At 36.6% G+C, this 72,089-nt stretch overlaps 5 protein-coding genes and 1 pseudogene across 5 annotated transcripts; 3 read left to right on the top strand and 3 right to left on the bottom strand.

The window, feature by feature from the left end:
• Positions 1-16,934: 16,934 nt before the first annotated feature.
• LOC137713814 (disease resistance response protein 206-like) lies at positions 16,935-17,979 on the top strand. The gene has a single exon (XM_068453170.1). The coding sequence runs from the start codon at positions 17,027-17,029 to the stop codon at positions 17,579-17,581; it is 555 nt and encodes a 184-aa protein (XP_068309271.1). The 5' UTR covers positions 16,935-17,026; the 3' UTR covers positions 17,582-17,979.
• Positions 17,980-33,229: 15,250 nt separating this feature from the next.
• On the top strand, positions 33,230-34,595 carry LOC137712255 (uncharacterized). The gene is made up of 2 exons (XM_068451363.1): positions 33,230-33,662; positions 33,997-34,595. Exons 1-2 carry the CDS (start codon positions 33,230-33,232, stop codon positions 34,593-34,595), a joined length of 1,032 nt encoding a protein of 343 aa, XP_068307464.1.
• Positions 34,596-38,967: 4,372 nt separating this feature from the next.
• Positions 38,968-42,922, bottom strand: LOC137712254 (uncharacterized). Its single transcript, XM_068451361.1, has 3 exons — positions 42,779-42,922; positions 41,793-42,529; positions 38,968-39,091 (listed from the first exon to the last, which is right to left on the bottom strand). The coding sequence occupies exons 1-3, from the start codon at positions 42,920-42,922 to the stop codon at positions 38,968-38,970; spliced, it is 1,005 nt and encodes a 334-aa protein (XP_068307462.1).
• Positions 42,923-52,111: 9,189 nt separating this feature from the next.
• On the top strand, positions 52,112-52,964 carry LOC137713915 (disease resistance response protein 206-like). Its single transcript, XM_068453270.1, has one exon. The coding sequence runs from the start codon at positions 52,143-52,145 to the stop codon at positions 52,722-52,724; it is 582 nt and encodes a 193-aa protein (XP_068309371.1). The 5' UTR covers positions 52,112-52,142; the 3' UTR covers positions 52,725-52,964.
• Positions 52,965-55,584: 2,620 nt separating this feature from the next.
• Positions 55,585-56,723, bottom strand: LOC137712253 (ubiquinone biosynthesis monooxygenase COQ6, mitochondrial-like). Its single transcript, XM_068451360.1, has 5 exons — positions 56,648-56,723; positions 56,487-56,552; positions 56,226-56,354; positions 55,883-55,995; positions 55,585-55,800 (listed from the first exon to the last, which is right to left on the bottom strand). The coding sequence occupies exons 1-5, from the start codon at positions 56,721-56,723 to the stop codon at positions 55,585-55,587; spliced, it is 600 nt and encodes a 199-aa protein (XP_068307461.1).
• A 3,015-nt stretch (positions 56,724-59,738) lies between these two features.
• Positions 59,739-63,460, bottom strand: LOC137713871 (uncharacterized; annotated as a pseudogene).
• Between the last annotated feature and the right edge of the window lie 8,629 nt (positions 63,461-72,089).

The following is a 72,089-nucleotide window of genomic DNA, read 5'->3' as shown; positions in this document are numbered from 1 at the left end:
GAGTATTTTTTTATTTTTATATTTAGTTTTTGCTAAGCTAATGAGATTTTGATAAGGCACATAATCTGGGTTGGTCATACCCTTATGTGTGTTGAAGATCATCCTGAAGATGCTAGACATTGAAAAGTTTATTTGATTATTGTAGCAAGGTTTTTGTGAGATTTTTCTTTTGATATGTGCCCTTACTTTGAGACTTGTATTAGCAATAATTGTACCTGCCAAGAGGTGATGACAACAACCGTCATCTTATAATCATGAAACTTGTTGTGACTACTTCTTAAGTTGTACTTACTCAAGGGAGTTTTGCGAGTAGAATTATTAATTAGGAATGTGATTGTGTAAACTTAAAGTATAATCCAAATAGGATTTCAAGATCAAATCCTTATAGGCTTTTTATTACTTCTAAGACAAGAAAGCCCATCATGATTAGTATAAGTAAAGGTACAAGGCAAGGCTGAGCATACAATTCTTACACAGCTAAGCTCTTCTCTCTTTGTCTTCCTCTATCTCTCTAATCTCACCCACTTTTAAAATTAGTTTCAAAAAATTCTTTAAAAAAAAACTCAAAAAATATTATTTGCAAATGAATGGGGGCAAACTTGCACATGGACTTAGGGCTTATATCGGTTGTAGAGCAATGCATTGCACTAAAGTTGTTACCGTCAATCCGTTGTCTAATATCAGCCACTTTTATTGTTGTTGCACCTTATAATTGCCATGTTCATGTTATGTTTTCAAATTTTTAGATCTATTTTCTTCAGCCATCGTCATAACATTAAAATATGTTTTAAGAACCTTTCTAACACGGTTCCAATGGCCACATATATCTAGGGTTACATCATACCTCATGAAAAAGAATGTTTAAAGAATAATGCTAAGGGGACCATACTACATTAGTCTACTATCACTTACGACAAATGATGTATGTAACCAACACCCCAATAAAATAAACTCATTAATTTGTTCTCTTAGCATTTTTCATGTTTAAAAGACTCATGCAAAGAAGAGTAAAGTGAAAGTAGTATAGCTAACTTGGTCATACAAAAAAAAAACCCCTCGCTGTCTAGAGCAAAACCAAAGAAAAATTCTCCACCGTTGGCCCCTGCTTTGCCTTGGCGATCAGCAACCATGTTCTTGAAAATCATTTTTGGTCTCTTCCCTTTTCCTTTCCGTTTATTTTTGTTTGGTGTAGAATAGTCGCTGTGAAACACTGTAGTCACTGCGATAGTCATCATTTTTTGGCCCACGCATACAATAATGTTGTATTGCGTTGGGATTGGGTTTAGCTAGAATGATACTATGGGTTTAGCTGGTGCGGTGGTATGGATTTCGGATGATCGGAAGATGTGGAGCGACGACATGCCTTTATCCTTTTATTTTTGTTTCAGCCTAATAATTTTCAGGAATTGTCTTGGAGTTTGGTTTTGATTTCTCTCTTTAGGAGAGTTTGCTAGTTTGATTGCTTTCTATAGGAAACTTCTTGATTTTAATTTTCATTTTGGTGTGCTACATCTTTTAGATCTATGTGTAAAGGGTGGAGAGTTTGATTTGCTGGATCGATCTTACTTGGTGTTCTAAAGTCGTGGTTGTGATTAAGTGATGCGGTTAACCCATGGGCATTGTATTCTCTGTCTCAATGGATGATTTGAGATTTTTTTTTTCTCACATGATCTTCATGTAATACGAGATTTAACGATTTTATTAATTTGTCTAATCCTGTTCCAGATGGGCTCAGATGATTACTTTGTGTCTACTCATTGTTTTGTGATTCGTGATGCTTTGTTGTAATATTTTTAGATCTAGTTTGCAAACAACCTTTAAGGCAGAATTATTCATATATGTATTCGTAATATATTTTTTTCATGAATAAAATTACGTACTTTTTTCTAAATATTAAAAAAAAAAAAAAAATCATGCGCGTAGATACCTTATATTGAGAAAATGTTTATGAAATTGAAATTATACACAAAATAAAATTAAAACTTAAAAGTTGAAAACAATTTGAAATATATTTTTTTACTCAAGTTTTTGTTTCATACGGTTCCCTCCATCTTTTAATCGAACCACTCTTTTTCATCTCCTATTTCTCCTTATATATTCTTTTTCTATTTCTAGCATAAAATTTAAAAAAAAAATAAAAATAAAAATTTGAATGGCTATCAAATAGAAAATTCAGGCCAATGAATTTATATATTCTCTGCCAACTTTTAATTGCCAATTCAACTGATTGACTATATTATTAATCGACAAGATTTTATGTTGATTAGGTTCGGGATATGCCCATAGTGTATGTATATAACCGACACCAGCATGAAAGAATAGAAGCTATGTTTTTATTATCTATATATATAAAGGGAGAAGGTCAGTTTGGTGAAGCATTCAAAATGCCAAGAATGCCCTCACTTTAGGAAAAAAAAAAAAAAGGTAAAATCATCTTAATAGAATATGGTTAAAATCGTAATACGTAATTATAATAGGGTTGAAATCGTAATACACACAATATAATATTCAGAGATGTTTTTACAACCGTTAGATGAAAGACATCCCCCATTCAAACAAATTGTAACCCTTAAGATGAAAGACATTCTACAAGCATCTATATATATAAAGGGAGAAGGTCAGTTTGGTGAAGCATTCAAAATGCCAAGAATGCCCTCACTTTAGGAAAAAAAAAAAAAAAGGTAAAATCATCTTAATAGAATATGGTTAAAATCGTAATACGTAATTATAATAGGGTTGAAATCGTAATACACACAATATAATATTCAGAGATGTTTTTACAACCGTTAGATGAAAGACATCCCCCATTCAAACAAATTGTAACCCTTAAGATGAAAGACATTCTACAAGCAGTTGCTACAATGGAAACTGTAACCGACCGCACGTTCAAGAGGCCACGACGGCTTACTCAATCCCCATATATATAAAGGGAGAAGGTCAGTTTGGTGAAGCATTCAAAATGCCAAGAATGCCCTCACTTTAGGAAAAAAAAAAAAAAAAGGGTAAAATCATCTTAATAGAATATGGTTAAAATCGTAATACGCAACTATAATAGGGCTGAAATCGTAATACACACAATATAATATTCAGAGATGTTTTTACAACTGTTAGATGAAAGACATCCCCCATTCAAACAAATTGTAACCCTTAAGATGAAAGACATTCTACAAGCAGTTGCTACAATGGAAACTGCAACCGACCGCACGTTCAAGAGGCCACGACGGCTTACTCAATCCCCAATATTCATAGAAAAAGGAGAAACAAACTCAACTGCACATAGCCGTTTCTCACATCGTCTGTTTAATGTTTCTTCTTCGTCCACTTTCATTGTCTTAAATTTCCAATTCATTTTGCACAATTTTTGTTCAATTTCGATAAGGTATTATAGCTCGGAGTTGATTTACAGATTTTAAAAATGGTGGATGCTAGGCAAAAAATGCTTGGACAGGTAATTCAATTTCAATGCCAAGACCGTTCATTTCTTTTGGATAATTTTGATCTTCTGCTGATTTCGACGGAATTCTAAAAAAAAATTAATTTGCTTAGTTTAATTTGTAGTTGTTCATTTATGATGAAGAGCTGTGAATGTTATGAATTGCTACAGGTTTAAACTAACGATCTGTTCAACAATATGAAATTGCTTTGTGTTTTAAGATCTTCATCCGAATAAAGTTTCATTATTTTGTATGTTAACGGACACCCATTTCCAATTCGAAGCCGATGTGCGTATTTTGAAGATGGTGTATGCTGGGCCAAAACGGCTTGGACAAGTAATTCAATTTCAATGGCCAGGCCGTTCTTTTTCTTCTTTTTTTTCTTTTTTTTTTTTGCGTAAGTTTGGTCTTCTGCTAATTTCGACCAAAAAAAAATTAATTTGCTTAGTTTAATTTGTAGCTTCTTTGCACGAAGCGTCCTCCTTCCTCCTACTACCCCACATCACTCTCTTATGGAAGAATTTGTTTACGAATTGAGAGATTGAATTGCTGCTTGGAAGTTCGGAAAATTTATGGTTTTTGTATGGTATTTTAGGTTTAGGATACAAAAAGATTGTGTCTTTGATGTATAATTAATATTGAATTTGATGAACTTGATTAGATTTTGCTTTGTTTTAGGCCACTGCATATTAAGTCTGTGATAAAAAGTAGGGATTGTTTGTGTGATTTTTCTCCATATTCATAATTCTTCAGCATAATCGAAATTAGAGTTTTTTTTTTTTTTTTTTTTGTGTGCTGATTTTCAGGTACTCTGTATTAGTAATTGCTTATTTCAAAAGGGAATGCGGGGATATGATAGAGATGTAACCAGATTTCCAATCTTCAACTGTTGACTTTTTGTATGTAAATTTTTTATCACGATACTCTATTATTTTTTGGAATAATTAGTTTAACAATTGATATCTGTTGTTTTGGCATAGGAATATGGTCGGTCAGGCGATGAGTATGAAGATTATGAGGACAATGAGGATGGCGAAGACTATGAAGAGGAAGAGAAAAATTCGGAAGAGTTTCACCCCCACTACATTTGCACCTTTCAGTTTCCAGTTGGATTGAAATCATCCATCTTCTTCCACATGCTCACCAGTCTCCTCCAACGGAATATTCAAAAGGATAAACATGGGATGAAACTGTAAAGCAGTGGGCAGTTATGTGAGAAAGAACACAAACTGCAAAGCAAAACGGTTTCCTTTGTTTCTTTGCAGATGAATGGATAACTTTAAGGCATTTCTCATGTGGAATTTTCTTTGTACACGGAATGTAGTATACAAAGAAGTCTTGCTTCATTCCAGCTAATTATGGTGATTCCTAATAGGTAACAACTTTATTAACAACTAGCCTCTCTGCACGCACTAACGTGCATGCGAGAGGCATTTTTGCATCACGGGCGCTACGCGCCCCAAAGATGTGTTGTTTTAGATATTCTTATATTTCTTAAATGATTATTTTATAAATTGTGTTTGTGTCCATCACAACAATTTCTTATTATTTTCAATTTTTTATTATGTTCAATCATCTAACTTAGTCTTTTTCTACCTGCCCATTATGTATAAATATGTAGTCTTCTGAAGAAAAAAAAAGCCAAGGCGTTTTTGGATGATCAGATTAATTTAATTATATAATTTTCAGTTTGACTTTAAGTTTATTGTCTGTTTCATTTATGAATATATTAGCCTCTCCGCACGCACACATTTTTGCATCACGGGCGCTACGTGCCCCTAAATGTGTATTGCGTTAGTTTTTTTTCATTATAATTGTCAAGATATATTTTAAATGTATTGTGTAAAGAGGAACTTTTTCGTTATCATGCACATCCTAAAAAATTATTCAGTTTTTCGTTTTCACTTTGCGTAAAGTAATGATTTAAATGTTACGCAAAGTGAAAACGAAAAACATAACTTTTTAGGACTTTATCATGTTTACAAAACTAAATAGTAAGAAATGTTAAATGTAATTGTGAAGATTTTGCATTAGTTTTTTTCCATTGTAATTGTGAAGATATAATTTAAATGTATTGTGCAAAGATGAACTTTTTCTTTACCATGCATGTCCTAAAAAATTATCATGTTTTTCGTTTTCACTTTGCATAAAGTATTGATTTAAATATTATTTATGCAATTGTCAAACAACATGGGTTAAATGTTTTCTTGCATTATTTGATTCTTGCTAGACTGTCTGTCAACTTTTTCGTTACCATGCACGTCCTAAAAAGTCGTTAAGTTTTTCGTTTTCACTTTGCGTAAAGTAATGATTTAAATGTTACGCAAAGTGAAAATGAAAAACATGACAACTTTTTAGGACGTTATCATGTTTACAAAATTAAATAGTAAGAAATGTTAATGTAATTGTGAAGATTTTGCATTAGTTTTTTTTTCCATTGTAATTATCAAGATATATTTTAGATGTATTGTGCAAAGATGAACTTTGATTAAGACTCTGAGGGTTTTTCTGGGTTTGAGATTTCTGGGTTGTGAGAGCAACTGGCAAGAGATTCAAGAATTTTGAGAGTGTAAAAATCGAATGAAGGTGAGTTGAGCATTTATCGAATGAATGTGGGTTGTGAGAGCAACTGGCAAGAGATTAAATAATTTAGTCTTTTAAAATGGGGGATAGAATCGACCAGGGGATTTTGTAATCATGATGAATATTCAAAAATCCAAGTGAAGAGTCCGAAGAACTTATGGATTGAGGATGCACGTTTGCGTGTGGCGACGGTTACACGATTCAAGAGTCATTATTAAATGCAGACGAATAAGCTGAGGGATCGTCGTTTGGCAAAGCATCTGACAGAAATAAGATCGTGCAATCATGCTTCATAAATGCAACTGAGTGAATGGAATATCAAGATTTTTTATTGTCTTTTAAACATATGCTAAAGGTTTGATTTCACTTCTTCAAGGTCGAGGCTTGGCCGGGTGTTTAGGCCGAATACATTTAAATTATATCTTCACAATTACAATGGAAAAAAACTAATGCAAAATCTTCACAATTACATTTAACATTTCTTACTATTTAATTTTGTAAACATGATAAAGTCCTAAAAAGTTATGTTTTTCGTTTTCACTTTGCGTAACATTTAAATCATTACTTTACGCAAAGTGAAAACGAAAAACTGAATAATTTTTTAGGATGTGCATGGTAACGAAAAAGTTCCTCTTTACACAATACATTTAAAATATATCTTGACAATTACAATGAAAAAAAACTAACGTAATACACATTTAGGGGCACGTAGCGCCCGTGATGCAAAAATGCGTGCGTGCGGAGAGGCTAATATATTCATAAATGAAACAGACAATAAACTTAAAGTCAAACTGAAAATTATATAATTAAATTAATCTGATCATCCAAAAACGCCTTGGCTTTTTTTTTCTTCAGAAGACTACATATTTATACATAATGGGCAGGTGCAAAAAGACTAAGTTAGATGATTGAACATAATAAAAAATTGAAAATAATAAGAAATTGTTGTGATGGACACAAACACAATTTATAAAATAATCACTTAAGAAATATAAGAATATCTAAAACAACACATCTTTGGGGCGCGTAGCGCCCGTGATGCAAAAATGCCTCTCGCACACACGTTAGTGCGTGCAGAGAGGCTAGTCTCTTTTGAGTACTTGTGTCCATATAATTTGGTGCCAGTTCCGTGTGTTTATACTCTTACAATATAATCACCGTGACCAAACCCGATGTCGATGATCCATGAACTTCGCAAGACTAGCAGCCTTGTCTTCAGGCTTTTAAACCCGAAGGTCGAGACATGTTCCTTCCTCGACCACGGTCGCAAGATCAAAAAGTTAGCAACACGCTCAACGCAACATGAACACATTTTACTCCTCGGCTGACGAGTTGGCACGCCCCGCACACAACCGAAGGATGTAGTTAGCCTATTGATTACTTGGCATGCATGCCATGTAGGCTTGGTAGTTTTTAGGGTCAACTTTTTGGCACGCCCAGTGGAACTCAATGATTCAAACAAGTTTGGGTGGTGTGAAGACCATCAAGTGGCTTTTACACAAATCAAGTTTTCTCTTACAACCCCACTTGTCCTCATACCGCCTCGACGTAGTAAACCTCTTAATCTATACATTTTGGCGGCCGAGGAGTCCATCGGTTGCCTCCTTACACAAGACAACGACGTCAGGCGTGAACATGGTATTTTTTATCTCAATCGGAATCTTAACTCACCTTAAATCAATTATTCAGCCATAGAAAAACTCTGGATGGCTATGTTTTTTGCCAAATCTAAACTCCGGTATTACATGCTCCCTTCCGTCACTCAGGTCATCGCCCAAAACGATGTTATTCGGTATATGCTTACTCGACCAATGGTCAAAGGCCGAATTGGAAAATGGACAATGGCACTGTCTAAATTCAGTTTGCAATAACGTGCCACAGAAAGCCGTTAAAGGGCAAGCACTAGCCGATTTCTTGGCTCAACATCCTTCTCCATATGGTTTCGGGTGCACTGACATCGAAATCGGCATGGTGGAAACACAAGATAATTATTGGACGATGTATTTTGATGGCTCCAGTGTTCCAGCCTCAGCTACCGTTAGGATCGTCATTCAATCCCCATATCAACACCGCTAGTATTTCTTTCTCAAGCTTGATTTTGATTGTACAAATAATCAGGCCGAATACGAAGCCCTTATTATCGGCCTCAACGTCCTTCACAACTTGAAGGCAGTCCGCATACTTGTCCTCGATGATTCAGAACTTGTGATTAACCAACTCAATGGAACTTTCCATTGCATGAGTTGTACTTTGGCACCCTATCACATGGTTGCCAGCTATTTAGCCGAGTCGTTAAACGGTATCACGTTCAAACACATCTCCCGCAATAGAAACACTGACGCACATGAACTGGCTCAAATAGCCTCCGGAGCACAACTCCTAAAGAGCACGCTAGGCCAGGCGATACCTGTAGTATGACAATCGCACCCGGCCTTGGTTAATCAACAAGTTCTCCAACATGACCACGTGATCCATATATGAATGATATCCTCTCCTTCATTGTTAAAACGAGAAGATCCTGTAGACGTGTGTGCTGTTGAGAAATTACCAGACGACTGGAGAAGGTCAATCATGTGATATCTTGATAACCCTAGTGACAAACATGACCGCAAGTACGTGTTGTATCAGAATGAGTTATACCGGAAAGCTGAGGATGGTTTATTGTTATTATGCCTAGGCCCGCAAGAGGCTGCCCAAGCAATTACAGAAGTACACGAAGGAATTTGCGGGGCTCATTAATCTGGGCGTAATATGCATTGGCTGCTTCGACAACACAAATATTTTTGGCCGAGTATATTGAAGAATTGTATCGAGTACGCACAAGGATGTGTAGAATGTCAAATTCATGGGCCTATATAAAGAGTCTCGACCGAATTACTTCACTTGGTCACCAAACCTTAGCCATTCAGAGGATGGGTCATGGACGTAATCGGTAAAATTACGTCGTCTTCCAGATCAGCAAAGCATGCATCGATACTCGTAGCAACCAATTATTTCACCAAATGAGTCGAGACAAAGTCATACGCCAAGTTAACCTCGAAAGAGGTTAGTAGTTTCGTGGAGGAGAATATTGTGACAAGATTCGGCATGCTAGAATCGATTGACAATGGCACAGTCTTCACGACCGATAGGTTTAGAAGAATATACGGCGAACCTAAAAATCTGACTCGAACAGTTCACACCATATTACCCACAAGCAAATAGACAGGCCGAAGCAAGTAATAAAGTTTTGATAGGCATTCTCGAAAAATGATAAAAGAAAAGCCTGGCATGTGGTATTTGAAGTTAAACGAGGCTTTATGGGTATATCGAACTTCACTCCGATCAGCAATGGGGACGACCCCATATGCGTTGACCTAAGGGCAGGACGCAATACTACCAGTCAAACTAAGTATAAACTCATTGCAAGTAGTCGAGTAAAGTAGTTTGAGTAATGCCAAATATAATCAAGCCAGGAGGCAAGAGTCAGAGGATTTAGAGGAAGCTCGGCTTGATGCTTACAATTTATTGGTAGCATAGAAAAAGATCGCTGAACGAGCATATAATCGACGGGTCTGAAAAAAGATGTTTGGCAAAGGTGAGCTAGTTTGGCAAACCATATTACCAGCAGGAATTAAAGATCCCAAATTCGAAAAATGGTCGCTAAACTGGAAATGACCGTTCATCATCCACAAAGTTCTCAGCAAGGGGGCATACCATCTTAAAGACCTAACCGGTTTAATTCATAAACTACCAATCAATGGGAAATTTTTAAAGAAATACTATCCAGTCACTTGGGAGATGCGAGAATAAAAAGTTCATTTATTAACTTTGCAAAAGGGAATACAAGTGAAGTTACAAAGAATTCCAACAGTTGGTTACAAAAACCAAAATCCTAAGGAGATAAAGGAATGAAGGCTTTAAGGGGCGGCGGCCTTCAATTCTAACTACCTCATTTTGCCCATTGTAACCTCAGCTTGCCAAGTCCTCTTATCCATCTTCAACTACTTGATCCGCTTTATGCTAGCTGTGTATTTGGTCAAACAAGGTTTGCTAGACTCAAAGTCCTTTGCAAGCTCAAAAGCAACTGCCAACCTTCGATTTTGGAGTTCAGCAATTTGATGGTCGAGGTCTACCAGTTGTTCTTTCTTCTTCTTTATTGCCTCAACCTTTGGACGAAGAGCTTCTTGAGCGACCATTATAGCCTTAAAGTCGTCTTCTGCCCGAAGAGCTCTCTCGAAGATATCAAAGTATTCTCGGGTTCATTCCAGGACAGAAGATAGATGAATGACAGTTTCATTGCTTAGTAAGTCGTCAGCTGCAAGGATGTTCAAACATTCTCCTACTGAGTTGAGGCCTTTGCACCTGAGGATTTGAGAAGCTGAAAGAGAAAAGAGCTCCTGCAGCTTAACAAGGGCATTTGGTTCGACCATCGATGTTGAAGGACTAGTTGTAGTAGCAGAAGGATCGGTTATCCCTGAAGAACTGGAAAGAAAAGCATCGAGCTCGACTTCCCATGAAGGCTGCACAAAGAAGAAGTTAGTAAAGAATAATCCAAAAGAATAGCAGATAAGGAAGTCGTGATAGACCTGCCAAGAGGATACCTTGACCATGTCTTCTGGTTCATTGCTCCAACCCAAAAAACTTAGTGGCCGAGCCTAGTGTTTAAAAGAGCCTCTTAATTCACATGACCGATGGAGGCTATCTACATTCGATGGCCACTAAGGCGGCCAAGAAATATAAATAACACCTTTTCGGCATGTAAAACTGTCGATGAAATGAACGATCAGGCACCTGGCATTTTAATGTTTACTCTTGGTTTAGAATTCTAAAGCAGAAAGTTAATGAAAAGATGATGAAGGTTTTTACAAAGGCCGAAGTAACCTCTTATAGAGGAATGCCGAGATTCTAGTCTTGAAGGTGAATTGGCGTCTCTGCCATCGCTTCTGTTTCGATAGGAGGTACCGTTTCATGCCCCACCTTTGTCTCAGCAGCATAAGGGTTGACTTGGCCAGCCACTTAGATCACTTGCCGAGGGATGGTAAGTGGCAGCTCGGCTGGTTGGGGGCACTTCACCAGCAAAGCTCATTCGCTCTCGTCCTCCTAGACAGAAAAATGATGTTCATTAGTTGAAAGATCCAGTTAAGTAGAGAGCGAAAGCTGCTAACAAAAATGATCCTACCTTTTCTTCTACGACGACTATTGATTTTTTTTTTGGATTTGGGGGAAGGTTTTTCTCGACCAGAGTGGTTGCCTCCCCCATAGTAGCAACGACTGGACCAACAATAGGAGAAACAACCACCCTTGGAGCTGCAAAACCCTCAACTAATGGAGCGATGATTGGTTTGACCATGCCCGGAAGAGCGGGGTAAACATTAGTCGCATAATCCAATGGAGGAATTTGCAATCCTTTCGCCAAAGCCAAGAAAAGGGAGAGAACCATCAGGAACAGTCGCTCTTGTGGTTTGACTTGAGATCACAAAAATCTTTCGCTCCCCCTTCTTTGCCTTTTTTTAATGCATTTTTGGGGCGGGGAAACGTTACTGGCCGTTCCAATCTTTGGGTGAGGCTGCTTGCTCAGTGTGACTGGCACAAAAGTGGCCACCGTTGGAGTAAGAGAGGCTACGAGAATTTAAATAGTTGCAGCTTTCTTTGGAGGAGCACGCTTCTTTTTTGTTGCAGCCGTCGTGGCCCCGTCAACTCGCTTTATTGGATGATCCGCTGAAAATAAACTCAAATCAGGATGATAGTTTTAAGTGAGAAATAAAAATAAATAAAAGACGTATACCTTGGGCCGCTTTTTTGGATTTCGGAGTGGGAGTTTTCCTTGGACGATCACCGAAAAGTTTTTTGATAACATATTCGACCGGTGTGCCAAAGAATTCTTGGATGTATGCGTCCCACCAATCAGCAAAGGTACGGGCACTATGAGTTTCAAGGACGTTCGGCCTAAGACAAAATTTCTTGCACATCTCTTGAAATTCTCGCTCAATCTCTCTATACTCTTTTTCTGACGAACCACAGAGACATTCTTGACTTAAAAGAGATTGGGAGGTAAGAAGAGGCACATGGCATCCTTGGAGGTAGCCAAGTTGCCGAGCAGTAAAATGGGGGTGGTAAATTTCCCAATTCGAGCGTCGAGCATCACAACTGAGATAAAGGTCGCAAGCTAACACGAACGCCCCCCAGTTTTGTCAAAGATTGGAATCTTCGGTCTCATTCCATGCCGATGATGGAAGCTTGATAGAAGAAGAGTACTCCTGACGACGGCAGATTAGGAATTTGTTGTCAGAAAGATCTTCTAGGCCAAAGAAATACTTGAGGACTTATTCGACCGAGTAAGGAGGAGCTGGTGTAGAGGCCAGTTTGAGACCTAGTGCTTCAGTGTACTTAAAGCTAGGGATTTCTAGCCTCAGGGTGGCGAAGTAGACTTACAGCCAGAGCTGGAAAACCTAGATTGGGCCGTTCTGGTGCGGGTCAATTTTGGTGATGATTGCTTCGGCCAGGCAACGCATGAGGTTGGTAAGGATGGCCGAACTAAAAGCTAACGTGTGACCATTGACCAGGGCTTCGACCACTGGCATCTTTTCGATCAAACATTTATTTGACTTGGTGCAAACAATAAATTTGTTATACTAGTAGAATATAAAGGCTTCATGTTCCCCTTTCCGTAGGTCTTCTTCCCCTCGGCCAGCAAAGTGGTGGATGAAAGTGTTATAATTGAAGAAGTTCTTGTGCAGCTTTTAGACTTCTTGTTTTGGGGCTTCTTGGTATTTCTTCTTTAGGGCCTCAACGACACACTTATCGAATAAAGATTTGAGATCTAAGTCAAATTGATACCCAGGAAGGACGGTATCAACTGGAAAACCAAATGGACAAGTGCCAAGGATGGCTGATATGTCGTGCACAATCGGGCTAATTAGGCCGAGGGGGAGTACCATTCTGTTGGTGGCTGAGCACCAAAAACTTAAGGGCTCCATAAGAAGTTCCCGATCCATAACAATCTCAACAGTCGAAAGCTTGATGGCATCATAAGTGCCAAGACTTTTCCATTTTGTGCTAAAGAATTTTTCCATTTGTTCAAGCCAAGCTACCCAGGATACAGGGGTTAAAGGCCAAGCTCCTTGAGGCCTGGCCAAATCCTACTTCGAACAATCATACCCTTGGAGCAAAGGTTTCAACAAAAGACCTTGAGCATGTCGGTGATGGCCTTTGGGACGATGTCTTTGAAAAGTGGTCCCAAGATTTGGTGGGTAGCATTTGAATCGCCTTCAAACCGTAGGGTCTTGATAGCATTTCGACCAATGAAGTCTTTGGTAATAAAAATGATGGAAGTCATTGATTAAGACTCTGAGGGTTTTTCTGGGTTTGAGATTTCTGGGTTGTGAGAGCAACTGGCAAGAGATTCAAGAATTTTGAGAGTGTAAAAATCGAATGAAGGTGAGTTGAGCATTTATCGAATGAATGTGGGTTGTGAGAGCAACTGGCAAGAGATTAAATAATTTAGTCTTTTAAAATGGGGGATAGAATCGACCAGGGGATTTTGTAATCATGATGAATATTCAAAAATCCAAGTGAAGAGTCCGAAGAACTTATGGATTGAGGATGCACGTTTGCGTGTGGCGACGGTTACACGATTCAAGAGTCATTATTAAATGCAGACGAATAAGCTGAGGGATCGTCGTTTGGCAAAGCATCTGACAGAAATAAGATCGTGCAATCATGCTTCATAAATGCAACTGAGTGAATGGAATATCAAGATTTTTTATTGTCTTTTAAACATATGCTAAAGGTTTGATTTCACTTCTTCAAGGTCGAGGCTTGGCCGGGTGTTTAGGCCGAATACCTCAGAAGCGAGAGGGCAATGTTTGGGCCCAAAATGTTATTTTGCGCCGAGCCCAGAAATATTCTCAGCCCAATGGTGTTTATTTAAAGTCTTGTCATGGGCTGGCCCTGTTAAGGTTGGCCAAATCCTGCTACAAGGAGGATTATTTCGGATAAATAGTCGAATCCTGGTATAATAAAGAGCCTCAAAGCTAAAGTATTTGGGATTAAGAGATGAACCTAGTTTGTTTGAAGGTTTGATTCAGAATCCTATAGAGATTAAAATTGGTCTAAGTTTAATTAGATTGGGTTAAGGAATCCTAATCTAAGTATATCTCTACTTCGGTCAGAAGCAGGCTCGTTGCCATAAATAGAAGACACTGTGCGACATTTGAGCTCCCTACAATTCAACACACAAATTGCCCTGCGCAAACTCTCGCTCTACGCGAAACCTCTAAACTACCTTGAGATTTTTATTTTCTTTTTTCGCCAACACATCTTCAGTTTGGAACAGCACTGTTGCCATTGAATCAACCGACCGCAAAGCACCTTCAGTTTGGATAAACAACACTGCGTCGAGGCCGACTGGTTATCTATCCAAGTATCGGTTGAGAAGGATTTTCGATGCCTTATTAGGAGAGGTCATCTCATTAGCCTTCTCGGCGAAGTAAGGTATTACATATTACTAGGCTCGACGCATTGAACGCCGAGTTGTTTTAGGATTAGATATTCACAAGTAAGTTTTAGAGTTCCACATTCTGACAGCCGAACCACATTTACCATTAAGACATAAATCTCTTTTAAGTACTGGTGTCTGTATAATTTGGTGTCAGTTCAGCGTGCTTATACTCTTACGAATAAAATCACCGTGACCGAACCCGGAGCAAGACGATCCGTGAACAACACTAACGATCCATGAACCTCGGCCGCAATCACAAGAACAAGAAGTCAGCAGCGCGCTCAACGCAACATCAACATATTTTACTCCCCGACCGAGCTCGGCCGACGAGTTGGCACACCCCGCACACAACCGAATGACGTAGTTAGCTTATTGATTACTTGGCCTGCGTGCCACGTAGGCTTGGTAGTTTTTAGGGTCAACAAGTATACATAAGTTCAAGCATAATCATCATTAGTAAGTCCCAATAACGAGTTTAAGTACAATAATGACAACAGGGATTAATTGTAGGAGAATGATCTCTTTTTACGGTTAAGAAGAATAGCTCGATTTCGTCCGCACTTGATGTGGGACTCTAGGAGTTTTATTCTAATGTTGACACATGTCGTATTGTGATTGGTCTCAACACTTATGCTTTTGTAGGGGTGTCTCAACATGAATCCTTCAGCAGGTCCCAAAAGTAAGAAGTTGACCGCTGTTTGGTAGTTTCAAGATTGGTGAAGTATGGTTCAAACATAATTTTTAATAGAGTTAGCCAAAATGATCATCGCTCCACATTATAACAAGTTTAGAAACCAATACTCACAAATTTTAAGTTCGGGGACTAAAACTCCAATTGAACTAAAGTTCACAAACCATTTCTCCAATTATCTCTAATCTTAAATATGTTTTTTCTTTCATATAAAGAAAATCAAAATCATGTGTTGGTTGTGCTAACAACCTATTTAAACAAGTCATCTTGCGAAGAAGGGATCAACGTTTCTTTTTCCAACAGAAGGATGCTTAGTTTTTTATTTGAATTTTATGAGGCACATTTGACTTCTCGAGCTTGGACTTGTCAGGACTTACCTACCATATAATAAGAAGATGCGTATTATATGTCACTTTTCATTTGGACCAGCGCTAAAATCTAAATCAACACCTACCTCCACCAATCTCTCACCAGAAAAGAATGCAAAAAGGTGTAGAAATTTGAGAATATATACGGACCCCAATCAGTGTAATGCTATATTCTACTTCTGCAAATAGTCTTGTGTACATACAGCCCAAAATTGGATATTGTTTCCACCCAAGGCTAAGAATATCACATTATAATTTGGGTAGAGATTAATAGAAAATCCAATTGGAACTTATACTTTTACGTATGAATTATTCTGAAGATGCACACGTACTATATGTTTAATTAGATTTTGTTAATTTGTCTTTGGAAAGAAAACATTACTCTTTTATTTTTTTATTTTTGTCAAATGATGGAAAATTTGATTAAATAGGAATAGAAACGTACTCAATTAGCTTGTTTATGACTTGTCCATTACCCTCCTATCTTTTTTTCTCTTTTCATTTGGTTTTTTGGCCTTACTCTTATTTTTCAATTTGTCCTCGTTCCTGAAGAGTTCCTCCCTATGTCTTTACACTCACCAATCCCACTGGAGTTTGAGGCCAACTCTTATAAAAACCTATTCCTTTTTTCTTTTTCATATTATATTTAGCAGCCTGACCTGAAAATTTTAAGTAATCTCGTTCTTGTCGTGCTTTTCATTATACAACTTGAGCAAAGTTATTCATAAGTGGCTACCTTTTGCTTAGTAAAATATTTAAATGATGAAAGGCACATAGATAAAACTATAGTATGATGTATCATATGAATAATATATTCCCTTCAATTTCTTGATACTACCACGCGTTCTTTCTTTTTCAGGATTAACAAAATTTATTTATCCTTAGTAGGTAATTACTTGTCTAAAATTCAATCTCCACAAATCAATTTCACTGACAAAGTCCTTGGTCATTATTGCATTAGAACCATAAAATATAGGGATGTGGAAAACGGTTTCCATGGATGATGCTACTACAGTCAAGAATCAAACTAATGTTGTAATTTCACATAAGATTTTTATCCAAAATGATCAATGAAATTGGCATAACTCCTCTCTTAATTCTTGAAAACTAAAAATTGTTAGAAGTGGATGTTCCTGAGTTTGTCCACCGTAAATCTTTTTGGTTCTTCCATGAAAAATTTGTCAATATCCTCGTTAAATTGAGGGGTTGGTTTGTCAAAAATACCCTTAAAAAAGGTGATCATGTAATCCTTATCTCCATTCATATGGTAAACACTCCTTGTGTGGATTAATTTATTTTTAGCTTTGAGATTTGAAGCTTCCAAGTCCCTATATAAAGGCATTGAGACAGATAGCAAACTCACAAGTAGAGCAAGAAGCAAAAGCTCATTTTACTGAACTTGGAATATTCCTCTCCTTTTTTTTTCTCTCTCTCTTTGCTTCTGTGCCTCTTCTTTTCATAACCCACAATGGCAGCAAGTTCCTCAGTTCTAATATTCTTCTTCATGTTCCTTGCTATATCTTCAGCCTTCCCAAAAAACAAAGACAAGTACAAACCATGCAAGCACTTAGTGCTATTCTTCCATGACATTATCTACAATGGCAAAAATGCTGCCAACGCTACATCTGCAATCGTAGCAGCCCCTCAAGGATCCAACCTAACCATCTTGGCGCCGAATTCTCATTTCGGGAACATAGCGGTTTTCGATGACCCCATTACACTCGACAACAACCTGCACTCCAAACCTGTTGGCAGGGCACAAGGGATGTACATATATGATACAAAGAACACATTCACTTCTTGGCTTGGCTTCTCATTTTCTCTAAACAGCACAGACTACCAAGGCACAATAAATTTCATCGGAGCCGACCCCATTATGATTAAATATAGGGACATATCCATCGTGGGTGGCACCGGAGACTTTTTCATGCACCGGGGAGTTGCAACCATAGACACGGATTCATATGAAGGTGAAGTCTACTTCAGGCTCAAGGTGGATATCAAGTTCTACGAGTGTTGGTAAATTTGAGATTGTTAAATAATATATATATATATTTAGTATTATGAGTTTTGGTATGTGGGAGTTACAGAGAATGGTCTTCAAATATGTTCTGTTTCATGGAATGCTTAATTAGAGTTTGCTAAGAATGAACTTGTAGTCCCTCAATAAGTGACATGCTTAAACAGTCACCTTTGTAATTTCAATCATTTTCCTTGCATATACTTCTGTTTGACAAAGAAGCTGCATTTTGATCCAGGTGAATGAATTTTACTTTATTTATAATACAAGAGAAGTGAAGTTATAAAAATATTATAAGACTACCCACCTCCAAGAATTCATTTGGGAATGCACTTTTGTTTTATTATGAACATGTAGAAATACACACAAGAAGATCAAGAACAGAGGCGAATTAATTAGCACTTAATCGTGATCAGGTACCCTGATTCAATGGATGATTAAACGTGAAAATAGCTTATCATATTGTGAAAGGACTCGCAAAATTTTCCATTGTGGGATAAGGATACACTTAAAATACCTGACGGTCATATGTATTAGAAGAGATTCTAGCATATAATAACAGTATATTTATGTTAGTATGTCTCTGACACACTTTCGGGTTTTTTTTTTTTAAGGCAGATTGTGTGCCCTTCTATTTGAATGTCATTCTCATCCTTTCTTATTTTATGCTGTTACAGTTAAGTCACGTCAATATTTTATATTGATTTTTTTTATAAAAATAATAAGACAAAAATCAATAAGAATATAAAATATTGACGTAACTTAACCGTGATCGTATAAATAAAAGGAATAAAAAAGGCATCTAAATAGAAAGGCAGACAACCTACCTTTTTTTTTTTTTTAATATCAAACTGTTTATACGCATAAGCAGTAAAAACAATCAAGTCACTTTCTTGGAAAGCAGGTTATGATTCCTAAAAATATATGAAAAGCTTAGAGTCAACTTGATGACTTCTTGAGTGGACTTGGAAGGGGACCAGCTGAGTGGTTGGATACATGATACGTCAACCGACTTTTTGGATTTGTCGGGCAAGTTTGACTTGTAGTACCAATCACAGGGTTTATCATATGAATTTGAAACCTGTCCTTTATAGATAATATTGTTTGTTATAAAAAATAAAAAATAAAAACTTGTGCTCTATATAAAATCTCACTTTTTCCTTGTATTCTATTTCAGTTATCTCACTTTATCACTTGTACTAATCTTTTCGTGTCCCACATTACCCAATTTCGTCAACTCTGATAGAAAAAATGTTAACTTGCTAACAATGCATGGGTATTTTTGTAATTCTAGCCATTAAATTCTATTCAATTCAATTTCCTCTATTATATCACATTTACTTAATCTAATACAATTATTGTATAAACTCGTAACTTCCTCTGGTATATCATATTTACTGAATCTAATACGATCTATTTACTGAATCTAATACGATCATTGTATAAACTAGTAATTTCCTTTGGTATATCGTAGTGCTCTTTTGCCCCAAAGCTTTTAAAGACCATTTGTAAAACTGTGTTCCAAATCCCTTAATTTATGGGTAAACGAATATGTGATTTTAGTATTTCACTACGTTCGGTGTGGAGCCAAAAATAATTACAAGGCGACATGTGGATTTTTGGATAGAAGAGGACAAAAATACCCTTGAGGCATACCGGGATTCCTACGCACGAGCAGCGGACAATCATCCCTCAACCAAGTCAAAAATGCCCAAAATAGGTAACAATTCAAAATTCATCTCATCAAATCCCTTCTACAAGGTAACTCCCAAAACCTATTTCATTCCATATATTTTTACCTTTTTTTCCCTCTTTTAGCTAATCAATTAATTATCATTCCATAACTTACAAAATATTCCACATAAATTACATAACCTCCATTCCAAAAATGTGTTAATTGGCTAATTAATGGATTAATTACTTAATTAATCCATTAATTGACAAATAACTCACACATTAAACCACAAAATACACACAAAAAGCATCCCAAAGGCCGGCCACCTTTTCTCCAAAGGGGACCGACCATGCCCTATAAGTACGACCCATTTTTCTCTAAAAACCTAGTTCCACACTCTTGCAAAACTCTCAAAAACTCTCCAAACACTTTTCTCTCTAAATTCTAACTTTGGCATCGGAGGTTCTTCGGCCAAAGCCCCCCTTCATCGTGGGCGCATGACGCTCTTGGCGTTGACCTAAGGTGTTAATTGTTTTGTAGGTGCAATTTTGTCCAAGAAGAAGAAGGCGGAAATTTGAATCCACAAATTGGTGCTTTCATTGAGAGTTGAAGTACACACACTCATAGAAAACTCTCGCATAAAAGGTTTTTCTCTATTTTTTATTGTCCATTTGTATATTTTTCGTACGTTCTTATTATTAGAATTTTTTATTTGCAAAGATTCTTTGATAAAATGTAAAAAAGAAATACAATGGCTAAAGACTTAGAAAATTCTGCAAGTGAAAATTCCAATATTCAAGAAATGGGACCGCGGCGATCCACGAGGCTAAATGTGATCATAGGTGGAGCGGCATCACCGTTACGGGGCTCCACCATGGCAACCACCGCGGTGGCCACCACCCGCGACAAGGTCCATGGCACCACTACCACGGCCCAAGCCATGCCATCCAAGCTTGCAAAGGCCACAACCCAAGCCATGTCACTCCAAGCCCAGCACGAGCCCAATGCGTTGCCAAGCCGAGCCCAAGCCTCGCACTTGCATGCATCACACACTGAGCAGCCTGCTCCCGCGACCCAGCTTGCTCTTGTAGCCCAGCTTGCTCCCGTGGCTCCCACCGAGCAGCCTACTCTCGTGGCCCAGCCTACTTCCGTGGCATTCCAAGTAGCCCAAATCGATCCAAGATTAGTTCAACCGTCCCGACTTCAAATTTATGGGTCTATAATTAAACCGGGGGCATTTTCACCACGTCTCTGTGGATTTGACATTTCCCAATTCAAATCTCGCGCCTAGAGCCTACCATACTTCCACTGCTCAATGAGGCACATTTCTTCCAAGCTCTTCCAATTTAAATGGCGAACAACACTTGTCTCGACAAGTCATAGAGTTGACGAGCGCCTTTGCACAACAAACAACCTTGGTGAATCAACTCTTGCAACGCACCGAGATCCAACGTGCCCCGGACGAGGTGTCCCAAAGTAGGACAAGAGCAGATGAACCTCTCCACCAACGTCTCGGTAAACAGCCCATCAACCAGCCACGATCCGAGCGTTCTGGTAGTTTACGCTCCCGCCTGGGTCCTTAGGATAGTGTATATTATCACCTTAGCGCTCGGAGGAGCGTACATTCCCGATCAAGCCCATGGATGAGCATACGTTCACGGTTGAAGTCACACTCCAATTATCAATATGGACAACTTTCCAGGCAAAATGTTCATTCACAACTAGGCTCACAAAGAGTATTATCTACCTCACATTGGAGTAGACAGCACGGTAGACAGAGAGAAGCAGTCACTCAATCCGACTCAAGTTCAACCGGCAGCCTGCCAGCAGCCTGTTCGCCTGTTAGGAACATGCCATATGCACCACAACCGCAATATAAACGAGTCGAGCATAGGAAAGAACGGCCCAAACCCGTAAGTCATGATCGGGGGCAACTGGAAGTTCCATTGCCCCAGCAGAGGCAAATTCAAGAAAAAGTTGAAAGGCTCCTACCTGAATGAGTGTGTAATTTCCAACGTAACGAGCCTACTGATGATGCGCTTCGACGAGACATGACTAACATAAGCATGTCACCATTCACGAATGAAATCGAGCAGACATATCCATCTCGCGGGTTCACTATGCCTCATTTCACTTCGCACAAGGGAGATGAAGATCCAGATCAACATCTCAAACATTACAGCAATACCATGATCCTCTACAAGAATAACGATGCGCTTATGTGCAAAATTTTTGCCACAACTCTACAAGGCAGAGCGCAAGACTGGTTTTACACTCTACCATCGTAGTCAATCCGGAGTTTCAACGAACTTTCCTTTGTTTTCACTAAGGAGTACTCGTCTAATCGCTCAATCAAAAGGACATCCAACCATCTCTTCAGCATCGTAAAAGACCCTTAGGAGACAATTCGAGACTATGCCAAGAGGTTCAAAGCAGAGAAACCCAAGATTGTTGGCTGCAACGAGGACATAGGAATGGCAACATTTAGAAATGGGCTTCCCACCGAACATCCTTTATTCAGAAAACCGATCATAGGAGAAGAACTGACCCTAGCAGCTTCGTATGCTTTGGCAGAAAAACATGCACTATGGGACGAGGCCAAGCAATCTAACAAAAACGAGTTAGAAAAGAAGCGCATGGAATGTTCCCTGACCAAAGAAGACTCAGCACCTCAAACATTCACCAAGTTCACAGTTCCAATTGGCCAAATTCTCCGCAAGCTCAAGAACGAACCTTGGTTCAAACTGCCGCCACCCATGAAAAGCGATCTTACCAGGCTAGATCATACAAAGTATTGCGCATTTCATCAAGGACCAGGCGACACTACCAACGGCTACCTAAAGCGGAAGCAATACCTTAAGAAGCTGACAAATGAGGGCCAATGTGACAAGTATCTTGATAGGTCGATAAAACGACCTACACAAGCAGGGGAAGTCTCTATCACCCCCTAAAACCCGTTTGGGCTTTTCTAAATAAGTTCGAAGTCTCAGGCAGCTCGACGAATAAGGCCTCGTAAGCCGAAAACTATCCAGTTTGTTATGCAGTTTATACACGGTTGATTTATTTCTTTATTCTCAATGAAGATTCAAGAAGTTACTCATAAGCCTGGCTCAACTGCTGTCTACAACAACTGCTCAAAACCCTTTTTGGGTCTGTTCTCCAATGCGAAAAGGTAAACCAACTTCTTAACACCTATATGGGTTTGCTCACTAGTGCGAGAGGATAAACTAATTGCTCACCAGTGCGAGAGGGTAAACCAATTCCCCGACACCCATATGGGTTTGCTCTCCAGTGCAAGAGGATAAACTAATTGCTCTCCAATGCGAGAGGGTAAACTAAATCCCCGACACCCATCTAGGTAAGCCCTCCAGTGCAAGAAGGCCACATAGCTTAAAATCTCAAATGCTTGAAGATCAACTAGGCAACAAATGGTTAGGGGGCAGCAGCCACTTTTACACTTAATAGTTTGCTCATCCCACACTTCATCTTTAACAACTCCGATCTTGGCAGCTCCATCCTTGACTGCTTCATCTACGGCAACTGAGAAATCAAACTCCAGCAGTTTCCTCATTTTTGGCAAGCAGCCCAGACATGGCAGCCTAAACTGTTGCCCATGCCATGCCACTTCCTCAGCCCATGCTAAGCCAATCCTTAGCTTCAATCAAGCTAAGCAGCACAAGCAATGGCCCCTGCCAAACCACATATTTGGCCCATGCCAAGCCGATTCCTGGCCCCTGCCAGCCGACGTGTCGCACTACCCTAACAGTTGCCCAGCGACAACACTATCCACGAAGAAGATAAGAAAATTGAATTTTTCTTGCATCAGTGCGGCACGAAGAAAATGAAGAACGCAACGAAAGACGATCCTTTACACGGGCAAGATGTAGAAGCTTGCTAGAGGAAGGGGAACAAATATCCTTTAAGCTCTCTCTCTCTTGTAGGGTAGAATAAATCGCTCTTCAAAGTTGATTTAATAACCCACTTAAGGTGGACTTAAATAGGCTTTGAGAGAATATATTTCCCTTTCCTAGAATGGTCTAATTTCTTATTAAAAAAGGAATCTACATCAAAATAGGAAGCAATCCAAAGTTTCCTAAAGCAAGAAAATCTCTACACCTGTTGCCTTTTTCTGCGAACGCCCAACAGGTGTGGGGGCATTTGTGGAGCCAAAAATAATCACAAGGCGACACGTGGATTTTTGGATAGAAAAGGACAAAAATACCCTTGAGGCATACCGGGATTCCGACACACGAGCAACGGACAATCATCCCTCAACCAAGTCAAAAGTGCCCAAAATAGGTAACAATTTAAAATACATCTCATCAAATCCCTTCTACAAGGTAACTCCCAAAACCTATTTCATTCCATATATTTTTACCTATTTTTCCCTCTTTTAGCTAATCAATTAGCTATCATTCCATAACTTACAAAATATTCCACATAAATTACATAACTTCCATTCCAAAAATGTGTTAATTGGCTAATTAATGGATTAATTACCTAATTAATCCATTAATTGCCAAATAACTGACATTAAACCACAAAATACACACAAAAAGCATCCCAAAGGCCGGCCACCTTTTCTCCAAAGGGGACCGGCCAAAAAATACTACCCATTTTTCTCTAAAAACCTAGTTCTACACTCTTGCAAAACTCCCAAAAACACTCCAAACACTTTTCTCCCTAAATTCTAACTTTGGCAGCAGAGGTTCTTTGGCCAAAGCCCCCCCTCCCCATTCATCATGGGCGCATGAGGCTCTTCGCCTTGACCTAAGGTGTTAATTGTTTTGTAGGTGCAATTTTGTCCAAGAAGAAGTAGATCGGCACATGAAAGAAAAAGTTAATACAGACATACAAAATTAATGGAAGTGGTGGGTTAGGGAATTGAAAGTCACACATTATTTTACTCCCTTCTAAGTTCGGTTTAATCATCATGTTTGTTGTTTCTGTTTGATTTACTCAACTTTATGAAAAAAAATGATTTTTAGCACATGAAGCAGTCGAGCCAACCTCAGTATTGAAATCCCATGCATGTTGCTACTTCATTATCGACTTCTCCTCCAGTGAATGTCATGGTACACCGCGCATGTAACAGTTATACCAATATAGGAGATTTTCCGTCGACTTCCTCATATGGAGTTGCCAGCCATGGTTGAATGCTTGGCAGTCAGAGAATGACTGAGATTAGATTTAGAGTAAGGTCTTGGAAGGATTATTTTGGAGATCAGCGGCTCCCTACAGCTAGTTCAAGCAACGTGCATCAATATAATGTTATCGTTTCATCTTCAAAAAGAAAAAGAAAAACAAACAAAAAAGTTAAGGATTAAGTACCTAAAACACCCTAACCTTTTAGTATCATTCCAAATTAGTCTTAACCTTTTTAAACATTCCAAACAAATACTCAACCTATTGAAAATGTCACATCTGTCAAACCCTAGTTAAAAATCTGTTGAATTAATTAAGGTTTACTTTGTCTCCAAAATTAGTAGAAGGTCATGGAAGCATAGCATTCACCAATGAACAGCCTCCACCAGCCCGATCATGCCACCACCTCCAAACCCAACACAAAACCACTAACTCCACCCTACAACTCTAGCATAAGCATTGAGAAGAAGGTCAGAGGGGTTGCTAAATTGGTACGTACTGTCATGATGTCGTCACCACCATCTTCACCGCCCATAAAGAAGAATTGGAAGCTTTACAAGCTGAGAATCAACACATGAGGAAATCACATGAACAAAAACAAGCTCCTTGAAACCTTATCTGAATTATTAACCCTCTTCTTTGATAGGAAATGCTCAACTGCTGGTATTGGACCATTCTAGAGCTAAAATATGGAGCAAAGGTCGACTACGGTCGTGTGACGCGCAGCAGGAGATAGTGTTCAACCGCTGGTACATGTTGCTCCTATGTAGAATCTTTTGGGGCAACGAGGACAAAACTTGCTTTCGAGTGTGTCCTTCCAGTGTTCGTCTGCCCTTGGCATTCTTTTGGGCCGAGTTGTTGCGTTCGTCAGAAAACTTTGCATTTGCCAAGGTCTACGTCTTTATTGTCGCACGTCTAGATTGGGCGGAATAATGCATCAAGATGATGACTGTGTGCGTTTTAAGGTAAAACTTGAGCTTTTGGGGAGAGCTTTTGAACTGTGGAATACAAGTAGTCGGGCCCCCAGCTCTTCTCGTATGATGGTAGAGCTTATTACTGCTTCAGATACCGTCAAACATGTGAATAAGTCCTCCTCTACTTCTGGTTTGGATAGTAGGGAGGTGATGTCGGGTACTTCTTCAAGTCCTTGAATATACATTGGTGAGCCTCATCCCAAAATGCATACTTCTCTGCTAGAGCGAAAAAGTCTGCTAGAGTTAGATATTCTTTCATGATCAATTTTCGAAATAGTGGGTGGTCTGCTGAAAGTCCTTTTTGGCAGGCTGTTCTAGCTATCGAATCGTTGCATCCGACTATCATTGCCTTCTCTACTTTGAACCTCTTCACATAGTCACGAAGCGACTCTTTTGGGTTCTTCTTGACGTTGAACAAATGGTCGAACTTCTTTTTGATCGAGCAATAAGATGAATATTCTTAGGTGAAAACCAAAGAAAGTTTGTCGAAACTTCGGATAGACTGTGGCGGCAGGGTGTAGAACTAATCTTGTGCCTCGCCTTGTAGAGTGGTGGCAAATATCTTGCACATGAGATCGTTGTTATTTCGATAGAGGATCATTGCGCTTCGGTAGTGTTTTAAATGTCTCTCCGGGTCTTCATCCCCTTTGAAATATGTGAATTGTGGCTTGCTGAACTCGCGTGGAGGATCTGCCTGCTCAATCTCGTCCGTGAAGGGTGATTTACTTATGTTGGTCATGTTCTGTCTTAGTGCCTCGTCGGCGACCTCGTTGCGTTGAAAATTACACAATCAATTGGTCAAGAATCTCTCTACTTCTTCATAAATTTGCCTTCGTTGGGGTAATGAAGCTCTCGGCTGCCCCCAACTATGACTTGCTGGTATAAGCTGTTCTTCCATGTGTTTGGCTCATCTATGCAGCGAATACGGTACGTGTGGTGCGTTCCTAGCAAGCGAGTGAGTTCTTCGCAAGCTGCCGGTTGAGTTTGAGCCGGATTGAGTGACTATTTCTCTCCATCCGTCGTCCTGCCTATTTCGATGTAAGATGAAAGATGCTCCTTACAAGCTTAGCAGGGAATGAACACTTCGCCTCGAAGGTTGCTCATGTTGACTATCGGAGTATAACCCTAACCGTGAATTTACACTCGTCTGTAGACCTAGTCGAGAGTGCACACTCCTCCGTGGGTTAAGACAGAAGTATACGCTATCTTGGGTGCCCAATTAGAAGTGTACACTACCTGAACGCTCAATTTGTGGCTGGTCGAGTGGCTGCTTACCGAGACGCTGCTGAAGAGGTACTTTGTCTGCCCTTGTCCTACTTCGGGACACCTCGTCTGGGGCACGTTGCATCTCGGTGTGTTGTAAGAGTTGGTTCACCAAGCGTCTGTGTGCAAGGGCGCTCGTCAACTCTATGACTTGTTGAGACAAGTGTTGTTCTCCATTTGGGTTGGAATAGCTTGGAAGGAATGCGTCTCCTTGAGCAGTGGAAGTGTGGTAGACTCTGGGCACGAGATTTGAGTTAGGAAATGTCAAATATGTAAAAAAATATGATGAAAATGCTCCCAGTTCGATCATCGGTCCTGAAATTTGGAGCCACGATAGTTAAACTAATCTTAGATTGATTTACGCTGCTTGGTAAGCCACAGGAGCAAACTGGGTCGCGGGAGCAGGTTAGGCCGCAAGAGCAGGTTGGGCCGCGGAAGCAGACCGGGCCACGGGAATGGGCTGCTGAGTGGGAGCAGGCTGGGCCACAAGAGCAGGCTGCTCGACGAGAACAGGCTGGTCCACGAGAATAGGCTAGGCCACAGGAGTGGGCTTCTCGGCGTGTGGCGCACGTGGGTGCGAGGCTAGGGCTCGGCTTGGCAATGCATTGGGCTCGTATTGGTCTTAGAGTGACATGGCTTGGGCCATGGTTTTGGTGCCATGGGCCTTAAATGGCACGGCTCGAGTCTTGGTGGTGGTGCCATAAACCTTGTCGTAGGTGGTGGCCATGGTGGTCACTGCAGTGGTTGCCATGGTGGAGCCCCGTAAAGGTGGTGCTGCTCCACCTATGATCACATTTAGCCTCATGGATTGTCGCAGTCCCATTTCTTGAATATTGGAATTTTCACTTATGGAATTTTCTAAATTTCTAGCCATTGTATTTCTCTTTTACGTTTTATCAAAGAATCTTTGCAAATAAAAAATTCTAATAATAAGAATGAACAAAAAATATACAAATGGACAAGAAAAAATAGAGAAAAACTTTTTATGCGAGAATCTTCTACGAGTGTGTGTACTTCAACTCTTAATGAAAGCACCAATTTGTGGATGCAAATTTCCGCCTCCTTCTTCTTAGACAAAATTGAACCTACAAATAATTAACACCTTAGGGTCAAGGCCAAGAGCCTCACGTGCCCACAATGAGTGGGGGGGGCTTTGGCCGAAGAACCTCCAATGTCAAAGTTAGAATTTAGAGAGAAAAGTGTTTAGAGAGTTTTTGGAGTTTTGCAAGAGTATGGACTTAGGTTTTTAGAGAAAATGAGGTTGAATATATAGTGCATGGCCAGTCCCCCTCTTAAGAAAAGGTGGCCGGCCCTTTGGGGTATTTTTGTCTGAAATGGGTGATTTAATTGGTAATTAATGGATTAATTAGGAATAAATCCATTAATTAGCAATTAACTCAATTTATATGGAATGTTTTGAAGGTTATGAAATAATTACCTTGTGGAAAATATAGGATAAGGATGGATGAAATAACTTTGAATTTGTTACCAATTTTGGGCACTTTTGACTTAATTGTGGGATGTTTGTCCACTGCTCGCACGTAGAAATTCCGGTGCTCCTCAAGGGTAATTTTGTCCTTTTTCCCCAAATATCCACATGTCGCCTCTTGATTATTTTTGGCTCCATAGGCTGGATACTTGTTTGGAAAGTTTAAAAAGTTTGAAACCAATTTGAAATGACACTAAAAGGTTGGAGGATTTTAAGTGATTAATCAAAAAATTAATCGGAGAGGCTTTGTCATGCATTGTAATTAATTAATGCATTATGAGATAAACATGAAGCATCTAAATTATAGCATAAACATGCATGTGCTTCCCTATATATGCAAAGGCAACTGATTATCACTTTTCAAATGTGTATGTGATTAATTGATTATCACTTTTCAATTGAGTTGTAGGTTGTAATTCCTTTAATTTACATTATTGCTAGAGGTCTCTAAGGCATCTCCAATGGTGTGGCTATATTTAGCTACCAGGCCAATTTTTAGCATACTAAAAACATAATTTCTAATGAATAGTGACCGTGACACATTCCGACCAGGAATGTTCACTGGACTCTGAATCGAGCTATGTTGGCCGTCACCAAGAGGGTGATGAAGCCATAAAGTGTAGTGATGTAGAAAAAGTGAGTAAATTTAAACCTAAAAGTGCCTAAATGTAAGAGTGCACTAGTGAGCGGGAATGAACCCATTCCACATGTGATGTCATAGCATAAGTAAAGTACAATAGAATAGATTGAGAATTATACCATCCAAGGTAACCTCCTATACCAAGATTTGCCAAGAATCCTCGTCAACACGAAAGCTCAACTACTAAAACCTAGCTGGGAGAAAAACAAGGATGAGTAAGCCTACAAATAAAGCTTTGTAAAACCTTTTCAAAGTGTAATATTCACTCACCGTAAAACAAGTATAGTTTCCAAATATATATACTACATATATTATGACAACACTTACCATATTTAGTAATATTCCAAAAACATGGTAAATCATAATGTTTCACCTATAAATCGTATAACAAACAGTTAATCACATCGGTGCAATGTGAACATACACGTGAAGACAGGCTCTAGCCCGGGCAAGTACTAACACCAGTATCGCACACGATGAGCAGATAACGTAAATATGATCATGACACAATAATTCAACAATTCTAATCAATATAATATTATTCCTAGCCATAAATATAATTAAGGCAACTCCCATGGTCCGTTTACCTGTGCATCCCGTAGAATTATTCATAATTTCCCAACAATAGGACATTTCCTTATAATCGTTAATTTAATTACGAAAATCATGTATAAAATTCATTAATAAATATATATATATATGGAAGCTAACAAATATTTATACTTTATAAAAGAAAAGACACACTCACAGATACTTGCGAGGTTACAGCCATTCGAATGAGTAAATACGGATCACTAATGCTAATCATACCTAAGCATAGTAGAAACCCATTAGTAAAACTTAATTAAAAAAAATATGAATTTGGATAAACGGACTGCGGATTCGGAATCAGCCCATTGAAGTACCCTAAGAAGGGTCTCGGGCAAATTTCGTAAAAAGTCAACAAAAAGTCAACGGTCAACCCTAAAAAGTCAACCAAGATGCCGAGTCGGTCAACTACGTTAAAACTTTGGAACTTCACTATATGGATGTCAAAAACGGACTTGGGGCGTCGAAATTAGCCTAGGAGGATTTCCGAGAAAATTTCAAAAAAGTCAACGTAAGGAATATTCCAAAGAATATTCTAAGGAATATTCTGAATCCACATTAGAACTGGGTCGCGCCGGATCCCGAGTTCAAATCCAGATCCTGGTCATGGTTTTTTTTTTTTCTTTTTCTCGAGTTGAGTTGACCAGTTGGGCTCACGGGTCGGCTGGACCTAATGAACGAGAAAGTTGGAAACTAGGAATTTTGGCCGAGAAATTTCTCCGGCTCCGTTTAGCTTCAAAACTCAACTAAAACTAGCATATAATATATGAAATTGAAGCTTAAGAGGAGATGAAGTGAAATATACCAGCACAAGGTCCTGTAGTGGTCGAATTGGCCAGAAAATGGCTCGAAAATCGTCGGGTTTCTGTCAGAAAATTGGAAAAGTTTTCCCCGAGTGATTTCTACAGCCAAATATCAAAATGTCTCAAATACAACCCAAACGTACTCCTAGGCACGATCTACAAATTATTAGGAAGGTTTTAGGCCTTACCTTCGTTGGAGACGGTGAGAACTTGCCGAATTCAGTTTTGCACAGTGATGGTACTGTGCAGCGAGGGAGAGAGGGAAAACGAGGGGGTTTCTCCCTATTCTGTGTTCGTAAGACTCGTAGGGAAGGAAGTGGTAGTGGTGGTGTTGCCGAAGGCACGATGGTTGGTGGTGTATGTATGTCTGTGTTGACGGGGAGAGAAGAGAGAAAGCTAAGAGAATGAGAGAGTCCGAGAGAAATGAGAGTGAAAGAGGTTTCTAGAGAGCCAAGGGAGGAAGACACGCAGTAAAATGGAAGTGGAGAGCTGTGAGGTGTAGGCCCCACGGGCCAAAATCTAATTATTAAAATAATTAAAATATCCCAACATAAAAATATTAAAATAATATAATAATTAAAAGACATTAAAATATAAATAATTTTTTTACAAAAGTATTTTCGAATTCATAGTTTTGTAGAATCTTCATAGTAGCTCCAAATTCGATTCTGCTTGCACCTACGCATTCGGACGGTCGCTTATTTTGAGAATATGGTAAAATAGTAGCTCGTACACATCATGAAATGACAATCAACGAAAGTTAACAATCTTGCCTCTAGAGGCATTTTCGTCAATTCACTTTTTTAAAATTAATAAAATTATAAAATTAGGTACGGGTTGTTACAGATGGTTATGATTTTTCATCTTCAATGGTGCAAGAGATACACTTTATCCTTTTGGTCCCTATGCATATTTTATCACTTTATAGTATATTCAGAAATATTATAGTACAACCGCTTAGTACTACGGTTTAGTTGTATTCCTCTTCAAGTGTAAGTAAGAGGCCTTAGGTTGGATTAACTCCAAAGGCGAATTTGAACCACATTATTGCTAGCCCATTGTGAGGCTAAGCCCACCCCCTCCCTCTTAATGTAGATAACATCATTTGTTTGAAAAAAAATACAATTTTTAGATTTTATTAAGAAGATGTATATCAAACATGTTTATCTTTGGAGACAAATAGTTTGGATATGACGTGTCTAAGATTGAGAACCACTTAGCAAGTGTGAAGAATGAATCACACATTGATGAATTGAGGGATTTTGCATGGGCTTATAAGTAAGTTGGGTTACTTTACATATTGATATTTGAATTTATGATGAAACCTCAACTTTCTTCATTGTATCAAGGTAGATTGTCCCACGTGTCAAACTAATCACATGCACTAGACGCCAACTCATTTGTGTTGTCCACGTGTTTAGCTTGAAAACTCGTCACACATTGTTGAGAATCACTTCCTCATTAATGAAAGAAGTGACCTTGCATGGGCTTATAAGTAAGTTGGGCTACTGGTTTTATGGTGGAATCTTAATTTTCTTCAACAAGATTTCATGTAAGATTTTAATTTTAAAAAAGAAAAACTATTTTTACCATTTAAAAAAATAAAATATATGACGGCTAGGACGTCAACCTGTCTTTTGATCTAGTCGTGAGCTTTAAAGTGCCACTTCATCTTGTGGAAAAAAAGACATGGGTGCAAGATAAAACATGCAAGGGTAAATTACATAAAACTACTTCAACTATTTGATCATTAACTGTTCTAAAAAACGGCCTAGACGGTGCCTAAGCACTGGGCGGCGGAGCCCTGCCCTAATTTTGGGCAAGGCGTCATGAAAATTCAACTGGAAGCTAGGCAGCGCCTAGGTGGGCTAGGCGGCTAGGTGGAACAAATTTGGGCAAGGCGTCATGAAAAATCGGCTGGAAGTTAGGCGGCCTTAGGCGAACTAGGCAACTAGGTGTTTTTTTTTTTTTATTCTACTTAAGTTCCCTCTTTCCCCCGTGTCCAATCCCTTGTTAACCTAATTTTCTAAACATAAGTTTCTTCAATTCTGCTTTCTGCATCTATCTCAGTATCTCCTCGTCTTCGACTCTTCAGCCGTCTTGTTCTCGAATGATTGAATCCTTTGCTGGGCATCATCTCTCACCTTCTTTACTAGGCGAATCATCTCGCCTCTCCAGATTTCCACAGTCACCTCTCTCATTTAAGCCATTTCCACGATCTCCACCTCTTGCAGCAGTTGCAGACTTGCAAGTTAGCATTTCCTATATTTTATTCGAAAATCTAATTGATATTTGATGCTAATTGCGATGATTTGTTGCTCTGCAATCTGCATTGATGATTTGATATATAATATTGAGTCTCTGCAAGGAATCGAGATGCCTAGCAACCCAAGTAAATCTCATTAGTTCTTTCAGATTTTTTTTATGCAAGATTCTGTAATCTGGGACTAGGAATAAATTCTAATAATATAGACATTATATTATGGTGAACCATGAACTGATTCATGAATCAGATTCAAAGCAAATTAATACAAATAGACTACATTTAGTATTTGCTTCAAGGTGTTAGGTGTGTGGATTAAGTGGTTGCATTAAACACTGTTTAATTGTGCAGTCATATGTTTCGATTATCAGCAGTAAACATTATTCAATTATGTAGTCATAGTTTAGTTAAGAGAATGATTAGATCGGCCAATTTGATTTGAATGAGTTGCATACCATGCATCATTGTGGTTGAGCAGTGTATTTATAAATTTATAATATATGAGGATTACATCAGTAAAAGTCAATCTATTAGACAATATAGGGTGACTGATGCTACCAAATTTTATGTTTCCTCTTTCCATGGGATTCTCTATTAAGTCTAATCCCTTAATTTGAGGAAGATTGACATCTAAATGACTTGTTGATAGTTGTGTTTTAATTCTGTTTCTCGTAGGATTAATATATTTAATTTCTACAAACTCTATGATTCTATTCTTCTCGATGGGGAGCCTTCTTTTCATGTACTTATAGTTAAATAATTTTCTGCTTTTTTAGATGGCGGGCACTGTATCATGCGAGCATCTAATCCAATGTCGTCCACCCAATCAGATAATCCATTAAAGCATGCTTCAGACGATGTGGGATGGGAATATGAGGTGTTGGCGGATCCTTCAAACTCGGATAAGGTGAAATGTAAGCTGTGTAAAAAAGTACTCAGTGGTGGCATTTATAGAATGAAACAACACATAGCCCATTTCAAGGGAAATGTAGCTGGATGCATAAAGTCTTCGGATGACAATAAAGCAAAATGTAAAGCCGCCTTAGATGAAGCAAAAAAGAAGAAGAAAGAAAGAAACATGCACTATGAGGAAGTGATGGAAGAGGTTCAACTTCCACATATTGAAGAAGATGAAGATATTGAAGTTGTTGAGTCAAGGAAAAGGTCGCGAACTCTTGGCCCTATTGATAGGTTTGCATCCTCCATCAATCCCAGTTCTTCAAAATCAAATGATGGAAGCAAGAGTAAGCGATAACAAAATCTCCATGAAGCAATTTGGAAGGAAAGAACACATCAGGTGGATCAATATCTAGCTCGACGGGTCTATGAAGCCGGTATTCCTTTTCATGCCATTGATAATGATAGCTTCAAACACTTTGTGGAAGTAGTTGGTCAATTTGGCCCGGGAATTGGTAGCCTACCTAGGTTCAAAGGAGTGATTGAAAAGGCAATGGCTTTTACTATCTTCATTTATGCTCATCATAAACTATTAGCATTTCTGAGAAAGTATACAAAGAAAAGAGACATAGTGAGGCCCGGAGTCATAAGATTTGCAACTTCTTTCCTAACTTTGCAAAGCTTGGTTGATAAGAAAAAAAGACTTGAGGATTATAGTTGCTAGTGATGAATGGGAACAATGCAAACATTCCAAGAGTACAAAGGGGAAAGTGGCATATGCTACCATGGTGAGTGCACAATTTTGGAATGGGGTCTCACTTTGCTTGAGAGTTTTTGAACCGTTGTTTAAGGTTCTTTGGCTTGTGCATGGGGATAAAAAGCCATCAATGAGGTTTTTGTACGGGGAGCTACAAAAAGCGAGGAATGAGATCAAAGAGGCATTGAAAAATAATGAGGCCCATTATAGACCAATCATACAAATTATTGATGAAAAAGCTCATGATCAACTTGATGGTCCATTACATTTGGCGGCCTACTTCTTGAATCCTTTTTACTTCTTCAAAGATCCAAGCATTCAACATGATTCATTAGTCATGGATGCCATGTTTACTTGTGTTGAGAAGTTCTTCCCTGACAACTTTGAAGTCCAAAACCAAGTTATTAATATAGAGATCCTGAAGTACAAGAAAAAAGATGGTGGATTTGGAAGACATTTGATGGAGATTGGATGCATTCAGAATGATGACAACTATGATCCGTGTATGATTCTAATTGAGTAATTCTAGTTGTTATTATTTACTAGTCTAATTATAATTGTTTTTCTTTACTAGTCTAGTTCTAATTGTTTTTCTTTACTAGTCTAACTCAAATTGTGTACTTTGTACTTTTTTAGCTTCATGGTGGTCTACTTATGGCAATGGTGTGCCTAATTTGCAAAGAATTTCTATCAAAATTCTCTGATTGACTACAAGTTCATCCGGGTGTGAGAGAAATTGGAGCACTTTTGAGGGAATACATACAAAGAAAAGGAATAGACTAGGTACTACAAGGTTGAATAATTTGGTTTATGTCCAATTCAATGTAAGGATCATGAACAAGAAGAAAAGAGAGAAAGAGAAGAAAGTGGATATACTACTCGCTAGTGAAGCTAGTATGGCGCAAGGATGGATTGTGGAGGGTGTTGATGAAGAAACTGAGCTTGGTTCAAGAATGGATGGAGAGCAATTAGAGGTGGATAGTTCCCTAGAGCCTAGGAGGAGTTCTAGAAATGTTGAAGTAAGAGAGCTTCATGAAGAAGATTTTGTATTGGATGATGACACGGAAGAAGAAGGATATGTTGAAGAAGAAATTGAGTTTGAGTCCGACATGGAGAGAGTCTTGGAAGGATGTGGAGAAGAAGAGATTGAGGCCTAACTTTAAAACTTTGCAAGTATCTTATATCCTAATCCCTTTCATTTTGCATTTTATGTGTAATGTGTTTAAACTTTAAATTGTGAACTTGTTGGATACATGTATTATCCAAAAACACTCATTTTGATTATATGCTTAATGTGCTTTTAATTTATAAGTTTGTTGGATACTCAGGAAAACAACTTTCATGTGCTTTTAATTTGTAAGTTTGTTATATGCTCAATGAAAATGTGCTTTTAAATTGGAAGTTTGTTGGATGCTTATTGCATACAAGTATTATCCAAGAACATTCATTTTGATTGTAAGCTTGATGGATACTTGTTGCCTTATTGGATACATTTATCATCCAAAAACACTCAAATTGATTACATGGTTAATGTGCTTTCAAATTGTAAGCTTGTTGGATACATGTACTTTATGTAATCTCTACTTATTTACATGATATACAATAAATTTACCTAAATCCTCCTAGGCGCTAGGTGCCTGCTTGCTGCCCGACTAGCGCCTAGCGCTTTTTAGAACCTTGAGTTTCATACCTCATCTTTAAAAAGTTTCAATGCCATATCTTATCTTGGAATTTATTGCAATGTCATACCTCCCGTCAATTGTCTATTAATTCATCTGTTAAATGCTGATGTGGCTTCAGACAGGGCCTATTTTCTATTAAAAAATTATTAAAATAATAAAAAAAAACCCATACCCGCCTTTCCCGAACCCTTCCCCTTCCTTGCAACCCAGATCTTTTCCCTTTCCCCTTTCCTACAACCCAGATCCCTGCAACCCCCGACCTCTTCCCCACCCATGCCAACATCTCCACCCGCCACCACATCATCCGCCCCCAATCCCTTCCCCACATCCTCTCTTCATTCTCCCTTCAACAGCTTAAACCCCCCAGTCCCTTCCCATCTTCCCTGTCAATTCCCCTTCCCCCCCCCCCCCCCCGGCCCCGCCCCCCAAACCTTCCTTCCAATCCCAGAACCCCTCCCCCACCTCCCTATCCTCCACTCTCTTCACCTCCCTTCCTATTCAAAAAAAAAAAAAAAAAAAAACAAATATGAACCCAAATTGTCCAGATCGTCACACCCCACTCAACCCTTCCTTCCCGTCGAAGTCGAACCACCACAACTTGTTGATTTTTTTTTATTTTTTTTTATTTTTAAGTTTTGATTGGGAGATGAGGTGAAGACAGTTGAGGCTCGGGAGGTGGTTGGGAGGCTCGGGAGGGAGAAGAGGGATGGGGGGTTGTGACAAAGGTGGGGGATGGGTTCTGGGCTTGGAAGGAAGGTTTTGCGGGGTGGCAGGGGACCGACAGGGAAGATGGTTTAAGGGGGATGGGAATCTGGGTTTAGGATTTTTGGGTTTTTTTTTTTTAATTTTATATATATATATATATATATATATATATATTAATAAAAAATGATTCCCACCTCAAGCCACGTCAACATTTTAACGGAGGAATTAACAGACAACTGATGGGAGGTATGACATTGCCACAAATTCAAAGATAAGGTATGACATTGAAACTTTTTAAAGACGAGGTATGAAACTGTTAATGACCCAATAGTTGAGGTAGTTCTGTGTAATTTACCGAACATGCAACCTAAGCACCAAATCATAATTTGTAGTTATCCCATAAGGAAAGGGATCCTCTCTGGATCCTTTCCATCCAATCAATCAATCTGGACCTTTGAAATTTAATCTAATGGCTACAAAGAAGGGCCCCTTTAAAAGTTATAATAACTTTAGCCGTTTGATCAAATTTCAAGGGCCGGGATTAGGTGATTTGGTAGATTTGGTGGAAGGGATATGAAGAAGATCCCTTTCCATCCCATAAAACTTTTTCATGTGGTAGGGCCCATGTAGGAGTGTTTTTCGGAATGATCAGATCGGAAATAACGTTTTTAATTTTTGTTTCAAAATTTGGAATTGAATTGGATCGGATTAGAAATTTTAAGTTCTAAATTTTAGGCATATTCGGAAATTTCGGATTCGAAGTAATCTTGGAAATTTTTGTCATGCAATATATTGTTCTTCCTTAACATTTTTTTTTTTCGTTCTTCCTTAACATTTGATATATGCTTTTGTATAGATTCAATTAATTTTGTAGTATAGTAGTATGCTTACTCTTTTTAATACATAAGTATATGTTTAATATAAAAATAATTAACAAAATATATCCAAAACTAATAATAAATACAAAAGTTGATTACATAGTGTATATATATAATCTAAGTTAGGGTAGCGAGTTGGAACGGTGTTTCCGATTCTGCCAATAAATTTTCGAATCCGAACCAAAAAGTTTTGAATCTAAATATTTTTGAAAATTTGGAACGGAAACTGGAATAAATTTAGAGATTCTAAAAAATTCTGAATTTCCGATCCATATATTTTTTTGAAGTGTTCCAAACTTATTCTTATAACAAAATTTCGAAAATATTCCGAATTCTGTTCCAATCTTTTCAAAAAATATTCAGATTTCAAAATTTTACTGGTGGAATCAGAAACACCATTATAATTTACAATGTTGGCCCGTTTCTACTACTCGGGCCAAACGTAGCAAACGCTTTAGAAATTGGTCATGGAATCTTTTATGGGGTTTCTATATAGGCACTCGTTGGAGATGGATTTTAGAGATAAAATGGTCAAACCGGACCATATAGTTCATCATTGGAGATGACCTAAAAATTGCACTGCATTTACTAACCTCGAATGGTGGGCATGAGAAGAATGTGATCACTTAGAGTATAATGGTATGTTTACCAAATGAGATTGGAGCAGAAAGAAACGGATTTGCACGCCCCGCAAAGCATTCTAGCTTTACGAGTATTTCTGGAATCAGAAAATAAGTGGTGTCCACCTAATATCAATAATCGAATTCCTAAATCATTTAGAATTGGATTACCTAAATGGAGATGGGTATTTGGACTCCGAAGAGAAGGCTCCGTCAGAATCAAACTTCTCTTCCCAAAACACTAATTTACATTTTACTATAATTCTAAAGCACCATTTCACCTTCAGTACTCCCTCCCTCCAAATCAGTTTCCCCCTCCGCCGACTGCCTTGCGACTTCACCAGCAAATACCACTTTTACAGCTTATGCCTTGACCACCTCCACGACACCACTGTTACACCTTCACGACAACACCAAGAAGACACCAAAATCACTTCGACTCACCCACCGATATGTCCCTAGCTTAACTCACTATTATAAGTGTGTGTTTATATCCCAAAAGACATCGATGATATTAGAAGTGAACCTCCCACATGTATGCTATATATATTATATATGCATGGACACGGACACGAATACACGGATACGATACGACACAATACGGGGATACGTCAAATTTCTAAAAACGAAGACACGATACGGCAAGGATACGGCAATTAAAAATAATATAAATAAATAAATATATCTAAATATTATAAAATAAGCATTCAAATATATCATTCAAGTTCAAATTTATTTCGATAAACTTCAAACATTTAAAAAGATGATTCACTAAACAACTAAATTAGTCTTCAAACTTGAAAAACTAAAAAAACACCCAAACGACTTAAAAAATAAAAAGAAAGAGTCCCTCATTCTCGAACTAGCTTTTTCATTTATGCAAGAGCTTCATCAGTAACCTTGTTGCAAGAGACGATCCCATTTCCAGACATTTTTAACAAATGAAACTTGACCCTAGAGTAGGATCCTCTGAAAATCTTTTGACAATAGTTGCATTGAAACACAGTACCTCATCTTCCATTTTCCACTCTTTCGAGCTTTTTGACATACTTCCACAATGTACCATGATCATTTTCAACATTTTCAACTAGGTTGACATTAGCATTCGCATGATTATCAGGATGATTCATTTTTCTAAATTACCAACATGTAAATTCTAAGAATGTCTAAAATAGTTGCATAAAATGTCACTAGTCAAATTTATGCTAAGAGATCAACAAAGCAACATAAAAGCATATATAAATATATTATAATCTAAATTATTCTAGACCATTAACAATAATATTATTATAATATGCAAACAGAAAAGCAAAAGAAGCTTTTCGTTTGGCTTCAGAAAAGCAACAGGGGGCTCTAAGAGCAACTCCACCGTAGGTGGGTGCTCGGGGGACAGGCCAGAGAAAAGGGGCCCGAGACCCTGTGAACCGGCTCCAGCGTGAAGGAGCCCGAGTGGAGGTGGAGGCCCGAGCGGATGTGACGCCAGCGCTGATGTCAGCCTGGCATCAAGCCTTTTTATATTTTTTTTCTGTCAGGCGTGTGCACCCCACTCGTGCGTGGGGGTGCGTCGCCAACACAAAATCAGAAAAATCAGTAACTTTTTCAGTTACCGTTAGGAGTCACGTGGCTTCCCACGGTCCGTTCGATCTCAATGGCTCTTTAACTTAGACCGTTCGATCTCAACGGTAAAAAAAATAAAAAAAGTCCTATTTAATATCCACCATTCGATCTGAGATCAACGGTGGATATTAATATGCTTTATAAATAAATAAATAAAAGAAAAAATAGTTTTAAAATTAAGAAAAGTTACCGTTGTGACACGTGGCACAATCTGGAGTGTTGGAATTCAAATTTTTTTATATCCAACGGCAGAGATTAATTAGTTGAATAAAAATTTAAAAAAATTGTGAAAAATTCGAAAAAAAATCTGAAATTTTTTTTAAAAAAACTCTTTTTACTTTTCTATAAATACCTTCTCATTATCATCTACCTTACACCACAATTTCATATTTTCTCATCTACTTTCAATCACATTCCTTTCTTTCTCTCAAAGTTTCAATCCATTTTTTTTCAACAAAATGACTACTGATGCAGGTACGAATTGGTCGCTTCTTGAAGATGTTGCGTTGTGTACTAGCTGGGTTGAAGTTACTCATAGTTCGCTTACGGGTAATGAGATGCAGTTGCGAGAAATGTGGAGTCTTATTCATACCAATTATCTTGAGAAAATTGGTGGGAAAAGAACCAAAGAATCGTTGTCCAGTCGTTGGAAATTACTTAGCCAATCGTTTAGTATGTGGAGAGATGCCTTGGCACAAGCTAGTACTAATATTCAAAGTGGGGAAAATTACTCGGATCAAGTAACAATATATTATTTATTTGTTTGTACTATACCCAAATTTACATTATAATTATTTGTTTGTATTATTTATTTGTTACCTACTTACATTATAATTATTTGTTTGTATTATTTATTTGTTACCTATTTTCATTATAATCATTTCTTCTCCCGCATTGTGTAGGAACTTCAAGCACAAGCTTGGTACGCTGCCAAAACCAAAAGCAAAAATAAATCATTCAACCGGTGGGAATGTTGGAATATTGTCAAAGATTGTCCTAAATTTAGAGTTGTGCCTGTCGATCCAGAAGTTTTCATGAACAGCACCCTTCTACACTCTACACCCAATCATGTCTCGCATGTTCATGAAGATGATGCAGAAGTAGTGCCCGAAACACCCCTCCCTGAACAAGCGTCGGGTTCGACCCGTTATCCAATTAGGCCTCAAGGTAAGAAGGCTTCAAAGAGAAAAGGAAGTGCTTCCAAGAATGATTATGCAAAGTTCATGGAAGAACTTACTCGCCAAGGTAAATTGACTTTGACGAGGGAAATGGCGAAATATGAGGCTAATAAAGCTAGAGATGACGCAAAAGCTGCAGCTATTGAGAGAGAATTTCAAGCTAATGAGAGAGAAATAGAGCTACTTAGGCAAGAAAGGGAACATGTTAGAGAAGAAAGACGGGCTCAACGAGATCGTGAGATTATGAACACGCCTTTAGAAGGGAAGTCTCCAAATTCTAAAGTTTTTTGGAAGTCAGAGAAAGCGGACGTGGTGCGAAAGAGGCGTGCAAGAGAAGCAAGAGCAAGCCAAGATGGTCCTAGCACCACAAGAGAAGATCATCCTAGCACCACAAATTGGTTAAGTGATGATGAATAGAGTAGTTTTTGTAATCGGAGCCCATAATTTTCCAATCACTTTGGGTTGTAATTTATTATTTATTGAATATAGTACTTTATGTTGTTTCCAATTTAATGAATATTTATTCAAATGAATTTGGTAAGTTATTCATACTAAGAGAATATTTATTGAAATGACAAAAACACACCAAATAAAATTACATAAGCATACCGAATAATAAAAAAAACTCACTAAAAAAATTACATAAACATACCAAATAATTAAACACACCAAATAAAATTACATAAACATACCAAATAATAAAACATACCAAATAAAATAACATAAACATACCAAATTCAAAAAAACACACTAAATGAACTTAATTATCTTCAACTTGTTTCAATGCCCACTGGTGCTTTATCAAATCAATTTGCCGGGCATTGTGCATGTCTGGCATTTGAAATGCAGTATATCGTTGAATGAGCCTTTCATTATAACGTTCATCCCTTTGTAACGGCTCATGTTGCACGGGCTCATCGGTGGCGTCATGAGCACAATATATACGTGTTCTTGAATTGTTCATCGTGTCTGGCTCATATTCATCAACGGCCTCATAATCGTACTCATCTTCCACAATCATGTTGTGAAGAATGATGCACGTCACCATGATGGATCGAAGTGACTCTACATCAAACAATCTGGCAGCATCCCTGACGATTGCCCAACTAGCTTGGAGGATACCAAAACAACGCTCCACATCCTTCCTGCACCCCTCTTGACAGCTTGCAAAGTGTTTTTCCTTTGCACTTCGCAGACATGGCACTGTTTTGATAATTGTTGACCACCGCGGGTAAATGTCGTCAGCTAGGTAGTATGGCCCGTCGTACATACGTCCATTGACCTCATACGTGACTTTTGGTGCCTTTCCTTGCAAGACATCGTTGAACATTGGGAATTGGGTAAGGACGTTGATGTCATTTTGAGCTCCCGGAACCCCGAAAAAGGCGTGCCAAATCCATGTATCAAAAGATGCCACCGCCTCCAAAATGATATTTTTTGCTCCTTTTGTGTCCCCATAAGCGCCTTGCCATACACTTGGATAGTTTTTCCACGTCCAATGCATACAATCAATGTTTCCAATCATCCTAGGAAAACCACGCATCTCGACCTTCTTCAGAAACCGTTCCAAGTCCATGTTTGTAGGTTTCCGGAGGTACTCTGCGGTGTAGATAGATTTGATTGCTCCGCAAAACCTCATCAAGGACTCAAGAATGGTTGATTTCCCCATTCTCGTTATCTCATCCACTTGGTCTACAGATGTTCCATATGCAAGTATCCGCAAGGCAGCAGTAATTTTTTGCTGGGGAATGAGACCCATAGCACCAAAAGCATCCTTCTTTTGCACAAAGTAAGAATCATGGTTGCAAACAGCAATCATGATTTTGTTGAACAAATGTCGTTCCATTCTAAAACGACGTCTAAAGTACGTATCAGGGAATGCACTATTAAGGATAAAATAATCGTCCAAGAGTTCCATACCTCATCGTTGCCTAATTCTATCAAGGTTTCCGGAACGGCTGGGCCTGCAGATCTGAGCCACAGCTTGGATAACTCAACGGGAATGTAAGGCTCTGCCCATTCTTACTTCGTCATCTCTCCTTCTACGCTCCTCATCCTCTTCCCTCTCATTTTTTGCCACCTGGTGATTGAACATTCCTTCTGATTGCTTAAACAATTTTTCCTCTTCCTGATCGAGTTCCCACATCATCCTTGAGGAAGAAGAAGACATTGTAAGAAAGAAACAGAAACTATGAATAATGATACAGATTTTTGTGAAGAATGAAGCAGAAACTATGAATAATGATAGAGATCTTGAGAAAATTGGTGTGAGATTTGTGATGATGGATTGTGGATTATATGGAGGATTCAAAAAGGATTAGGTTGTAGATAATGCCACGTGGCATGCCGTCATTCGTTAAAAATCTGATGAAAATCCATCCTCAAAGATTGTAAACAGATTATGACACGTGGCGCGACATGATTGGTTAATAATCTTATCAGAAATCCATCACCAATAATTGTATTTTCGGATAATGACACGTGCCGTAACGAGTACGATTAAAAATCTTATCGGAAATCCATCCCCAATAATTGTCTTTTCGGATTTTATGACAAGTGGCGCAACGAGAACGATTAAAAATCTTATCCGAAATTACAAATAAAATTATTTTGTATTATTTAATAATACTTCGGATAATGACATGTGGCGCAACGAGAACGATTAAAAATCTTATCCAAAATTACAATTAAAATTATTTTGTATTATTTTATAAATAAATAAATAAATACTAATATTTTATTACCTATTGTCAAGGCTATTGAAGTGTAACGGTGGAGATGCAAAAGGTGATTACTATTCATTAAGGACAGTTACTATTCATCAGGTGGATTGAATAGTGAATAGCCTGGGAGGAGGGCTCCAACGGTGGAGTTGCTCTAACAAGTAAAGTTGAGGCATCAGAGCAGAAAAGCATCAACATTATTAACAAAAAGAAAAAGCAAGCTTCAGGAAAACATAGAATTTGAAACGCAATTACCAGCTCTCACCAACAGATGCATAATATACGATGCAGCACTTGCAAACGGAGACAACAGGAGCAGTTACCGATGACAGTTATGAGGTTCGAGTGAGGAAAAACAGGTAGATCCGAATTTTATACGCGAAATCGTTTCGATTTTTGGTCAAAGAATCATTTCGGTTCGGCTAATCTCAATCAACTGTCAATTATCACAATTCTGTGCGGATTAAGTGTAATTATCTTGATTTTTTTGTGTGATTATCCTCATATTATAGTTTGAAACGTATCCAAAAAGTAGGATACTCTATCTCAACAGGAAGATACGTGTATCCCATCAGTCAACTACGTATTTATTGACTCGGATACATATCGATCGCGTATTTGTATCCCTGCATGTCAGATACGGGATACATTGGTCTTCCCCCGTGTCCATGCATCAGTGTGTATATATATGTATATATTATTTTGTCATACCTCCTGTATGAGACTCTATTATCCAACATTATGATCATTCTGATGAAATTTTTTACAGTGCTTAAATGTACCCTATGCTCCGGATCTATTAATCGTTAAATCTTTGATAAAAATACAAAATATTTTAATCTTAAAGTACCCGGTGCTTCATATAATACCATAGAATTATTGCATTCTAATATTTTAATCTTAAAGTATACCGGTTGGCCATAGAATTTTGGCCGGAGTTGTCTCCTAAAGTACATCTTGGCATATAAACATGCCTAAGTTTTTGTTGACAATTCCGGCCAAGCGGTGTACTTTAGGGACTGGGTTTTAGACCCATTCGGAGACTTGGTTTTGATCCCTAAACTTGCGAGACCCATGTTGAATTTGCTCAGATATCAAGATCTACTGCTGTATTAAGGCCGAGGTTAATTTGGGTTGGTGGATCTGATGGCCAGTACCATATGCATGTGGACTTAATTATTGTTTGGAGAAAGATGAGATGATTGATATGTTGTTAGACATAGCTGGAGCGAAACAGCAAATTAAGATGAGGATTACGTCCTCAAAAGGATTAGGATATAATTCAAAACGAAAGTCTCATCATCACATGTGGGATTAATCTATATTTTGCAGTGACTAGTTGGTTGGCATGGAGTTGGTTTCAACTAGGCCTGGCAAACGGATCGTGTCTGTCGTGTTCGTGTCGTTTTCGTGTAACACCTGTTATCTTAACGGGTCGTGTCGTGTCACACCCGTTATCTTAACGGGTCCTTAACAGGTCGGGTCACTTTACCCAACGGGTAAAGTGACCCGACCCGTTATGACCCACTATAACCCGTTAAGAAAAATGTTTTTTTTTTCTTAAATTTGCACATACCACACATTGCCACATAAATATTACTTCAAAACATTAAAACACATTTATCGTTTAAGTACTACATCTACACTTGAAAATAAAAGCCTAATAAACAAACATACATACACTAGTAATCTATTACAAAATATTAAATGTGCAATGATATGCAAAATGAAAGAGTTTTTGTTTTAAAGGTTGTGAAACCTTTCTCAAAAGTTTAAACCTTGCCAATGGAACTCAAAGCTTGCATGTTATTCATTTTACAAAATCCTCAATTTTCTTCGATCATCATGACATAAGATTTTGTAGTATCCACTAGTGTAAATATTTTAAGTTGAATATCAAATTCATCTCTGAATGTTTATTTTTTGCGATTTTTGGCGTATGCCACCTTGAAGCATATACAAACAAGTTTGACGGTTGTATCATTGAAATTATTTTCATAGAATGCGTATCTCATCAAAACGATAGATTCACTAACACTTGGAGTTTATTTATACTTTCATTAAGTATAACATAAGATTTTGTGGTATCTACTAGGGTAAATATTTTAAATTGAAGATCGAATTCATTCATTGTATTCATATAGAGTCAAGGACTGTAACTCTAAAAAATCATCAAAATTAGAGTTAAAATAACCATTAAATCGTGATTTTTCGTTGATAACCGTCGAAAAGTTTTGTCCCATTACTTGATCTCTGAATGTTTGTTTTTTGAAATTTTTGGCGTATGCAATCTCGAAGTATATACAAACATGTTTGACAGCTGAATCGTTGAAACTAGTTTCATAGAATGTGTATCCCATCAAAACAATAGATTCACTACCACTTAAGAGTTTATTCATACTTTCATTAAATATAACATAAGATTTTGTGGTATCCACTTGTGTAAATATTTTAAATTGAAGATCGAGTTCAATTATTGTATTCATATAGGGTCAATGAGTGTAGCTGTAAAAAAATCATCAAAATCAGAGTTAAAATAACCGTTAAATCGTGATTTTTCATTGATAACCGTCGAAAGGTTTTGTCCCTTTACTTGATCTCTGAATGTTTATTTTTTGCGATTTTTACCATATACGATCTTAAAGCATATACAAACAAGTTTGACGGTTGGATCGTTAAAATTAATTTCGTAGAATGCGTATCCCATCAAAATGATAGATTCACTAACACTTAAGAGTTTATTCATACTTTCGTTAAGTATAACATAAGATTTTGTAGTATCCACCAGTGTAAATATTTTAAATTGAAGATCGAGTTCATTCATTGTATTCACATAGGGTCAAGGAGCGTGGATGTAAGAAATCATCAAAATCAGAGTTAAAATAACCGTTAAATCGTGATTTTTCAAAGATAACCGTCGAAAACTTTTGACCCGTTACTTGATCTCTGAATGTTTGTTTTTTGAAATTTTTGGCGTATGCGATCTCGAAGCATATACAAACATGTTTGATGGTTGGATCGTCGAAACTAGTTTTGTAGAATGCGTATCCTATCAAAACAATAGATTCACTAACACTTAAAAGTTTATTCATACTTTTATTAAGTATAACATAAGATTTTGTGGTATCCACTAGTGTAAATATTTTAAATTGAAGATCGAGTTCATTCATGATATTATATAGGGTCAAGGAGTGTAGCTGTAAAAAATCATCAAAATCGGAGTTAAAATAACCATTAAATCGTGATTTTTCATTGATAACCGTTGAAAACTTTTGACCCGTTATTTGGTCTCTGAATGTTTGTTTTTTGAAATTTTTGGCGTATGCGATCTCGAAGCATATACAAACATGTTTGATGGTTGGATCGTCGAAACTAGTTTTGTAGAATGCGTATCCTATCAAAACAATAGATTCACTAACACTTAGCGTTTATTTATACTTTCATTAAATATAACATAAGATTTTGTGGTATCCACTTGTGTAAATATTTTAAATTGAAGATCAAATTCATTTATTGTATTCATATAGGGTTAAGGAGTGTAGTTGTAAAAAATCATCAAAATCGGTGTTAAAATAACCGTTAAATCGTAAATTTTTGTTGATAATTATCGAAAAGTTTTGTCCCGTTACTTGATCTCTGAATGTTTGTTTTTTGAAATTTTTGACGTATGCGATCTCAAAGCATATACAAACATGTTTGACGGTTGGATCGTTGAAACTAGTTTCATAGAATGCGTATCCTATCAAAACAATAGATTCACCAACACTTAGAGTTTATTTATACTTTCATTAAATATAACATAAGATTTTGTGGTATCCACTAGTGTAAATATTTTAAATTGAAGATCGAGTTCATTCATGATATTCATATAGAGTCAAGGAGTGTAGCTGTAAAAAATTATCAAAATCGGAGTTAAAATAACCGTTAAATCGTGATTTTTCATTTATAACCGTGGAAAAGTTTTGTGCTGTTACTTGATCTCTTAATGTTTGTTTTTTGTGATTTTTTGCTGATGTGATCTCGAAGCATATACAAACAAGTTTAACGGTTAGGATCGTTGAAATTAGTTTCGGAGAATTTGTATCCCATCAAAACGATAGATTGATTAACACTTAGAGTTTATTTATACTTTCATTAAGTATAATATAAGATTTTGTGGTATCCACTTGTGTAAATATTTTAAATTGAAGATCGAATTCATTCATTGTATTCATATAGGGTCAATGAGTGTAGTTGTAAAAAATCATCAAAATTGGAGTTACAATAACCTTTAAATTGTGATTTTTCATTTATAACCGTCGAAAAACTTTGTCCCGTTACTTGATCTTTGAATGTTTGTTTTTTGTGATTTTTTGCTGATGTGATCTCGAAGCATATACAAACAAGTTTGACGGTTGGGATCGTTGAAATTAGTTTCAGATAATTTGTATCCCATAAAAACGATAAATTGACTAACACTTAGAGTTTATTTATATTAATTAAGTATAATATAAGATTTTGTGGTATCCACTTGTGTAAATATTTTAAATTGAAGATCGAATTCATTCATTGTATTCATATAGGGTCAAGGAGTGTAGTTGTAAAAAATCATAAAAATCGGAGTTAAAATAACCGTTAAATCGTGATTTTTCATTTATAACCGTCGAAAAGCTTTGTCCCGTTACTTGATCTCTGAATGTTTTTTTTTTGTGATTTTTTGCTCATGTGATCTCGAAGCATATACAAACAAGTTTGACGGTTGGGATCGTTGAAATTAGTTTCAGATAATTCGTATCCCATCAAAACGATAGATTGACTAACACTTAGAGTTTATTTATACTTTCATTAAGTATAACATAAGATTTTGTGGTATTCACTTGTGTAAATATTTTAAATTGAAGATTGAATTCATTCATTGTATTCATATAGGGTCAAGGAGTGTAGCTGTAAAAAATCATCAAAATCGGAGTTAAAATAACCGTTAAATCGTGATTTTTCGTTTATAACCGTCGAAAAGTTTTGTCCCGTTACTTGATCTTTGAATGTTTGTTTTTTGTGAGTTTTTGTTGATGTGATCTCGAAGCATATACAAACAAGTTTGACGGTTGGGATCGTTGAAATTAGTTTCAGATAATTCGTATCCCATCAAAACGATAGATTGACTAATACTTAGAGTTTATTTATACTTTCATTAAGTATAACATAAGATTTTGTGGTATTCACTTGTGTAAATATTTTAAATTGAAGATTGAATTCATTCATTGTATTCATATAGGGTCAAGGAGTGTAACTGTAAAAAATCATCAAAATCGGAGTTAAAATAACCGTTAAATCGTGATTTTTCGTTTATAACCGTCGAAAAGTTTTGTCCCGTTACTTGATCTCTGAATGTTTGTTTTTTGTGATTTTTTGTTGATGTGATCTCAAAGCATATACAAACAAGTTTGACGGTTGGGATCGTTGAAATTAGTTTCGGAGAATTCGTATCCCATCAAGTTCAATGGTGTGTGTATATATCTATATATATTTATTAAGTAGATTTAAATCTATTGATTTTGTACGTATAATTGATTGGTATGCGGAGTAGTACATCATGTGAGTCATTATAAAAATAGTGAGATATGTTATATGTGTAATAAAAAGTTAATAACTTAAAAAAAAAAAAAAAAAAAATTCTCACCACTTCTATTAATTTTCATTTTTCTCTCTCATTTTTGTTTCCTTTTCAACTTTTCTTATAATTTTCACTTTTCCCTCCGGCAACCTATGGTGCCTACCCATCTTTCCCTAATTCCCCCTCTTTTTTGTTTCCTTTTCAACTTTTCTTATCATTTTCATTTTCCCTCCCTTTTTCTTCAAAAATGATCGCACTGCAGAGAATGGAATGGAATTATCAATTATGGAATCAAATCAATGGATGCATATTAATTAATAATTATTATAGTTTTTATAAAATTTAATTCAAAATTTAATATATATATATATATATATATATTATAGTTTTTAGGGGTATAAAATTGTTAAATTAATATATATAATTATTACAGTATTTTTTTAGGGTTATAAAATTATAAAAATAATATTCTACTTATCGTGTATCGTGTTACCCACGTGTATACCCGAATCAACCCGTTATCTTAACATGTGCTTATCGGGTTACCCGATAACGACCCGATTCGTTATCGTGTCGACCCGAACACCTGTTAATTTCGTGTCGTGTCGTGTCGGGTTATCGGGTCGTGTCAGGAATTGTCAGGCCTAGTTTCAACCTCCATATCCGGTACTGGTAAATGCAGAGAGACAACAAATCTTACAATCCTTGTGTTCTTTTAAATTTTTAATGGGTCACAATCTTACAATCATGTTTAAGGTTCTTGTCCTTTTCTTATCCTGAGTTAAAATTCAAAATAGTAGTTAGTCACTTAATAATACAGTTTAGTGGTATTCTTCTTCACTTGTAAGTGAAAGGTCTTAGGTTTGATTCTCGTCAAAGGCGAATTTGAACCACATTATTGATAGTTCATTATGAGGCTTAACTCACATCCACCCCATAGTGTAGATAATATCATTTGTTTAAAAAAAAAAAAAAAAAAAAAAAAAAGGACGTTTTGATATAGGCGCCTCATTTTTTAATTTTTTAGACTAAATATACACTCATTTTGAAAATTTGATTAAACATTTTCCTAAAATTTTGATTATTAATTTCAGTATTTCACATAAGTTCAATTTAGTTTAGAATTTTAGCTTTTCACGACTTTTCATGGACATTTCGCTTTTTTTTTTCCTTTCCTCTTATCCCTATATTTATGCATTTTTTTATTGTTTGATATAATTTTACTTTTTTTTTTTTTTTGTGAATATAGTAGAATATTTATAAAAAAAATTTGTCAGATTTTATTATTTAGAAGACCCAACGCATAATAAAGATTTGTTTGATTATATAGTTGCGTCTAGTTACCTATAATATGGACACATTTAGTTTTATAATGGATTTGATTTTTTGTATTTCTCGGTACATTTGGAATGTAAATGTACCAAAATGGTTATCTGATAGAGACATTTGGTTTGGTGGTACATTTGTGATTTTTTTGTTCATTTGGTCTTTTGGTACATTTGGAATCTAAACGTACCAAAAGGGTTACCTGACAACGGGCACATTTGGTTTTATGGTACATCTGAAATTTTGGTACATTTGGTTTCCCTGTACATTTGAAATCTAAATGTACCAAAAAGGTTACATAACAATGGGTACATTTGGTTTTATGGTACATTTGAATTTTTGGTCCATTTGGTTTCTCGGTACATTTGAAATCTAAACGTATCAAAAGTCGATACTTTTGTTCAATGTACCATAAGTTTTGAGTATATTTTTTATATATCTATACGTGAAAAAATATGTATTGAAGACTTTTTATTGAGACATTTTTAATAGAAAGAGAATTTTTTTTTTTTTAATACTGATAATAAGGTAATGAGGAATTAGTTAATTAATTTTTTTATTAAAAAAAATGTCATTTAATGCGTAGAAGGAGATTGACGAAATTAAATTCCTATATTATAGGCAATTAGTTGCTAAGCTACCTTATGCCTCTATATAAATGCATTTAAATTAATGACATGAAAATTAAATAAATATAAAATTATTGAGGTGGCAATTGATCAAAGCATCTTAATCAAATCTTTAAAAGGGATGAATGTTTAATCAAACAACTATAGAAAAAATGTAGATCATTCTAATTTTCCCAAAAAAAAAAATAGTTGTTAAAAGTGAAATTATGTCACTCAGTACTACGGTCTGATGGTATTCATCTTCACCTGTAAATGAGAGGTCTTAGATTCGAAACTCGTAGATAACGAATTCGATAGCAAATTAGGTTACCAATTGTATGGCTTAACCGAACTTTCATTCCCCTTAGTGTAAAATATATTGTTGTACTATAAATATAAATTTTAAAATAAAAAAAATCTATGGTTCCCATTTACAGAAGGCCTTTTATTTTAATAAATTATTAATAAAAGTCATAAATTATTTATCATTGTTCTTTAGTTTCTAATTTTCTACCTTATCATTTAACGGTGTTATAAAATGACATTAACATTTACCGTGTGGATTGTAGAAAACAGAGTGACACTATAAGTTTACAGTCCATAATAATGGTAAGATTAGTTAATAACACATAATGACTTTATTAATTATTATAACAAGGTTGGTGTTTATGTTATGAACAACATATTACATGTCTAAGAGAAATTGTTATGCATATATGGATGTGGTTGTAAAACATTGTTCAAACGAAAAGATATCGATACTTTTATTTTTAAAAGAAAAAAAAAATAGTAACGTAGACTAACACTTAATTGAAAGCTTTTGGTGACAGCACATTGCACCGTCCCTTAATGCACGGGTTGAATAACCTTTTTGCAACTGAATCCCACTGGTCCCAAAACCCAAGCTGTGCACCAATGATGATGACAATCGTAGAACTGAAGCTATCAAGTTTAAATAGTAAAATATCATAGCAATAGATAGCTAGAATGTCTTTCAAGCCAAGCTTTTCCTAATACTTTGTTTAAATCATCAATTAATTAACATTTCCAAACTCCTATAAAATATGATTGGAGAATGCCAACTCAATTCATTCCTCAAATCACAAAAATCCACTTGCATGCTTCTCATTGCTCTCAAAAATGGAACCAAAAACGAGCCTAGTTTCAGCTCTCTTCCTCTTCTTCCTTCTCTATGGAACATTGGCTTCCCCGACCTTGAAACCCAGTTTGAAGCCTCGTCCTCCTCCTCACCACCCTTGCAGACACCTAGTTTTCTACTTCCACGACATTATCTACAACGGAAAAAATTCGAAAAACGCCACTGCAACCATTGTAGGTTCACCGGCTTGGGGCAACAAGACCATTTTGGCAGGACAAAACCATTTTGGTGACCTAGTTGTGTTTGATGACCCAATAACTCTGGACAACAATTTGCACTCAACCCCAGTTGGTCGTGCCCAAGGCTTCTACATTTACGACAAGAAGGAAATCTTCACTGCATGGCTTGGCTTTTCCTTTGTATTCAACTCCACCCAACACAAAGGGAGCATCAATTTTGCAGGGGCTGACCCATTGATGAACAAGACTAGGGACATATCGGTCATTGGCGGGACAGGTGATTTCTTCATGGCTAGAGGGATTGCTACTTTGATGACTGATGCATTTGAGGGTGAAGTTTACTTTCGTCTCCGAGTTGACATTAAGTTGTATGAGTGTTGGTAAATTTTTTGTAGCTATTTTGCATGCATGGCATGGCATATTTTCATTTTCGTTCGTTTGGTCTTGATCCAAGTTGTGTTTGTCAAAATAGTGATGTTTTGTATCCATCCAAGCAAGAAATATAATTCATTTGGTTTCGTGATTAAGTACAACTTTTATCTACAAATTTATATTTTTGGTTCGAATTCGTAGCCAATATGGATGAATTCAACAATTTGTTATAAATTGAAATCTATTAATCTATTTTGGTTAAGGTGTTTCTAGTGACTACTATTTACACTACAGAATTTTTCTATTTTGGTTAAGGCAAATTAGTATCTTTGACACATGGCTAGATACATATGAGTTCTTAATGTATCGAAATTTTCAAAAAGTTGTGTTAATATTTTGGAAATTAATTTTCTGAAATTGTTGAGTGTCAATGTCTAAAAAGTGATGTTTTGTATCCATCCAAGAAAGAAATAGAATTCATTTGGCTTCATGATTAAGTACAATTTTTATCTATAATTTTATGTTTTTGGTTCGAATTCGTATTCAATATGAACAAATTCAACAATTTATTATAAATTGAAATCTATTATTCTATTTTGGTTAAGGTGTTTCCAATGAATACTTTTTACACTACATAATTTTTCTATTTTGGTTAAGGCAAGTTAACATCTTCGATACATGGCTAGGTATGAGCTCTTAATGTATCAAAATTTTCTAGAAGCTGTGATAATATTTTGGAAATTTTCTGAAATTGTTGAGAGTCAATGTCTAAAAGAGAATTATCATGCAACAGAGAGGAACAAAGAGAGTGAGAAAGGAATAACAAGGCTATAAGGAGAGAGTAAGACCTGGTTTGGTACTGAGGTGATTCTGAAAAAAGCTGCTATCAAAAAAAGCTGGGAGCTGTTTTTGTGTTTGGTAAACACTCAGCTTTAGCTTTTTTTCACAGTTTTGGATGAAAAAAAAGCCAAAAACAAGAAGCTACAAAACCCAGCTTTGAAAAACCGGCTTTTTTTTCACATCTGTTTTACATAAAAGTTTACCAAACACTCTAATACTGCTTTTTTTTTCTTTCAAAAGCACTTTTACAAAAAAGTTTACCAAACACTCTGCTGCTTTATTTCACAGCTGCTTATTCTCACAGCACAGCAGAAGCAGCTTTTTTTCAAAGCACAGCAATACCAAACCAGCCCTAAGAAAGGAACAAAGAGAAGGTAAGTCACCATTTCAAAGGCTTATGCCAAATCTGAGTGAAGGGTGATTGTCTATGATCGAAGCTGGTTAATGTGTTCGTTATTGTGAGTAGTTTGTTGCCTGTAGTTGTAATACTTTTATTATTCTTGACATAAAGTGCATACGGACACAGCCAACCAATGAGTTGGTAGAAGAGCAGGTGATTGCAGACAGGACTGGACTCTGAAACCTTCACTCTTTACAAAGCTGGGACTACATAACTAAACGAAAGTAATATTAGTTTATTCTGGAGGTGCCTTGTTAGCAAGACTTAATACCATCATGATGTTTCATTTTGACAAAGAGGTTCGTCAAGTGCATAACATAAGCCAAAATTCTGAGTGCCTTTTTTATTTTTTTATTTTTTTTGTCGAAAACTAAATTCTGAGCGCCTTAGGAGGGCACCAAAACCGACCAGTTTCACACCATCCGTAAGAAGTTTGAATTCAATTAATCGCCTTCTACAACCATCAAGAGGTGGTGCAGTGCTCGGAGATGAATTACAGACATGTATTCCACACGGCACATTTTGGATTCAATTCCTGACGCTGACGAATCATACGATGGTGGTTAAGAGGAGGTTGAAATGCCTCTGTGAGTCTTCTCGATCTCCGAAAATGATGTACTATCATGACGATGCCACCAGCTCATCCTTTTTTTGAAAAGAAAAAAAATTAATCACCTTCTATGGGGATTGTGCACAGATTAGAGATCGCAATTCCAACCAAATACAAAATCCCCAGTAAAGCAATCATTCGGAACATAATTACGTTAACAAATTCATTTTAAACAACCAAAACAAGATTTCACTTTAATTTCTTTGTTCTTCTAAATTTGTACTTTAAGCTATGTTGCACTTTCCCTAGTTGATCACGTTAGAAAGAACTTTTTAACGAATAAATGGTCCCAAAATATGCCTGGTGACCCCAATGATTATGTTAGCCTTAGAAATGAAGTAACAAAAAGAAAAAAAATACAGCCAGTTTCATACTATATACCCTTCCCATCTGTTCAGTTTTTAAGACTAGTTTGAAAGCCAAGTTATACACTATTTTAGTGAAAGATCAAAACAAAAACAATTAAGATTTGTAGCACAAGTAACTGTTGTTATCTTCCTAAATTATCACGTAGCTTCCAATTTGCTCCCAAAATTAATTTTTTAACCAATATATTTCCCAAACTACATAAAACTGGTCAATTCACTCCTTGCCGTTAAATTCTTGATTTCCATCCAAATCACTATGTCATGAAGCAAGACTAAATAATAACAATGACTAAAACATTAAGAAATAAAGAAAAGCCCAAATGGATTCATATATCTCTCTTTCAATTTTAGCTCATTTTTCACTATACTCTTTGGAACTCAACTTTGGTCTCATTTTGTTTATTGGAACTTACTTTGCACCTCAAAACTTAATTTTTTTGGGACGTATGAAACTTAAATTTTAAGTCACTTTACCACATTCCATTAATTCCGTAAAAAATCTGTTAATTCTTTGATTGCACTTGTTGTTGCCAAATCATGGCAATGTGTACAAAATAATATTTAAAACAGAATCCCTGCGGCATAAGATTGATGGAAGGAACATTTATTTTACAAGATTGATGAAAAGAGTACCTCACAATGTCGACGTCCGTCTCAAGAGAATATTGGCGATCTTTGATCCCCTGAGGCATATGAAATGATACTCCTCTTAAAAGGTGGGATGTACTGTGTTCCGTTGAATGCAGCAGCTCGTAGTACATTTAAAGGTCCGAAATCAACAGAGTAAGCCTTCTGGAAACTGTCCAGGATTGCTATCATTGTGACATTTGCCGATTTCCTCTCTGCTTCATATTTCTTCAACAACAATTCCTACATAAGAGTAGAGATACGTCGTCAAATAATTCGATTCAACCAACTAATTTTGACAAAAGCTAAAAGAAAATTCACATACATCAGTAATGTCTGTTCCCACTGCAATTCCCTCACAAATGATTCTTGATAGAGCAAATGCGTCTCCAAACCCCAAATTAACCCCTTGCCCGGCCAAAGGGTGAACGGTATGTGCTGCATCGCCGATTAGCAAGACTTAATACCATCATGATGTTTCATTTTGACTGAGGAGGTTCGTCAAGTGGATAACGTAAGCCAAAATTCTGAGTGCATTAGGAGGCACCAAAACCTACCGGTTTCACACCCTCCATAAGAAGTTTAAATTCAATTAATCACCTTCTACAACTACTATGGGATGGCTCAGTGGTTGGAAATGAATTACAGACTTGTATTTCACACAGCACGTCCTGAGTTCGATTCCTGATGCTGGTGAATCGCAAGATGGTAGCCAGGGGAGACTAAAATGTCTATGTGAGTCTTCCTAACCCCAGAAGGATGGATGGCTATAGCGAAACCACCAGCTAGTGCTCTTTCTGAAATGAAAAAAAAAAAAAGGTAAATTACATAAAACTACCTCAACTATTAGGCCAGTCAGAGTTTTATACCTCATCTTTAAAACATTTCAATGTCATACTTCATCTTACGAATTTGTTATAATTTCATACCTTCCGTCAGTTTATCTATCAATTCTTTCGTTAAATAGTGACGTGACTTGAGATGGGGCACACTCCCTATTATAAAATTAATTAAATATTAAAAACTAAAAAAATAAAATCATTTAATTTTTATTTTTTTGCATGAGGGACCCACCCCTTATCCCCCTCACCCTTCTTCCCTGCTCCCGTCTTCCCCCAACCCAAAACCAGAACCACCCCAAACCCAGATCTCACCCGCGCCAACATTTCCCCTCTACCCTCCCCAGCCACTCATCCACTCCCCCACTCTTCTCCTCTCCCCAAAAACAAACAAATTTTGAAACAAAAAAACCCAAAATTTTTTTTGCAAGTGATCAATTCCGCCAATTCTCTCCCTACTCTTCTCTTCTCTTCTGGCCAATTCAGCCGTCGTTTCTCCCCCCCCCCCCCCCCGGACGCCCTGCGGCACGTCAACGTTGCTCCCCACTTCCTCTCCCGAACCCCAAACCAAAACCCAGAAAAACCCAATCGAACCCGCTCTCCTTCGACCCCAAAACCCAAGCACAATTGCCTCCCGTCCCCTAAGCCAAAACCCACAAACCCTTGAGCAAAGCCTGAAGCTTTCTCCGAAACAGGCGAATTCGAAATTTAGGGTTAGGGTTTGGGTGGAATTGGGGTATTTTGTTTGAAATTGGTTAGAAGGATTAATTTGGTGAGGGTGATGGGTGTGTAGGAGGAGGGGGAGGGGGAGGGGGAGGAGCGCCATGGGAGGGAGGTGGAGATGGAGGAAGAGAGGGCAGCAGGGGCTTCTGGTTTCGGCGTTAAAGGAAGGTTGGGGGAACATGGGTGGATGGGGAGGAAAGGATGAGGGGGATAAGGGGTGGGTCTTCCATGCAAAAAAAAAAAAAAAAATTTAAATGATTTTATTGTTTTAGTTTTTAATATTTAATTAATTTTTTAATAGAGAGTGTGCCCTGTTTCAAGCCACGTCACTATTTAATGGAAGAATTGACAGACAAATTAACGGAATGTATGAAATTGTAACAAACTCGTAAGATAAGGTATGACATTGAAATGTTTTAAAGATGAAGTATTAAACTGTGACTAACCCAATAGTTAAGGTAGTTTTATGTAATTTACCCAATAAAAAAATAATCACCTTCTACAAGGATCGTGCACATATTAGAGATCGCTAAGTCCTACCAAATACAAAATCCCCCCATACAGCAAGCTTTTGGAACATAATTATGTTAACAAAATTCACTTTAAACATCCAAAACAAAATTCACTTCATTTTTTGTTCTCCTATATTTATATTTTAAGCCATGTTGCACTTCCCTAGTTAATCACGTTAGTAGAACTTTTTAACGAATAAATGGTCCCAAATTATGCCTGGTGGCCCCAAATGATTATGTTAGTCTTAGAAATGAAGTGACAATAAGGAAAAAAATACAGCCAGTTTCATACTACATTCCTTCCCATCTGGTCAGTCTTTAAGATTGGTTTGCAAGCCAAGTTATACACTATTTTAGTGAAATATCAAAACAAAAACAATTAAGACTGGTAGCTCGAGTAAACTGTTGTTATCTTCCAAAATTATTAAGTAGCTTCCAATTTGCTCCTTGAATTAATTTTTTTAGCCAATATACTCCACGAACTACATAAAATTAGCCAATTCACACTTTACTGTTAAGTTCTCAATTTTCCATCCAAATAACTAGTCATGTAGCAATACTAAATAATAACAATGACAAAACATTAAAAAATAAAGAAAAGTCCAAAATGGGTTCATCTATCTCTCTTAATTTTGGCTTATTTTTCGTTATGTTCTTTTCAATTGTGATCTCACTTTGCTTATTAGAACTTACTTTGCACCTTGAAACTTGGTTTTTTCCTTCTTTTTTGGGGCGTGTGAAACTTAAATTTTGAGTCACTTTACTACATTCCATCAATTCCGTAAAAAAATCTGTTAATTCTTTGACCTAGCATGATTGGGGCCTAATTATTGCCCTTGTTGCCAAATCATGGCAATATGTACAAAATGATATTTAAAACACAATTAGGATCAAAGAACAAATATTTTTACTCTTTTGAGCGCATAGATTAATTAAAAGTGATGTGGAAGCCCTTTAATCATCTAATGACATGGAGGCTGATGTGGCACTATAACTAATTAAGAAAAAAAAAATCCAAAAGAAGAACATACAAAGCATTGCCTTTGCATTTAGTTAACTTGGCTGCTAGCAATGGTTTTGTTAAATTATGGAGTTAAACATGACCCTCTGAAAAATAATTTTCCCATAAGAACAACCCTTTTCCTTGTCTTGAAGACCTATCTTGGACGGTATTAACATTGAGGAGATCTTCCAGGAGGGCACAGAAAATGATGTGGAACGGCTTGTAGAGACGTTCATGGAACAGCTTAACAAACTCATGCATGCTTCTAATAAAAGCGCTTACGAGTACAACAAACAGGCATTTACTCTCGTCAACATTGTAATTACTTCAAAGTGTACGATTTTCAGTGAAAATAAGTAGGGCATTTTTAACTACCTAGCTCCCTAAAACTTACTCTAAGGGTACCCTTAGAGTAAAATTCAAATTTTAAATTTTAAACCTACTCCAACTTACTTCAACTCTTAAGCCAAATATAAGTTTTAACCCAGAACTCTTTTTTGGGAAAAATTTAGCCCAGAATTTCCACCGGGTTAGTAGGTTGGCCCACCATATGTGTATTATTTTTTAGTTTTATATTTATAAATTTAGTAAATCTAACGACTAAAATCTCATATGATCAAATCTAATAGTAAAGAAAAAGATCTAATAATCTAAATTTAAATCCAATAGCTAAAATAATTAAAAACAATATCTTTCATATGTTTCTTATTCATGGTGTCGTTAAGTGATTTTTTAATATTTATCGGAATCTAAATATTTTTTAGGTCAAAATGTTCATAAAATTAAATTAGAATAGTCTCCAAAAGTTCTTTTTTTTTTTTTTTCAAGTTTACTTTAAGGATCCTAAATTCATTCTTTAAGGATCTCGGACTAGAAATTTAACCCAAAAGAGTTGAAGTAGAAAACAATGTTTATGGGTTAAAACCTAAATTTTCTAGGTTAAAAGTTTTAACCCAAGGGTTCGAGATGCCTAAGGTTTTCGGATGTTGCTCATCTTAATAATATCGTTTCATTTCTTCTTCCCGAAAATTGCAGATCTCATGCAGAAAAAGGATGGAAGAATGCATCCACACGAAACGGGATCCAGAATCCTGCGGCGTAAGATTGATGAAAGGGAGCATTTATTCTTTTACAAGATTGATGAAAAGAGTATCTCACAATGTCTACGTCCGTCTCAAGAGAAAATTGGCAATCTTTGATCCCCTGAAGCATATGAAATGATACTCCTCTTAAGGGGTGGAATGTACCGTGCTCCGTTGAATGCAGCAGCCCGTGGTACATTTAAAGGTCCGAAATCAACAGAGTAAGCCTTCTGGAAACCGTCCAGGATTGCCATCATTGTAACATTTGCCGATTTCCCCTCAGCTTCATATTTCTTCAACAACAATACCTGCATACGATTAGACATACGTCGTCAAATGATTCAATTCAACCAACTAATTTTGATAAAAGCTAAAAGAAAATTCACCTACATCAGTAATGTCTGTTCCCACTGCAATTCCCTCACAAATGATTCTTGATAGAGCAAATGCGTCTCCAAACCCCAAATTAACCCCTTGCCCAGCCAAGGGGTGAACGGTAGTGCTGCATCGCCAATTAGAACCACATGCCTTGATGCGTAGTTGTTGGCATGCATCAAAGACAAAGGAAACACCATTCTTTCAGATGCCAACTTCAACGCTTTTGGCGGAACTTTGAAGTAGTCATTGGCTGATAAATTCGTGTCTGTTTTAAACCAAGAAAATATGCTTCCACCTCCCGAGGTGCTTGACTTAGTTAGGATGAGGGCCAAATCCATAATCCAGAGCATAATTGACATGTTTCAAAAATTCATCCTCAGCCTTTAACTTGCGGTCAGTTGCTTCGTTCGGGTTCATGGTCCAAACAATGTTACTGAAATTATCACCTATTGGCAAAAGTGCAATTGGCCCAGCAGGTAGAAAGCATTGCCATGCAAATCGGTTTTCTACACTATGTTCAACAGTACAAATGATTGCGTTCTGCGAGTAGTTCCATCCAGTTGTCTTAAATCCTGCCAACTCTCTAACACGTGACTTGGATCCATCAGCTCCCACCTGCAGTAAGAGAATGTGACTTGATGCCAATCCAGAATTTACGAATGATATTATTTGCCATTACGACTAGACATTCTGTCATCTTATTATCATTTAAAGGGAAATAGAATTCTTCAAATGCAACTGAAAATTACCACCAACTTTGCATATAGACTGTTGCTGTCAATTAGATCAAGCTTCGCTAAGTTCCCCTGCTCATTCAATCCAGATGATGTGCTTTCCATCCCCATGGATAAGTTTCTTGGCTGTAAAATCATTGTAGACAATCTGGAAGGGTAAACAGTCTTCTGGAAATCTGTATTCTGTTAAAGTTTAACCTTATTAGCAGTAGAAAGTATCAAGACTTGCATGCAACGCATGAAAACAACACACATGCCATTTATCAAAAACACGAGAGGGAGTTAAGAAAATAAAGGATGATGGTTTAGAGATACTTTTACCAAGAAAAGAAATGCCAGGAAATGATATCTTCAAGGAAAATGGATAGATAATAATAAATATGAGAACTCAGCCACCAAAAATAAAAAGACAAAAGAACAACAACATGAACTAAGAAATTACACGAGTGATTACAGGTTTTGTTTGTAAATTGTAATAAAATAAACTAAAAAATTGACCCTTCAGCTTTTGCTAAATACCTGCATACATGACAATAGGGAACTGTGCAGTACTTTATTCTCCACTACACACCTGATCATAAATCAAAATCAGCATCAGATCCTACTAGTAATGCAAATAAAAGAATTGCCAAGAAAAAAAAAATTCACCTACTTACCCTAGAGAATCTTTATGTACATCTCTTGCATCGTATCTTGTATACCCTAAGCCAGTATAGTCCCAAACCTACACAAGATCATAGAAGAATAGACAAGTCTCTCAATGAATTCAACCTCCAGGAATCATCCATCATATTGTGTCAGCTGGATGGAAATATTTAACGAACACTGCAATTTATTTAAGGAAGAAACAAATAACAAAGTAAAAGTAGGGTTCTTCGGTCACAATGAGAGTAAGATACAGCAGAACAGAGTTGGCAGATAATATATATTCACTATAAAAGGCCATTAAGAGTCAAACTATTGATGTAAAAACAAAAAGAGAAGTTCAGGACAAAAACTTATTTGAAAAACATCAAATCAGTCAAGCTTGTAAATAATGAGGAACCTTCTATAAAATTTATCAAATTATATACAGCATATCTATCAATTCACGAGGTTTTGGTCCGATACAATAAGAACTGCTTGCTTATGTCATGATATGAGATAAAAGTTAGGAATCCACTTAAGTCAAGCTTGTAAATAATGAGGAACCTTCTATAAAATTTATCAAATTATATACAGCATATCTTTCAAATTACCACACCTTTCAATATTGAAGCACAATTTCTCTCAAAGTAGGCTATCCCCCTTTTAGTTGACAAGACCAAATTGGCTGTGAGAGAAATTGTTAAGTACATAATGATTAGTAACTGACGCACAAACCATGAGTAATTACTGTGGCCCCATTTCTAAACCCCTAATCATTGGTCAAGTCGTATTATTTCAACAAAATATGCTCATCAGCACAATATCTCATCTATCAGTTTCTGTTGCCCATTATTCCGTGTCAATGATCAGACAATAGAGTTTGCAATGGAACTAAAACAAACAAGTCTGGTCAGAGACCATCTACCAATTTCTTTCTCCTGATCAACTACAATAAAGATGTGTAAATTAATGAAAAAGTATTAAAGGAAGCTAATGACAGAAAACTGAACAATTTGATATGCATACGAGTGGTTTTGATGAGGACATCAACAAGAAGTTTTTAAGGTTTATCGGTGGAAGAGATAAAAAGAGAAAGACAATCCAATTCCTTTTAGGACTGGATTAAAACTTTTGGAGCAGGATTTTATTATTATTTTCCTAGTTTTATTTTTTTTTATTTTTTTTTTTTTATTAAGTTTCCCGTTTCTAGATGGATTTGGTTAATTTCCTGTTCTATTTTGGATAAGCATATCTTTCCTAGAATAAGTTTATTTTCCAAATTTCAATTCTTGGTGCGAGGCCAAAACAGGTGTGAGACCCTTTATTGTTGTTTTAATCTAAGTTTTCTTTGTTTTCACCTCCGCTATACATTCTATATTCCGCTGCCCAATTCTGTCCGACATTAGGTTTGAGACCATGATTTTTCAGTAGTGAAAGGATTAGTGATTTGAATCAAATCTGAAAAATACAGTAAGTCAACAAGGGAACACAAACAAAATGGGATCTACTAAATTGCTATGAAATTTGGAAAAGTCTGTCACCTGCATTTGATCAAAATACGCATGCCTGTTCTGTTCCACATATTTCCAAGCACCAATATCTGCAAAGTACAACTGTTGTTATTGAAAGTCCAGAACAAGTTTAAACTTGTTTCCAACTTCGCAAGAAGGAAGTGCAGTCCTAACTTGGTTAGAAACTTAGAATGAAAATAGACAAGCATCTCAGTAAATTCCTACAAATGGGGGATACTAGATACATTGACACAGGGCTCTTATTTGTGCTCTCTTAACATGATTGCTAGGGGTGAACATGAGAAACTGATGTTGATACATACAGAAACAACAAATTTATCGAGTTCAATACCTTTGAAGAGAGATATGGTTGCAGATGTTACTGTACTGACCCTTGGATCGGGGGGGTCTTCTTTCTTGATGCTAAGTCCATTTGATACCGCAGGATTGCTATCAATGATGGCAACTTTCAAGTGCTTTGTCAATGGCATTTTTACTAATGCAGCACAACAACAAGACAATAGATTGAAAGTTTTCGTGTGTCAGCCAGAATGTGCTACATAACAAGCTAATTCAACAAAAACTTCTGTTACTAAAGATAAATTTATTACTTTATTAGTTCTTGGATTTAGCTCGAGAAACAAAAAGTACAACATATCAAACTAATTTCACAAATTTTCTTCCAATCTCTTCTCACCTGAACCAAAGCTAAGTAATACTAACTGTTTGAATGATAACGTTCTAGAGTACACGCTACGGTGCTCAACCTAATAACTTTTTGTTCCCAATTCACAAAGTCACTCATGAAAAAGTTACTTGTATATCTGCTGTAAATGCAACAATCTACATTCCATAAATCATGCTAAACCTAAGAAACACATGATAAATAAGTCAATGCAACGATAACTAATAAGAACTGGCGAATTTTAATATAAAACCACAAAAGCGGGAATAATGTCAGGTGAAGGAACTAACAAGGACTGGGACATCATGTCTACCTGTTAATCTACACAATGAAGGTAACTAGAGTCTAAAACAAACACCACTTACCCAAGGAACAAGCAAGGGCCATGCCAACCATCCCTCCTCCAACAATAGCAATGTCGTAGGGATCGCATTTATTCAAAAAATTCGGCCTCTCCACATGATCCTGTGGAGGATTTGAAAAGGAACCATCAAATTCAATAATGGAAAAACATTACTATTCTTGCAAGTTACTGCACATTACTGGGTAAATACCAAATATATTGAGTGACAAAAAAACACTTACTTCGGGTTCGATAAATTTCCAGTAAAAGAAAACTCATGTATTAAAATGTGAATAACATGTAATGGGTGAAGATTCAAGAGCCTTACATTGCTGGGTTGGGCACCATTGGAACTGGAAACTTTTGCAACTGCGTCTGTACACAAAGTCCTTTGTGAAAGCTTCAATCTTTTGATACTTTCAGCAAGAGTTCTGATGATGATTAATCTGTGTCATTTGAAATAATCACAATTAGACTAAATTGTCATTTGAAATAATCACAATTAGACTAAATTTGAACCTTAATCTGCACAGCCGAATAGCAAATTAGCAAAAACGGAAGGCAAAAAGCGTGAAAATGTGGCAAATTTGGGAGCGAACGGATGCTGGGGCGTATAATGATTGGAACGGTGTCGTTTTGAAAGCAAAGCGTACCTGTTCATTGTCGAATTGCAGGAGCTTCCACTGGTGCAGACTTCAGAGAGAGAGTGACTGAGTTGGAGAGGCGATGCTTGGTTTTGGGAGTAGGATTCTCTACCTCTCTTTTTTTCCTCCCTCCTATTTGAACGTTCACGATCACGTTTTAGTCACGTTAAATCTTATATTAATTTTTTATAACAAAATAAAGATAAAATAAAAGAATGTGAAAGAAATGGATGGAAAAAAAAGGCGAGAGAATCCTAATCTTTAGTTTTGTTTCTTTTGGCTCAAACGAGCTGTCGCATACCTCGGTGGAGGAAAGCGAAAGGGAGATTTGAAAAAATAACCAAAGTTTGGATTTATATTTGGACCCGTATAAAATTATAGTCATTTTTCTTAATTTATGATAACTATAATCAAAATTGATATAAAAGTATTTATGTACCCTTAAAAAATTTTATAAGGATTTCCAAAAGAATCAAAATTAAAATGGGAATTGAGTGTCATTTTTTAAAACTGGGAAAATGAGGACAGGGTGTCATTTGAGGAATTAATCTCTATTTTTGTAGACGTAGTAAACACACTCTGCAATAGCAATCCAACCAAATGCACAATCATCAGAAACACCTACCGAAAACTCACCAACGACAATCCTCTCAATCCTCCCCGCCGTGCACCACAGTCGTCCCGAAATCCACAGCGATAACCCTGCAGATGGTCAACCACCCGAAAACGAGCACGAAGGCCATCCCAACCCCACCTTTGAGCAGCTCTCAGCTCTTCTTTATGACATCGAACGGTAGATGGGCTCGAGCACAAAGATCACACGGGCCAAGTGCTAAAGCGCAGTGATGTAGACATAAACGACCAAGAATAGGAGGAAGATGACAATGCCGGAGAAGAGAAGTATAATTAATCTCTATTTTTTTTAGAAGGAGACGAGCTGGAGGTGGTGAGGGAAGTGATCCTCATTTTCATTTTTTTTTTTTTTTTTATGAGAAAACCTCTTCTTTTTCTTTTTTCTTTTTTTATTAACTTTTTGTTAAAATAATCATAAACTTAAAAGAGTGACTATAACTTTATACCGATTCTAAATTTTGATTATTTTTCTAAATTTTCCAAAGCAATTCTAGTTAGAAACAAAAACGGCATGTCGCATAAAATGTCCATTGAAAACGAAGACGAGTTGCAAAAATTGGGGCATATGAAATTTGGAGCTGGACTTTCAAATTATTTTTTGGTGAGAGTATTTGGACTTTAAATTAGACTAGGGTAATGATATGTTCTCCATATGGAAAATTGGAGGAAACTTATTTTTATTTGTTTGGTTTTTTTCTTTTTAATTTTTAGTGAAACATTAAGATATCAATTTGCAGGTTTTGCGAATTACTTTCCGTATCAAGAAATTGATCGCAGTCCTACTAAACCAGCGAAATCCTTGAATTGGATAATAATTTAAGCTGTTCTTTATAAATTGTGTCACATCAGTATTATATTTGTTCTCGTATTGAAGAGAAACTGAAAAGATGAGATAAGTGGTTAAATTAATTTGTGGTAGGAAATTGCCAAGTGCTAATACGTAACTTGATGTTTTTGTTCTGATTTCTTAGTTGATGTTCATATAATTCTTGGGTCCCTAAGGCTCCTACTCTTCCTAATAGTAAATGTCACTTGGATATATCTATACAACTATGTCTTAATGATATTATCATCTGTTGTGTATCACTCTGATGCGGTCTTTTGCGTACAGATTTGGTGAAACTGATCAACCCGTTGATGATATCGCTGCAGTTTTGCTCTTGGTAATTTAATGTTTCGACTCTTAAACCAGAATAACGGAACTACAAGGCTTACTTATAAGCATCCCTCTTTTCCTTTTGTGCTGGCATAACCATATCAAAGCTAGAAATTCTGCTCCAAAACTATTAAATATACGTAATGTCAGGTTTATTTTGGAGTGTGGAGTCAGTTATACCTCTAATGGATGATACACTTCACATCCTTCGGCCTAGAGAGAGTACAAGTTAATTGTATTTGGTCAATGATTTCGTCGGAAATGAATTCTTCCCCAATTTTCCCAACGATGAGCACTTTGAACTGAGATTGGCTAATATGTCAATTTGTTGCCCAATTTCCGACGAATTTGAAAGATGATACTGTCGTTTACCAATTAACACTGAACAACTTAACTCGTTGCAACATGTAAACGTCAAGTAGAAGATAAGATAATGAAGGTGTCAAATTTGATGTCCTAAAGATCAAATAAACTGGTACATTCACCTCTAAGTTCGTATAAAGCCAGGGCACATAGGTTCCACTATTTTGTACATACAGTCCCCTTTGATGATTTATCTTAATAAGACAATGTTTTGCTTCATATGCAGCACTTGCTGCTGCCTCTTCACTTCTTGGAGTCATCGGAGGAGCGCTAGCTGATCACGCTGTTGCAACTTTGGTAATTTTTCTGTTACTGCAAATTTATTTATTGACAAGACGATATTGGCCGTTTTGGAGTTGTGTCGTTTGGTTTCGACAAATTATCAATTGCTTGAAACAGGCGTAGGACATGAAACTTCACATAAAAGTAGAAAATATGATCAAGAATGTTCTGAATTGGCCCGGAATTATCCTCGACCTATTCTGTTACACTTCTTTTTCAAAACTTCTTGTCTGTTCTTTTGACTTCGCGTATTCTCTTCTTTAGTAGAAAATAAATTGTGGCTTGAACGGTTGGTTTGAACAATGTGGAATACAGCCACTGGAATTCCTTTTGAAAACAATCAATAGACATAGAATATAAGCATCAAAATTCTGTGGCAACCGAAAACGAGTCAACAGCATCCTTCTTCTCTGCAGGCTTTTTTAATAAAGGTTCTTAGTTGGACTAGCACATTCATTCACCACATCAGTTTTATGCCCTTGACACTTTCCCAGGTTGAATCGCTAGCACTCGGCCTACACGGGTTTAAAAGGAAATTTCTTTTATCTCACCTGATCGAACCCCACTGCTAAAAATACATTTTCTACTGCTCTTGGCTATGACTTGCACTCTAAGTAATTTCTTTCATGGATGAATTATGTGTAAGCACGCAGCAGACGAACGGATGACAGTCGTTTTCAATTTCCTTCTGTTGGGCATTGCGTACGTGGGAGGTGTTCTTTCTCTAGTGTTTGCTGCTGTAACACTGGTTGAGATTGTAAGTTAAAGGGAATAAGATACCCATATCCTTTTCATTTGATCAAAACTCATAAGCACATTGTTGGTTGTAATTATTGACATTCTGTCCCTACTTAATCAGTTTATTAGTACAAACTTTGATTCTTTGAGTGAAACATCTTGTGCTTCTGGGGGTTATGGATGGGTGAGGAGTGAAATTCTCCTTCCTTTCTTTTTTTTCAAAACAACTGATACTAAAGGAAGAGAGATTTGAACGCGAGACCTCAAGTGCAGTGGTAAACCTGTTAACAGCTTGAGTTATAAGCCAGCTTCTAGCATGCATGATAATTGGATAGAAAATTCACACAAATTTTTTAACTTTTCACGCATCTCTCTTGATTTCTAGCCATTGAATTAAATGAATCAAACAAAAACAACAAACTTAAATAAACAGAAGAATATCAACACCTAAAAAAAGAGTGTACCGTTTTCCGATGGTGCAAGTGTGCATAGAAGAAGTAGCAAAAACGCAAGGAACGTGGCACACCCTAACCCATCAATAGAAGCTTTTGAGGGAGAATCAAAATTCGAAAGTCATGAAAAAGGATGATTGTGGAGGCAGACAAACCCCACTCTCTCATCTCTCCTCTTTACTTTTTACGTGAGCCTTTCTTTCCACATTGGCTCCGTACGCTGCTCTGCTGGGCTCTCGTATCTCTCTCAGAATTCAAGTGCTCCTCCACTTTCTTCCTTTTCACTTCCTTTTTAAATAACATAATTGTGTGCCTTTTTCTATTGCTGTGACTTCCATCTTTCTAAAATACTCTCTTATTTTATTGAGTAATGTTTCGTTGATGTTACTAATCATCTTAAATTATAACTAACATTTGAACTGAGATATATTAATATTGTCGTCTACAAACAAGATAGGATCATAATATTACATGACGGTGTTCTTGGTATACATAAAAATTTCTCTTATTTTTTTAGGAATGGGGCCGGTTTATTCAACATTTTTATGTCTGTCTAAAAGAGCCTAGTTTTCTAAATTTGGTCTAAATAATCTTTTTCAATTACCCCATTTTTGTTAATTATGTCTTCAAATAACAACAATCAAAATTTGCCTGAATAATCTTTTTTCTCAGAGGTATTGTGTATCAATAATCAAATCCAAATCAACTTTGTTTTGGACATAAGCACGATGCTAACACATCGTAACTTGTTAGTCAACTTAACAAGTTTTGATTCTCGCATATGAATCTAATTAAACTCTTGATATTTCTAATATGCCGTTCTAGTGCTTTTATTATATCAAAATGAATCGAACTTTTAACCTAATCTAATCGTAACTCAGTTTCCCATACTTCCTCGCAAGCTAATTACAGGGCATTTGGTTATTTATCATGGTATAAATTAATGAGGGCGGTTCTGTGTTCTTCACCTTTACTGTAAAGTACAAATGATGGAATTTTTTCAAGCTGCAAGATCTTGTGGGACCACTTGTTATGCATATGCTGTGGTAGGGTCAATGAGCTTTACAAAATTGAGACGACAACCATGCAAAGCAAATGCAGTGGCAGCCACAACAACGATAATACAAATGTAGTGAAGTTAAACTTAATTAATAAATTGTTTGGTTGAATTTTTTTTTAACAAATGATAGTATCCATATTAAGAAGAGAGAGTATGTTTAACCTCACAATAAGTTAATAATAATGTGGTTCAAATTTACCTTTGGTAAAATTCACCTTTAAGTTTTTGTTAGAGAAAATGTATTATGGTGGATTTTGAGTAAAAAAAAAAAATTGAATCTTATAATTTCAATAAAAATAATTTTTCTAGATGACACTTTATCGTAGTAGCTGAAAATAATTATATTTATGCATACTAACGTTATTACTCTACTAAATAAATAAATAAAAACAAGTTTCTTCTCTTAGTAAGGTTAAATATCATATTTTCATTAACTTCTCCTTAAACCATAAATATTGATCGACTCAATCTTAATATTGAAACATTTTTATGACCTAAAACAAAATACCCCATAAATAAATCATCATGGTGGCACTTCTATAATGAGTTACTCATCGCATATAAATATATAGAGTTTGAACATACATAAAAATAACTAATAAATCATGAAAATAAAACATTACATGCAAATATCAAATAGTAATTTGTTTGCAACAATAATTACACATAAGAAACTGAGTACTGAGTGTATTTTCTTTGTAAATCTGATGCTCCACATTTGAGTAAAGTCGTATACATGTTTAGTTGGAGGTTGTTTTCAAGTGTTGACATCGTTGATATTCCACTTTCATGGTTTCAAAGTCAGAATTTTTTAGGGCTTTCGTTTGTTTGGGGAATGTTGGTGGAGACGGGAGAGGTGGAGGTGGCTTTCATAAGATTTCCAATGAAGAATATGCTCTATCATATTCGACCCCTCCGGTGGTGGTGCACATGTGAAGTTTCATGCACGTGCCATTAATCGCGTGGAAGGTGAGACCAATTACCAAACAACATAAACAACAAGAGTTCGATTCTAATAAAAAAATATTTTATTTTATTTTATTTGAATGATTTTGAGTAGGTGAGTTTATGTTAAAATAATAAGTGTGACAAGGGTCTGTTTTTTTATTTTATTTTTTATTTTATCAATAACGATGAATTCCATTCCACATCAATAAAGCAATAGAAATTTAGGATGGACTGACTGGAAAATAAAATTATGGTTGAAGCAGAGAAGGTCCACAAACAGGAAAGAAGCTCCATGTTTACCACCAACTGTAATCATACGCTCCGAATTTCCGACTTAACATCTTTTTTTTTAAGAGTTTATATCAAGATAAAGGACCAAAAAGTTTTTCAAAATCCATGGATATCTTCAAAAAGAAATCCTCATAGGAATTTTAATTACGCTCTCTCAGTCAAGAAAAATATGATTAATATCGTAATAAACAAAAAAAATATGTTTAATATTAGGCTAATCTGTTTTTTAATCAAAAGTATGAAGCTAATCTAGGTACTAAGTATATGCAAAGTCGAAATGATTCGTGAAAAGATGTTTATATTATGGTTCAAAAGGTGCTTTAGAAGGCTACGTTCTTATGACATGTCCGACCTATATTTCCACAAATACGTTTTAGGTAGGCCATGGAACATTGTGCACTCCCTCCCACAGGCCACCCCCAAAGTAGACGCAATCCGACGGTGCAAAACTCAATTGTTGATTCTTCCGTGTCGAGATCGTGTGGGAGATAAGCATAAGATAAGTGAATAAGTTCTTGACCTCTTTGGATGGTTTGAAAAAATTAATAAAATTTTGACTGTTTTGGCAAAAGAAACAGAAATATGGTGCGTTTGATCTTTTGTCCCAGCAGCCAGCCGGCCCAGCACCACTTCTTTTTAGGAAGCATTTTTCTATCTTCGGAAATATCAAAACTTTCTTTTGAATTAAAAAGAATTCAGATTTGTAAATTCTACATGAAGATTTTTCCGTAGCATTAATAATAATAAAAAGCAGCAACAAAGTTTCCAACAGAAAATCTAAATGCAATGTGTCATGGCGTGAATTGTAAGCCATCAACTTTGCTGGCTCTGCCAAAATTGGCAGTAGCTTCATAGTTTTTTTTAATTGATAATTAAATGCATTTAATTAGTTTTATTGTTGTTTTTTATGGTAAAACATTTATTATAATAGTTTAATGTAATAAAATAATAGTTTGTTTGACATATTCGGTGGAAATCAAAATTTTAAAAGATCTCAAAGTACGATATAAGTTGTTAAATTTAAATTGTATGTTTAAAATTTGACATCCTTCTTCGGAGATGCCATTTTTTTTTTTTTTTTTTTTTAAGAATAGAACTTTTGGACATGCTCTTAATCATTTTGTTTTTTTTACCAATGTTCGAATAGTTAAAAATCTCAAAATATAATAGAAATATGTGTATTAGGCTAATTCAAATTAATCCAACTTTGTATAAGATTAAATTAGTTTAGCCTATTGTTTGGACTCAAAATAATACTTTAGGCCGAGCCCATGTTGTCCTCGATCCAATAAGAAGTATCAAGAATATTCCCACTTTGGGCCTGGCCCAGTGGAATTCGGCCAAATCCTATCACAAGATTGTTCCGCCTGGATAAGGGTGAAGTGGTTGAATCTTAGTACAATAAGGATTCTTCAGAAGCTAAGCATGCTTCGAATCAGAAAAGATGTCAAGAGTTAAGGGTTGAATCTGAGTGATTAAAGAGCTCGGTTCAGAATTCTATAGGAGATAGGATTGGTCGAGACCAAAT

Source organism: Pyrus communis, chromosome 13, assembly GCF_963583255.1.
Source record: "Pyrus communis chromosome 13, drPyrComm1.1, whole genome shotgun sequence".
Taxonomy (NCBI): Eukaryota; Viridiplantae; Streptophyta; class Magnoliopsida; order Rosales; family Rosaceae; genus Pyrus; species Pyrus communis.
Note: the sequence above shows the minus strand (reverse complement) of the source record. Positions and strands in the feature narration are given on the sequence as shown.

Excerpts from the sequence above, each read along its gene's own strand:
- LOC137713814 (XM_068453170.1), top strand. The coding sequence starts at position 17,027 with ATGGCAGCAAGTTCCTCAGTTCTAATATTCTTCTTCATGTTCCTTGCT.
- LOC137712255 (XM_068451363.1), top strand. The coding sequence starts at position 33,230 with ATGTCGTCCACCCAATCAGATAATCCATTAAAGCATGCTTCAGACGAT. Across the intron at positions 33,663-33,996 it reads ATCAAATGATGGAAGCAAGA|CTTGGTTGATAAGAAAAAAA; the intron begins GTAAGCGATAAC and ends AACTTTGCAAAG.
- LOC137712254 (XM_068451361.1), bottom strand. The coding sequence starts at position 42,922 with ATGTCTTCTTCTTCCTCAAGGATGATGTGGGAACTCGATCAGGAAGAG. Across the intron at positions 42,530-42,778 it reads GTAGAAGGAGAGATGACGAA|AAGGATGCTTTTGGTGCTAT; the intron begins GTAAGAATGGGC and ends TTTGTGCAAAAG. Across the intron at positions 39,092-41,792 it reads CTTCGATCCATCATGGTGAC|AAAAATGAATCATCCTGATA; the intron begins GTGCATCATTCT and ends TTGGTAATTTAG.
- LOC137713915 (XM_068453270.1), top strand. The coding sequence starts at position 52,143 with ATGGAACCAAAAACGAGCCTAGTTTCAGCTCTCTTCCTCTTCTTCCTT.
- LOC137712253 (XM_068451360.1), bottom strand. The coding sequence starts at position 56,723 with ATGTTGGCGCGGGTGAGATCTGGGTTTGGGGTGGTTCTGGTTTTGGGT. Across the intron at positions 56,553-56,647 it reads GACGGGAGCAGGGAAGAAGG|GGAGTGTGCCCCATCTCAAG; the intron begins GTGAGGGGGATA and ends ATTTTATAATAG. Across the intron at positions 56,355-56,486 it reads GATAGATAAACTGACGGAAG|AAAGAGCACTAGCTGGTGGT; the intron begins GTATGAAATTAT and ends TTTTCATTTCAG.